The 60,948-nt window shown below is 45.0% G+C and overlaps 1 protein-coding gene across 2 annotated transcripts; it reads left to right on the top strand.

Moving 5' to 3' along the window:
- The first annotated feature begins 3,035 nt into the window (after positions 1 to 3,035).
- HOPX (HOP homeobox) lies at positions 3,036 to 58,842 on the top strand. 2 transcript variants are annotated; one of them, XM_029601043.1, is made up of 3 exons: positions 3,036 to 3,210; positions 42,209 to 42,398; positions 57,995 to 58,842. In XM_029601043.1, exons 2-3 carry the CDS (start codon positions 42,228 to 42,230, stop codon positions 58,070 to 58,072), a joined length of 249 nt encoding a protein of 82 aa, XP_029456903.1. In that variant the 5' UTR covers positions 3,036 to 3,210; positions 42,209 to 42,227; the 3' UTR covers positions 58,073 to 58,842. The 2 variants fall into 2 exon arrangements, with proteins under 2 accessions (XP_029456903.1, XP_029456892.1); XM_029601032.1 differs by lacking the exon at positions 3,036 to 3,210 and adding an exon at positions 41,576 to 41,690.
- Positions 58,843 to 60,948: the final 2,106 nt, after the last annotated feature.

A 60,948-nucleotide genomic window follows, 5' to 3' on the forward strand; every position in this document is an offset into this window, starting at 1 on the left:
GGAATTTACTGACAGAGTAATTGAGTTGTTTATTTATCTATATCTTGTGATGGGAGGAAATAAAAGCTTTCGAGCCTGTTCTCTGGATCTTTTAAGTACCTAACAACAGCTCTGACTATCAGACCGATACAGTTGGACACGCGTTTTCGACACGCTAGCTTTACCCCTTATTCAATAAGGGGTAATAGCACGTCGAAAACGCGCGTCCAACCCCCCCAAAACTAATAGCGCCCGCAACATGCAAATGCATGTTGATGGCCCTATTAGTTATTCCCGCACGATTCACTAAGTAAAATGTGCAGCCAAGCCGCACATTTTACTTTCAGAAATGAGTGCCTACCCAAAAGTAGGCGGTGATTTCTGCCGGCACTGGGAAAGTGTACAGAAAAGCAGTAAAAACTGCTTTTCTATACACCCTCCGACTTAATATCATGGCGATATTAAGTCGGAGGTCCCAAAGTAAAAAATAATTTAAAATTAAAAAAAAAAAATGTAAAATTGGCCCGCGGCTCACAGGTTGAAAACCGGACTCTCAGTTTTGCCGGCATCCAGTTTCTGAACCCGTGGCTGTCAGCGGGTTTGAGAATCGACGCCAGCAAAATTGAGCGTCGGCTGTCAAACTCACTGACAGCTGCCGCTCCTGTCAAAAAGACTAGTGTCCCTAGTGCCTCTTTTTACCGTGGGCCCTCATTTAAATACAGAATCGCGCGCACAGGAGAGTGGCCTGTGCGCGCGCCGGGAGAGTGGGCGCTCGCCTGCTCTCCCGTGACTTTTACTGAATCGGCCTGTATGAAAGGGGAAAAAATAGGATTGAAGGACTAGCCTAATGATTAAAACAGAGAAACCAGAAATCCCACCTCTCCCACTGATGCTTCCTGTGATCTTGGATAAGTCACTTCATTCTCTGCTGCCTTAGGTACAAACAGATTGCAAGCCTTTAGGGGCTAGGAACTACCTATTAGTCCTTACTGTAACTTTCCCTGAGCTCTGGTTTGGAAAAGAGAGTAATCAAATCTAAAATCCATTACTCTCATAGAATATAATGAAGGCTGCATGGTTGCAGCAAGGGACCTTCTGGAGATATTTCAGCCCTGGTCAAGACTAAATATACATTTTGACTTTTGGGTTCAGGATAGCAAATAAAAACCTCACAAACAGACCGATACAGAAAAACGTGCGGGAGAGCTGGCTAGCGCCAGCTCTCCCAACACACACACAGGCCACTCTTCTGGGCGCGTGATTCAGAAAGCCCAGGTATGTAAAGTGTTTGGGTAAATAACCCCTTGGTCAGTCCATGGGTAGAATGGAAGGTTTTAATGGACTAGCTATGTTGGCTCTGCCTTCTGCATGCCCCGAATAGATTTTATTTTTAGCTTTGTCAAATATGTTTTAACTACCTTGATTATCTCGCAAACAGACTCTTTTATAACAGTTGTTATCCGGCAGTATCTAAATATCCCCCCCAGATATTCTCCTACCTGTGTTCAGCTTTGGCCCCAATTCAGCAACCAAAAGGCTATATACTCTGTAAGTTAATTACCATTGATCAAGAATAGAAGACAGCATTTTTTTCACCAACTTCCAAAATCCACAACAGGAAACACATACACTAATATCAAATAAACATAAGCTTGAAAACTTGATGCAAATATTTTGTTTATAAGACTGAAAATTAGAATGGTACCTGAGGTCCTTCTATGCAAAGTGCAGATACTGTCTGAAGCCATTAACAAGTGTGAATGAAATTATGAAGTAGGCATGTGATGTGAGTGGAGGTGGAGACCCACTTGCCTCAATTTGGTTTTGATGTGAGCAAAAGTTATTGCTTTTTATTAATACTTTGACAAATTGTTTACATTATTGTTATATGGTGGATCTGGTAAATTGTTTATATATGTTGTACCAATGAGACAATTAGTAAATGCATTTATTAAAAAAAAAAATCAAATAATCAAGGGGAGGATTTCTCCTTCCCTCCTTTCCCCTCACCTCCAATTTGTGTGTGCATGTTAAGGGTTAACAACCTAGATAATGGGGAAGTTTCGTTGCTATACGGAATCACTATTCACTGTCACTCTCAGAAAAGACTAGACGGAGCCTGCCAAGTCCTATATAGATCTGACAGTTGGCAAGTCTAAAGGTTTTCCTCTGTAGCAAGATCACTACTGATCTTAACGATGCTTTTGTTTCTTTTCCATTACTGTATTGAACTTTATTCTTGGTTTTTCTTTTTTATTGGGCGATATATGTACACCTGGGTTGTTACCTTTTCCCCTGAGTAAGGTATTTCCTGGTGTATGTTAAGAGAAAATAAGCCTAACACAACTGGTGATTTTTTTACATACATCCTTTTGTAATGGAGCAACCTTCAGGAAGCTTTGTGGGGAAATCACCCATTGCCACAGAATCTACTTTTTCTTTTTCCTGAATTTTTATTGAGTGATCCCTTCACACAGCATTTAATCCGAATAGACGCACATCTTTATAAACTTTTAAAATTACAACAACAGTACTAGGAGCCAGCTCTCTGGGTGCTTGAGCACCCCTCAGATTTGAGCAAAATCCTTTATGGTGCCTTTATTTGCCACGAGTTTAGCAACTCGGTCATTTGGAAAAGGTGGCGCCTGTATGCCAGTTTCTACTGTAATAGTAATAGTAGCAAGCAACTAGAAAAGCTCTGTTTGAGCTCGCGGCTTTCCAGGCGAAATGGCAGTCGCACGGTGCAAACGTGCTCTTCACCCCCGTCCTGTAACACCGGTTTAAGGGCTCGTGAGGCTCCTGAATGAGGAGCGACTGCTCACGCGGCAGCGCGAAGCAGCCATCAGCTCCGCCCCCGCCCCAGGCTCTGGCTCGCCTCCAGCCTGGCGGGGGCGGGGCCTCCCCCTTAGGCAGTGCCCAGCCATTAATAGCAGCGCCCTCGCGGCTGCCGCCCCGCTCCCTGCGCGCGGGCGCAGGAGGAGGAGCCCGGGGCGCGCGCTGGCACTCTGGCCCCGCCTCCTCGCTGTCCGGGGGCGGGGTTTCTGGGGGTTTTACCCCTGTGCGCGGCTCTTTCCCGCGAGTCTGCACCGGAGCGGAGGTGTCAGCGGGCGGGGTGGATATTTAAAGAGCCCTGCAGTGGGGGGGTGGTCCGGCAAAGTGCTGGAAAGCATCCGACTCACCGGGGCTGAGCTGTGCTCACAACCGAGATCGGTCAGGGATCTGCACGGGAAAGTAAGTGCCACATGGCGTTTGTTCTTTTAAGAAAGCGATCTGCGTCCCCCCGCCACCCGGTGAAAGAAGGGTCCAGGGTGACCAAACTTTGCAGCTGGAGAAGATCTGATGGGGGGTGGGGGAGGATGACAAGAGCCTTGCCAGGCATCTGCAAGGCTGCTGCCCTGTGGCGAGAAGAAGAGATTCAGGTGGCAGGTGTAGAATTGTAGGGGCTTTGAAATGATTTGGTTTCAGTTGGTATGAGGAAACAGTGAAACTTTCTCAGGTTTTCTTGGCTTGTCACTGTGCTAGGTAATTCCTTGTGCTTAATTGTCATGTTGTTTGGTTCAGTCCCGCATCAGCGTCTGTAAGTATTTGACAGGTGAATGCCAAAACAATATTCAAGCATTAAAACGGACCTTCAATGACGGTGTGTGCGTGCAAATACAGTGAGAGACTGGAGGCAGCCGTGAGATTTACTTTATAAGGTGTCAGGGAGGTGAATGAAACACATAGACTATGACAAAACCTCGGGGATGGCATGTAATATCAGATCAGGCAGCTTTTTGTGCAAGCTAATTAAATGTCAGAGCACTGCCCTTACACACCACGGTGTTCTGGAGAGGGAGGATGCTGCAGATGCCTCCTCAGAAGTGAAAGCCAGGGGAGCCGCCTTTTGGCTTCTCTTACGGAGTCCAAGCCGCAGATATGCCCTGGGTCTTGCAATCCATACTTTCCTTTCTAAAGACTTGTGCTTTCACTCTTTAAAGTAATTAGCCCCTTTTCCTTAAGGGATTTCCAAGTGTTGCTCTATTGTTTTCAGTTTTTGCCTATCAATTTCCTCCTGCTTCTTGGGCTTCATGCTCAGTCAGTCAGAACCAGCTTCTGCTGGGGCTATGGTGCCATAAGCCATCATTTGCAATCACGCAGGGAGTTCTACCTCATTTTGCTGTTCACGCTTCCATCTACCCAGTCATTACAAGGCAATGGTCCTTGGCAATACAGGCAGGAGGCGGAGGAGGTGGGGACTGGAGCATGTGGTGGTGGTGATAGTGCCCAGCTTCTACAGTCACATACTAATGTGATCCAGATCACTTGGCATGGCAAAGGACTCAGAATCAAACATGTATGGAGGGAGACCAGTGGCAGGAGGGGGGGGGGGGGGGCGAAGAGGAAGTGGTTAAGATCTAGTGAGAGGGGGGCTGGGCTAGAAGAAGGAAAGTGGAGGCCAACTGGCAGAAAAAGGTCTAGTGGGATGGGAGGGGGGTCCTCAACACATAGGATGGAGGCAAGACAAATGAACAAATAAAATTGAAAATACAGCAGTGAAACTCTCAACATACATGAAAGCAATACAGCAAAAAGCTATCTCAGCTAAAACTAACATTAAACAAAAAAAAATCTGAAATTGTTTGGTTAAGGAGAAACCAATCTATACATAAACCACCATCCCTAGACCTGGGTAACGTCATCATCACACTATCTGAACAAGTAGGAGACCTAGGAATACAAATCGATGAGAACATAACAATGAAAAATCACATAAACAAATTAATTAAAACAGGATACTCCAAGCTACAAATCTTACACTGATTAAAGCCTTTCAACATTCAGGACTTCCGAAATGTTCAACAAACACTTATATTCTCAGACTTAGATTAGTGCAACTCACTATTGCTAAGCCTACTCTCAGGACAATTAAAACCATTACAGATACTACAAAATGCCTCTGCTAGATTATTATTAGGGAAAAAAGAAATTTGACTACATTACCCCTTTGTTAATAGATCTACATTGGCTACCTGTACAAGCAAGAATACACTACAAAGAACTAACACTCATCTTCAACATAATCAATGATAGCAAATCCTGCTTATTGGGCATAACCCTCCAACAATACACACGACAATGAACACCTAGATCACAAAACAAAGGACTATTAACTGTACCTACCCCACGGAATACTCATCTAGTGCAAATAAGAGATCATATATGAATATCGCATGTTTGACGTTGTGTGCGCCTTTAATGTGAATGTTGCTTTTGTAAACCGTTGTGATCTTCTTTTGGAATGACGGTATATAAAATGAATAAATAAAATAGAGGGAGAAGAGTGTTGAGAACTGGTTGGAGACTGAAGTCTAGGACCTGGTGGAGGGAGAGGCCCAGAGGGGAAGGGAGGCTGATGGAGGAGAGGGGAGGGGACCAGAAATTTGAAGCTACCTAAGGGGGCCAGAAATGTGGTTCTCAGCCAAAAGCCACAGATGTAATTTTACAATCTGGAAAATTCTATATGTGCACCCTGAAGTGCAAGTTGTGTGATATTCTGGACTCCCTCTCAAGAGCTTGTGAATGTTTTTGCCACAGCACCCGCTGCTCTGACCAGCCCGAAAAGCAGGAGCTGAGTTTATAAATTGAACGGAGGTCTCCCACACAGCCGCGCACATCACTGCCTCAGAGCCGTCAGCTCAGCTCTTTTTCTGCTGGTTAAAGAAAATCAACGTTTGGTGGATCAGATTTAGGGATTTGGTAGCAAAGCATGACACAAAATACTGAAGTGTGCATAAATCTGGGCACGCTGATTTTATCCTTTGTGCCAGACTTAAAGCTTTTCCATAGAAATCCCAAAGATGTACAGAAGTTGTGAAATTAATATTAAAATTAAATGGTGCTGAGGTCATATGACACAAGGGAGGGGGTTGTTTCTTTTACAAACCTTCTGTGCACTTGTGTGGTTTGTTTTGGTTTTTTTTTGTTTACATCTTATATTTCCAGTTTGGAAAAAACCTTTGACTGAATTTTGCTTGCTTTTGGTCTCATCATCTTTTCAATGTAACTTTACTTCCAGCAAATAACTTCAGATGCATAGCTGTAGCAAATATGATAGAGGCAGGTGGCACCTTGTAGACTAACCAATTTGAGGCCTGAGCTTCTGACACTGGTCCTTGAAAGCTCACGCCTCAATAAATTGCTTAGTCTATAAGATCAATGCCAGCCCAATGAGGTGAAATAAAACAAAATCATATATATATATATATATATAGTATATAATCGGAGAAGCGGAATGTGTGAGGGAAAAGTGTGTAAACTGTCCCAAAGTTCAAAAACCACACTTAGTAAATCACTTGGAGAACACTTATTTAGAGCTTCATGGAGAGAAGGTTCCGGGCACAGTCCATATTTCGCTGGAGGGCTGTCCCAGGAGGGTCCTCAATAGAAGTGCATCCTTACAGGTGAATTTTCAAAGGAGTTACACGTGCATACGTAACATACTATCATAGCAATTTTTAAAAAGCCTTTTACATATGTGAAGTGCACTTGCACGTGTATAACCTATGGACAATTCAATGACATATACTGTAGCATTTTCAAAAGCCCACTTACATGGAGAAAGTGTATTTAGTCATGTAAAACCCAGCTCTTTACATATAAATCCTTTTGAAAACCACCCCCTTAATGCTTAAGCAAGCTCAGCATGTGATATGCTCTCTTAGCACCATGCCAGGCTCCCTACCAAACACTTACATCTCAACAAAGTGTTCCTTACAGAAAGGAGTGGCCCAGTGGCTAGAGCAGTGGGCTAAGCACCAAGAAGCCAGGGTTCAAAGTCTGTTTCTCTCACTTCTCTGATACAAATTTAGAACATGGGGGTTGCTAAAATCAAGACCACTTAACCCTCCCTGGACACAGTGAGTTTGTTCAATATTGGGAGTGCTTGAGCACCCACAGAGCTGGCAGGTCTGACTTAGGTTATAGGCAGGAGAATATCTACTATGCGCTAATCTGTAACTCAGTTGGGAAAGAGTGTACAAAACTGTTAGAGGTAACCCTTTTACATATTAACTATCTATCCCACAAAGAAAAAAGTGAGGTTTTAAACCTGTTGATTGTTAAACGTGATTGCAAGATACAAATCAAGTTCTACAGTGGGATATTTGCTTATTTTGATTCACGCCCATCTGGGGTGTATCGTCGTCGAAGGCACAGGAATGACTTAAAACTTGATCTTTACTGTGCTTTTTTTTTTTTTTTTTTGCTAGATCTAAAAGTACAAGTACAATAAACCTTCTCCAGCAGCTTTTTTTTTTTTTTTTAACTAAATGTTAGTTTTGCTGACAACCTTGATTTTTCAGGAAAATGATGGCTTTTCTTTCAAATGACTCCTGAACTGTGTGTGTCTAGGGCAGCAGAAAGTGCCTGAAGATTACATCCCAGCAGAAAGGTTAAGTTTGCAGTTAGTATCCAGAATCATATCTGTCAAGGGAAAGGTCAAGCATACAGGAATAAAATGCAAGCCTGCCTCGGGGAGTGATAATGGCTTGAACCCTGCAGGCATGAGTGCTTTAATTTCTTCTGGTGCCATCAGATATTTTATTTACAACTTAAGGGTAGTCTTGGCCCTTTCTGCGTTTACTCTTGTTAATGGCTATAACTGAGGACTTGTTTAAAGATCTCTTCAGTATCAATCAATTCCCATGCTCTGCGGTACCTCCATACACTGTTAAGAAGGTCCACGTTTGACAGAATCTGTTTTCAGTGGCAAACAGGTCTGTCAGAAGTGCTGTTTATAGCTATTTTTATTTATATTCTGCTTTTCCTTTTTCCTTCTTTCTCTCGCTCTCTCCCCCACTTTGTGATAACTCAAAAACTTATCCTAACCATGCCTTTTGTTTTTTATTGCACAAGTTATTCGTGTGAAATTTATAGCAAAGTGATGACTCTAAGGGAAAGTTTGTACCTGAAGCAACAGAGAGTAAAAGTGACTTCCCCAAGAACCCAGTGAGTGGCAGTGGGATTTGAATCCTGGTTTCCCAGCCCACTCCTCTAACCACTAGACTACTCCTCCACTCCCAGCTACCAGAAACTATTTTAATTTCTTTGATAAGGAAAGCTTTCTCATCGTCCTCTCAGCTTCTCCTCACCCCATTCCTTTTCCTCCAACCTTCCTCTCCCTATCGCTGGTCATTCTCCTCTCTCCTTCTCTCCCCTATTAATGTTTATGGAGTGTACAGTAATTATGTCCTGTGTGGTTTAATTGACTGCGCAGGATCCCCTCACGCTTTTAAAAGCTGTTTTTCATTGCCTATGGGACTCAGTGGGGGAAGGGGGGTTGTAGTGAAAATGCCTGGCAGTTTGGGGTGTCAGCGTCTGGTACACAGGTACAAAGTGATTTGTGTGCTGGAAAGCTGAAAGTATTTATGTGTGTGGGGGGATTTCCTGAGTTTATATTAAATCAGTCTTTCAGCATTCTGTAACTTTTGCTTGCTTATAAACATTTTGGTAATGTACATTTTTTTTTCATTATTTCTAGTTTAATTTGGAATATAAATCACCATACAGCATCGGGCACCCAGGAGATGTGGCTGTGTACACGTTAAAAAAAAAAAAAAAGTGAACAGTTAGGGCTCGGGTTTTTATGTGCGGCTTATTGCATTGCCCCCATTGTGCCTGGACTACAGCAATAAGTACAATAGGGCTGTGACTAGGGTGGCAAAAATCTGGGGGCAGGAGACCGGCTAAAGATTTGCTGCCTTCCAGCTCTCCCAGGCAGCCTGCAGGGAACAAGAGGAGAAGTGGTGACAGTGGCACAGACATAGAAGAGCTACTCTGGGCCCCTATCCAGCTCCTCCTTTCCTATCAGTCAGGGATAGGAGGGGAGGGCATGAGCCTGCAGCAGACAGTGAAAATGAGAATCATTTTGGAGAGGTTAGAAGAGGATGAGTGGGGGGGTGAGGAGAGCTGGGGAATGAGAGGGGATCATCTAGGATGTGTGTCTGTGTGCTAGCAAGGGGAACAGGACAGGGTGCAGTGTGTGTGAGGGAGAAGGGATTGGTGCTGGGGGTGGGATGTTAGAGGAGATACAAGGGGGGATCAGGACCAGAGCATGACAGGGACACCTGCCGTTTCCTGCAATTCACATCCTCTCTCCCTTCATTTCGAATTATTTCCCTCAGATCCTGGAAACTACCTTCCTATTACTCCCTTCTCCCTTTCCTCAATCCCAGAACTTTCTCCTCCTTCCCCATCCCAAATTCCTGATCTGCTCCCCGACCCGCTTCCTTGATCTTCTCCATCTTCCATCCTTGTTATTCCTAGACCTCTCTCCTTCTCCCCCATTCTCTCTCCTTCTCTCTCGCCTCCTGCCCCGCCCCCATCTTCGTCCTCTCAGCTTCTCCTCGCCCCATTCCTTTTCCTCCAACCTTCCTCTCCCTATCGCTGGTCATTCTCCTCTCTCCTTCTCTCCCCATCCCTGAGATCTCCTCCCTGTATTGATACTTGAGATTTAGTTTTCCTCACCCATTAAAAATAAAATAAATTATACAAGCACAAGCAAGGTTGGGAAAATGACTTTATTTTTATAATGTAAAATAAAAGATGGAAATTTTTTTGACAATTTGCTTTAGAATTTTCTAATTTTTGTCACTGAATCTACCCTGAGCTGCTGCAAGAAACTATGAGACTGTACCTTTGATCTTCTGCTCCTTGATGTACAACCTTGCAGCCTTTGGGGGGTGCAAGTGCACCAACAGTGCCTGAGGGTGGCAAAATCCTAAATTTGTTACTGATCTCCCCTCAACTTGATCAGCTTAATCGGCTGCCAGTTGTGCTGAATTTAAGGCCTTATGCTTGGCCCAGTCTTTTGAGGGCCTTAAAGTTTATGCATATCTCAGGAACAAGCTCTGTTCATATATCCCAGCTCACAGGATGATAAAACTGCTTGTTCCTTCTTGCTGGAAGGTGAGATTAACAGCAGCTCATAAGAGCTTTTCACTGCTTTGCATTCACCCACTGGAACAATCTCCACAAGGAGATTAGAATTGCAAAGGAGCTTCTGCCCTTTTGAAAGCTACTAAAATTTTGGCTTTTCAACTAGGCATATTGGATTAGGTTAGTGTGTTGCTCTATTTAAGACATATTTATACCATCTTCCATCAGGATTAAGCTAGGTGGTATCTATTTTTTATTTTAAATCTGATTTGTATAGTTTCCTGTTTGGCACATCAAAGCAGATTACATGCAGGTACTGTTGTTATTTTCCTGATATCAGAAGGCTCACCATCTAAGTTTCTGCCTGAGATAAAGGAGGGTAAAGTGACTTGCACAAGGTCACAAGATGCACCAGTAGGACATGAACCCCGATCTTCCTGGATCTTAGCCTGCTGCGCTAACCGCTAGGCTACTCCTCCATAGCAGATCTAAAATAACTCTATACTATCATAACTCAAACATAAACCTGAGCTACAAACTTATAACACAACACATTAAAAGAGAACCCACCATCATCCATCCATCACAGAGTATAAATTCACCTATCATTCCAAGGAATTCATCTATTTTCTGAGAACAGCCGGATTTTTCATTTTTTCGAAAGGCAGTCAAACTGATCTCCTGCCGTAGATCCACTGGTGACTTGTTCCATTTACCACAACTCCTTAACTTGACAGTCAACCAATTTGTATTTCATTCTACGACCTTGGGACCCACTCCTAGACTCTCATTTTAATCATGAGCCTCCTATATAAGACTGTATCAAAAGCTTTGCTGAAATCCAAGTAAACCACATCAGGTGCTCATCCTTGATCTAATTCTCTAGTCACTCAATAGGATTTATTTGACTTCACTTTCTTCTGGTAAAACTATATTACCTAGTAAACTATTTGGGGCTGATATTCAGCCATGGAGTGCCTAGTTAAGTTAGCTGATATAGCTATCCAGCTAACTTAACAGGGATATTCAGCAGTGTAGATATACTTATCCAGCCAACTTTAGGACAGCCCTATGGTGCAAGCAGTTAGCCGCATAACTTATGCGGCTAACTCTGCTCTGGAAACTCCTGTCTGCCTGCCCCTGGAATGCCCGTGACTTATGCGGCGAAAATTTAGCTGTATAAGGCTCTGAATATAGCCGGGTAGCCAGTTAGATGGATAACTTTTCAGTTATCCATCTAAATGACTTTTGAATAACGAACTCTCTAAATCCAGCGGATTGAAGGATCTGAGATATGAGGTAGGATTTAAAAGCCTTGCGCGCACAAAAACAGCCACATACGTGCATAAGAGGGCCATGTGGAAGCTACATGAATTTTAAATAGCTGGTAAGAGTGTGTACATCAATGTACGTATGCCCAGAAAAAGTAGGTGGAAAAGGGGTGTTCCAGAGGCGAGGCCAGCACCAACGCGTTTGCCACAGCTCCTCAGTAGCTGTAGTAGAAGCGTGATGAAAAGGAGTTGATTTGTACAATAGAGCTAGAGACTGCAGTGTACAAATCAATTCCTTGTTAGAATTTTCGTCACTTAAGGTCTAAAATTCTTTGATTTTTCAATGGATACTTCTGAATGTGTCTAAAACTCACCCCGAATCAAAGTGCCCCCTTACAATGGTCCATATATAGAGTATCAGACTGAGCCTTATAAAGTCTCTCACTCTCTCACATGCATGAAGATTTTTCTATAACCTATGACATATGGGTGCTCACACAGCCCTTTTAGAAAGTTGTATCAGGTTTCACTGCTTAGGTTCTCCCTAGCAGGCCGATACAGTACAGTGAGCTCCGACGGAGCGCACTGTTAACCTGTCATTGGACGCGTGTTTTCCCTTACCCCTTATTCAGTAAGAGGCGGAAAACACGCATCCAACTCGCCAAACCTAATAGCGCCCTCAACATGCAAATGCATGTTGATGGCCCTATTAGGTATGCCCGCGCGATTCAGAAAATAAAATGTGCAGCCAAGCTGCACATTTTACTTTCAGAACTTAGCGCCTACCCAAAGGTAGGCGCTAATTTCTTCAGGCACCGGGAAAGTGCATAGAAAAACTGCTTTTCTGTGCACCCTCCGACTTAATATCATGTCGGAGGTCCCGAAGGGTAAAAAAAATAAAAACAAAATTTTTGAAGTTGGCCGGCGGCTGTCGGGTCAAAAACTGGACGCTCAATTTTGCCGGCGTCCGGTTTCCGAGCCCGTAGCTGGTAGCAGGCTCGAGAATCAACGCCGGCAAAATTGAGCGGCGGCTGTCAAACCCGCTGACAGCCGCTGCTCCGGGCCAAAAGGAGGCACTAGGGACGCGCTAGTGTCCCTAGCGCCTCCTTTTGCCCGTTTCTACCGCCGGACCTAATTTAAATACTGCATCGCGCGCACAGTCAAGTGGCCTGTGCGTGCGCTGGGAGAGCAGGCGTTCGCCCGCTCTCCTGCGGACTTTACTGAATCGGCCTGTAGATTTGCTCAGTTTGCTTAAAGTCCTACATGTCTTATTTATATGTTTGTTGTTGTGCTCCTGCCCACAAGAAGCGTGTGCAAGTTCTTACCTCTCACAGCCACAGCCAGCCGGGCTGCTGACGCTGCTTCTTTCTCCCTGAATCAGCTGGGGCCGTTTCCACAGCTGCTGCCATGTGGTCTGCTCCTCGGCTGCTGTCTCTGCCTTTCCCCGACGTGCTGCTGCGATCCCGGGACCTTCAGCGAGCAGGCCGTCTCTCCCAGTGCCTGCCTTAGCCCGGGTCCTTGCCCAGCAGGGAAGCCGTCCCTGCCGGTGCCTGCAGTCTCTCACAGTTCCCTGCAGCCAGCACTTCTCTCTGCCGGTGCCTACAGCTCTCTACTCTCCCTGCAGTCTTACCTCTCCTCCTGGGGCTGTCCTCACGGCATGGAGCCGTTCCTGCAGTCAGCCCTTCCCCCGCTCTCTCTGCTTCTGTCCGTGCAGCTGGGAGCTGCTCCAGTGACCTGCCTTCACCCAGCTCCAGTCCAGGGCTGCTCCGCGGCTTCCTTGGGCCCTCCACGTGGCTGTGGACGCCACCAGCTTCCAGCTCTTCTCTCCAGCCTCCTAGGGCGCGAGCGCGCGCTTCTCTACTGCTCTTCAAGGGCCAGCCAGGTGTGGCCCCCTGCTGACCCCTCCCTGGGCGTTGTCCACTTCAGCCCTACTAAAGGGCTCAGCTTTCAGTGTATCTTTGCCTTCGCAAGGAGTTGGTCACTCCTGAGAGCCTCGTTCTAGGAGATGCCTTGTATTCCAGCCTTCTGCAAGGTCCAGTGTTCCATGTTTCCTGTTGAAGCTTCTTGTCAAGTTGTTCCAGTCCTGATGTCTGCCTGCCATTCCAGTCCTGATGTCTTCAGTGTTCCAGTCCTGATGTTTGCCTGCCGTTCCAGTCTCAAGGTCTGTCTCTTGTTCCAGTCCTGATGTTCCTGATGTCCATGTTCCAGCCCAGAGGTGTGTCTCCTATTCCAGTATATGTGTTCCAGTCCTGATGTTCCAGATATCCTTGTTCCTGATCCTGATGCCTAACCTGCCTTGTGCTGCCAGGAGAGCAGCGTATATCCTTGCCTTGTGCTGCCAGGAGAGCAGCGTATATCCTTGCCTTGTGCTGCCAGGAGAGCAGCGAACCTGCTTCCTCTTTCCTGTGCTCTCCCGCTCTCTGCGTGGTCCGCGACCAGCCTTCCAGGGCTGAGTAGGGCGCGTATGGGACAGGGTGGTCCGCGACTCAGTCCCGCGGGTGGCCTGAGTAGGGCGCCCTGAGGGTCAGTGCCACTGTCTACCTTCAGCCCTCATTCCTGCATCCACGTCTATGCATCCTGCACCTCGTCCTGAGTCCACGTATTTGCCTGAGTCCACGTCTAAGGATCCGGCATCTATGCCTGAGTCCACGTCTATGGATCCTGCACCTCGTCCTGAGTCCACGTCTATGCCTGAGTCTACGTCGTTCCAGAGTCTCGTCTGAATCCATGTTCCAGTCTTCACTGTCCTGGCCTCCATCTGGCCTGCCGCTTCGTGCCGTACCCTGCAGCAGGTCCGAAAGGGCTGGGAACGGTCGGAGGACTGTTCACAAGACCAACATTGTGTTGTTGGATCTTCCGAAGCGTGCAGGTCCGGAGGAGGGCCTGTCAGCCTGTCTTCACTCCAGCCCTGCTCCCGTCCAGCCCATGCTCGGGCATGCCACGCCTCCCACGGCACCTCTTCAGAGCCCTCTGGGGTCGAGCCGTGGCCCAAGGACACACATCACCCAGGAGTGGGATCGCTCTCCTAGCGCTCCACAACAGATTGCGAAGGCCATGTGTCCGGCGTTCATGTCCTTGTGATGGGCCTGTGCCAAGTTCCGGAGTTTCTTTGCCAAAGGAATTTTTTTTTAAAAAAAAGGAAAAAACTTCAGTCCCAGTTTTTCCGCTGTGCCTTACCGACCTGCTGGAGGCGCCAGCTTATTTGAACTTTTGTTTTCCCGTACCGCTAGAGGCCTAGCACCTGTTTTCACCAAGTGCCTTCTTGAGACTTTTGCTTAGCCTGGGTACACTTGCTGTACGACCTGCAGGAGGCGCCTGCACCCAGGTTCACCACCATATTCCACGCTGCAGCACCTGGTTCCTGTGCTGCATGACTATCTTGACTAGAATTTTTATTTTTTCCCTCCGAGAATGCTTGTTCACCAGCAAGAGGTTCCTGCCCAGAAGAGCTTACTCTGCTGAATTTCCTGTACATCTTGCTCACTGTGTTCTCCATGCTACTAGTGATGCCTACTATCTGCCAGCTTGTGGTACACCTCTCCAGACGACCTGCAGGAGGCGCCTGCACCCCATCTGTGGTAATCTGTCCAATGGGGCCTGGAGTCTGTCATCTCTTCCAGCTGAATCAGCAGATGTCTTCGCTCTTTCCGCTCAGCCTCTACAGTACTTTTGTTACCACGTGCTTGTCTTGCTCATCACCCCGAGCGTGAATCCAGCAGTCTCTTCGGGAATCCGCTGCAAGCTTCACCATCCAAGCAAAGGTACCGGTCCAAGTGTGCCTTTTCCAGTAACTTACTGCTAGCTTGCTCTCAAGCCATCCTGAAGATGTCCATTTCTCATCACCAGTCTAGGACCACTCTAGTGTGAGTGTCAGTTAAACAAGCAACACCAAGATTCTGCCCAGTCTTAGGGCTCACTCCTAGACGGGAGTTACTGAACTTTTGTGCCTATAATCCTCTGCACTGCTCTATCCTGATTCTCACCACCAGTTACTTGAGCTGCCAGTTCTACCCACCTGAGCTTCAGCAATGTCTTCACTAAGGAGTCCAGTTTCCAATCGAAGAACTCCAGCTTACATGCTTTGCCAAGCCTGAATCCAGCTGGGACTGCCAGCATTGACTAGCAGTCCACCCTCCATCTTGAACTATGCTTATCAGGATGTCACGCTTGAAACTGCAACATCATCTGGTCACCAACCTAAGGACTTCACCCAATGTTCCCTGTCAAGTGTATTTCCATCTGTGACCACCAGCAGTGACTAGCAGTTCACCTGCCCTCTTGCATCTACACATCAAAGGAAGTCACGCTTGCTTAAACGGCATAGCTTTTAAAGACTGCCAAGTCATCCGGTCACCTGGGCCCTTCAACCCTGACCCTTGAACTACTGTGTGGTACCCAACTCCGAGCGTGCCACCATACTTCAAAGCAACTTGAACCAACTGGGAATGTCCTCCATCCTCTAGTGAAACCAAGATCATTTCTCGCCACATCTTGCATTGCTACCTTGACGCCTTGCTCCAACTCTTCCACCTTGTGTTACTGGAGTCCCAAGTCTCCGGAACCATTAATCAGCACCTAATCTCCACCTAAGTACTCCAGCCTGCACCACAGCTTCAGTCTTAAGTCTATGGACCTCCATTTAAGCCAAGTCTTGGATGGAGCCTTGCCTCTGCCTTGATCCTAGAACCAAGATGCCATCTTGTGGTTCTGTACCCTACTTCCTGCCTGATCTACGCCTTCAGCATTCCGTGTTCTATGTTTGTCTAGCCTGGACCTTGACCACTTCTGCCTTGTCTTCTGCCTCTGTATTCTTCTCGCTACAGTTACTCGCCAAGAAGTACCAGCTCGTCCTTGGATCCTCGCTTGCCCTCGACGGTATGGACTACCGCCTTCTTCTCAAGCTGTTGACAAGAGGCTTGAGGGGGGGCTTTGAGGAGGGGGTACTGTTGTGCTCCTGCCCACAAGAAGCGTGTGCAGGTTCTTACCACTCACAGCCACAGCCAGCCGGGCTGCTGACGCTGCTTCTTTCTCCCTGAATCAGCTGGGGCCGTTTCCACAGCTGCTGCCATGTGGTCTGCTCCTCGGCTGCTGTCTCTGCCTTTCCCCGACGTGCTGCTGCGATCCCGGGACCTTCAGCGAGCAGGCCGTCTCTCCCAGTGCCTGCCTTAGCCCGGGTCCTTGCCCAGCAGGGAAGCCGTCCCTGCCGGTGCCTGCAGTCTCTCACAGTTCCCTGCAGCCTGCACTTCTCTCTGCCGGTGCCTACAGCTCTCTACTCTCCCTGCAGTCTTACCTCTCCTCCTGGGGCTGTCCTCACGGCATGGAGCCGTTCCTGCAGTCAGCCCTTCCCCCGCTCTCTCTGCTTCTGTCCGTGCAGCTGGGAGCTGCTCCAGTGACCTGCCTTCACCCAGCTCCAGTCCAGGGCTGCTCCGCGGCTTCCTTGGGCCCTCCACGTGGCTGTGGACGCCACCAGCTTCCAGCTCTTCTGTCCAGCCTCCTAGGGCGCGAGCGCGCGCTTCTCTACTGCTCTTCAAGGGCCAGCCAGGTGTGGCCCCCTGCTGACCCCTCCCTGGGCGTTGTCCACTTCAGCCCTACTAAAGGGCTCAGCTTTCAGTGTATCTTTGCCTTTGCAAGGAGTTGGTCACTCCTGAGATCCTCGTTCCAGGAGATGCCTTGTATTCCAGCCTTCTGCAAGGTCCAGTGTTCCATGTTTCCTGTTGAAGCTTCTTGTCAAGTTGTTCCAGTCCTGATGTCTGCCTGCCATTCCAGTCCTGATGTCTTCAGTGTTCCAGTCCTGATGTTTGCCTGCCGTTCCAGTCTCAAGGTCTGTCTCTTGTTCCAGTCCTGATGTTCCTGATGTCCATGTTCCAGCCCAGAGGTGTGTCTCCTATTCCAGTATATGTGTTCCAGTCCTGATGTCCATGTTCCAGCCCTGAGGTGTATCTCCTATTCCAGTATATGTGTTCCAGTCCTGATGTTCCAGATATCCTTGTTCCTGATCCTGATGCCTAACCTGCCTTGTGCTGCCAGGAGAGCAGCGTATATCCTTGCCTTGTGCTGCCAGGAGAGCAGCGAACCTGCTTCCTCTTTCCTGTGCTCTCCCGCTCTCTGCGTGGTCCGCGACCAGCCTTCCAGGGCTGAGTAGGGCGCGCATGGGACAGGGTGGTCCGCGACTCAGTCCCGCGGGTGGCCTGAGTAGGGCGCCCTGAGGGTCAGTGCCACTGTCTACCTTCAGCCCTCGTTCCTGCATCCACGTCTATGCATTCTGCACCTCGTCCTGAGTCCACGTATTTGCCTGAGTCCACGTCTAAGGATCCGGCATCTATGCCTGAGTCCACGTCTATGGATCCTGCACCTCGTCCTGAGTCCACGTCTATGCCTGAGTCTACGTCGTTCCAGAGTCTCGTCTGAATCCATGTTCCAGTCTTCACTGTCCTGGCCTCCATCTGGCCTGCCGCTTCATGCCGTACCCTGCGGCAGGTCCGAAAGGGCTGGGAACGGTCGGAGGACTGTTCACAAGACCAACATTGTGTTGTTGGATCTTCCGAAGCGTGCAGGTCCGGAGGAGGGCCTGTCAGCCTGTCTTCACTCCAGCCCTGCTCCCGTCCAGCCCATGCTCGGGCATGCCACGCCTCCCACGGCACCTCTTCAGAGCCCTCTGGGGTCGAGCCGTGGCCCAAGGACACACATCACCCAGGAGTGGGATCGCTCTCCTAGCGCTCCACAACATTTGTAGCCCATTCTATCATGACAACTAGGTGGATAACATAATAAAACATCTTTAATTAAAACCAAATAAAAACAACAAATATATTACAAGCAAAACACATTATCAAACAAATAAAAACATAAGTTCGCTGTACTGTCAGACACCACAGGGCACCATTCTGCTGTCAAAAGTCAAACCTTGCCACACAGCAAACTGATTAAACCAGCTCAAACATCAAGCCAGACTAAACCATGTCGACAAATAAATGTGTCTTCAGTAACTTTCTATAAGTTAAGAATGTGTCAGCTTTAAGACTGGCTGGTAAATCATTCCAAAGAGATGGACCAGCCACAAAGAACAAATGATCTATTGATTCAGCTAGCCTAATCAGCTTAAAAGAAGGTAACATTTAACAATGTATGATGAGCTAATCTCAAAATGCATGTTGGTTGATAATTTCTAAGACAGTGTTAAAAACATCTCGGAGCAGGCCCATACAAGGCTTTTAAACATTGTATGCATCCTTACATCTCATTAGTTTACCAACTAATTTTTTTTATTTTTTATTTTTTTTTTAATGAACAGCATCAGCTCTGGCCCTACTCTGCCAGGCCCAGTTACATTTCCAGTGTATGGTGTTTGTATGTCATCTGAAACAGTAAACCCTCCCTCCAGCCTCTTTCCCCAGCAGATTCCATACCTGGGAACATTTGAGTTGTGGTCACCCTGAGAGTTGGTGTGGATTGGAGAAGGGTTGCATGCATCAACTTTCCCACTTCCACTACATACTCAACCCCCCCCCCCCAACTCTCACACACTTCCTGTATCTTCCTCCCCTCCAGGGATGAGCTCAGCTCTATCTCCAAACCCTACCCCAGGACAGCCCTCGGCATCTACCCCTTCCCTAGGCAAAGACACACAGGGACTGCCCATGGAATTTCACTTACCAAAGAGCAGCCCTCTGCTTCCTGCTCCAGCCCTTTCCTTCCAGTCTTGCAGGACACAGAAGAGGGGGAGAATTTGGGGTGAACAGAACAGACCAAGGATCTACTCTGCACCCTAATCCAGCCCCTCCTTTCCTGTTTTCCTTTCTGGGAAGAGGCTGTGTTGCAGCCTTTCTGGCAATAGTGCCTATGGGCCAGGCCATGATGGTAGCTGGCAGGCTATAATGAATGTTAATAAACTCGTTATGCTGGTAAAAAAAACCCACTTACTTCTATCTGCTTCAAAGCCAAAGGAGAAGTCTTTGGGAATATCGGTTTGTGTGTTGTGTTTTGATGTGTGATATCTGCGGGAGTGGTGGACCAAGGACATTGGTCTCTTCCCACTCATCTAACTGAGTGTTAAACAAGTGAGTCAGGGCTACAATAAATGTTCTCTGTCATTTTGTGATAGGATACTATTTTTAATTTCGGTGCTTTTCAAAAAATTGACTAGAATTAGCACAACACACACAAGCCATTTAAACGTGCAAAAAAAAGAAAGTAAAGAAAGCCCCCTAAGCCTTTTAGAAATCAGATGTACGGGATTACCAGTCATTGTTTTCAGTATCATGTTGTCTGTGTAGTGTGCCTGAACCTTGTGGGCGCATGAATACATACACGGATGCTTGTTTTTCTACTGGGAGTAAACTGCAAGTAGGCTGCAGCGCTCAGGAAAAAGTTTCAATAAGCCCAGTCCTTAGAGCCTTTACATCATGTGATGAAACCTCCAGAAAGCGACCCAACCAGAGTTTAACACTAAACCCGGGAGGAAGAGCAAACATACTGTGATGGCATCAGTTACTTGACCAAACAAAGAAGAGTCATTAGTTACCCACAAATGTTAGAACAAAAAAATCAAAAAGGGGAACAAAAAACAACAATTGTAGAAACAAGGATAGCCTTGACCAAACAACCTTATATATGAAAAGATATAAGGTGTCAGCAAGCCAGTCGCTGTATCTGATAGCTGAATACAGATCACCCGGAGTTTTAATCAATCATTCACCTTTATTTTAGAAAAATGTTTTCAATTTTTTTTTTTTTTTAATGTCTATTTAGGGCTACTTAAATTGACAGTGATTGAGACTGTTGTCCATTGTAGACATTTTGGGGTAGATTTTCAAAAAGCGCGCCTTCGTGTACTTTTGTTGGCGCATCAGGTGCCAACAAAAGTACGCTGGATTTTAGTAGATACGCGCGTAGCCGCTAAAATCCTGGATCGGCGCGCGCAACGCTGCCAATTTTGTGTAGCCAGCGCGCGCCAAGCCGCGCAGCCTGCCGCCGTTCCCTCCAAGGCCGCTCCGAAATCGGAGCGGCCTCGGAGGGAACTTGCTTTCGCCCTCCCCCCACCTTCCCCTCCCTTCCTCTATCTAACCCACCCCCCCGGCCCTATCTAGACCCCCCCCCCCCCCACCTTTGTCGGGGGATTTACGCCTCCCGGAGGGAGAAGTAAATCCCTGCGCGCCAGCGGGCCTCTAGCGCGCCGAGATGGGACCTGGGGGCGGTTCCGGAGGGTGCGGCCAAGCCCCCGGACCGCCCCGTGCCGAAACCACGCCCCCAGGCCCGCCCCCGAAACGCCGTGCCGATCCGACACGCCCCCGACACGCCCCCCTCGAAAAACCCCGGGACTTACGCGAGTCCCGGGGCTCTGCGCGCGCCGGTGCGCCTATGGAACATAGGCGCACCGGCGCGCAAGGCCCTGCTCACGTAAATCCGGGCGGATTTACGCGAGCAGGGCTCTTAAAATCCGCCCCTTTATTTGCATTTAAAAAAAAAATTTGCAAAAATGTTTCTAAAATAAGGTATATTTTATATGATATATCAGGGTGATCTGTATTCAGCTATCAGATACGCAGACTGGCCTGCTGACACCATATATCTTTTCATATATAAGGTTGTTTGGTCAAGGCTCTCCTTGTTTCTACAATTGTTTGTTCCCCTTTTTGATTTTTTTTTTTGTTCTATCAGTTACTTGATGACCTGTTTCATTATGACAGCACCAGAGTTCATCTGGAGGCACAGAGTGAGACAATTATAGACTCTGAGGCAGAAGGGTTGGAGGGAGAGCCTTCAGGAGGGCGAGTCCATAGCAGCTGAGGGTGTGACTGTCACTTTCTTTCCAGAGATAATGCCATGATTGTTCCACCTTTTTTGCAGTCAGACTAACTAAAGCTAATTTGTTTACTTGTTCAGTCATACCTGTGCTGGGAAACAATAACTCCACCCAGTTTACCTCACCCCTATTTAGCAAAGCTGCCATGTTTTGATATCTGCACGTGCACGCTGCAGCAAGTATGAAAGCAAGCAGCAAAGCCAGAACGTTTTTATTTTTTTTTTCTAATTTCACAAGTGGATAGTTTGGTCAAAAGACTTCATGCTTATCAAGTTCAACTCTCTTCATATTAACTATAGTTTGTGCAGTGGCTTGTCTATAGTGATCTATGGAAAGGCAGAAATGACTGCAGAATGCCAGCCCACTAAAATAAAAGCCTTTCTTTCATCCCCAAGAAGATAATCACTGTATATTCATGAATATTATCCACAGATTGATATCCTAATACCCTTGCACTTCCAGTAATGCCAACATTTGTATAAAATAATCCATTTAAAATGTTTACAGAGTTGATTAGAAGAACCTTAGTTGCAATGCCAAAAATTCCATAAGGCAAACGAGGTGGTCACCTAGACCACCATCCCATAAAGACTGGCAAAATTGCCAGTGCATGTCCCTAGTCACTGGCTGAAAATAGAGAGGCCTGGAGGGGCCGCAGGTGGGAGCTCATCCCACCAGCGACCAAAGACAAGAAGGAATATGGCCCAATGGGGGGCCATGGGTGGAACCCAGTCCATCCACAGCCAAAGACGAAAAGGTTTGAGGGCCACGGCAAAAGCCCATCCCACACAGGGCTGAAACACAAACGAGAGGCATGGAATGGCCATGAGTGGAGTGGAGCCCATCCCATCTGCAGCTGAAGAAAACCTGGCGAGGCCTGGAGTAAGAGCGTGTGAGTGAAGAGTTCATGTGTAACAATGCCGCCCACCTGCTAATCCATGACAAATCTCAAATCAAAAGTTCCCAAGTATGGTGAGTGGGCAACTTGAGAGGGTTTTTTTGTTTTGTTTTTTTTTTTTCCTTTTTAAATCATTGGATGTTTGTGTCTATTGCTGAAATATTTTTGGTGTTTTGGAAAACTTTCTAAAATTTTTATATGAAATTTTAATTATTGAATATTCTATTTGTCAGTTTTGAAATATTCTTTATTAGCATGGGTTTTCTATTTTATGTATCCTGATTTTTATTTGATATTTTGAGTCATGGCAATGTTTCTTTTTCCATTTGCTGCATATAGTTTCCAGCTCAGTTTGTGTCTGCATGTTTCTATTTATACTTTATGGTCTCTTTATTCTGTATTTGGTGAAGGTCTGTCTGTAATGTGGTTATATGGCTGAGGTGAGGTATTCTGCTAGTATGTGTCTGCTCTTAATTTAAGAAGACTTATCAGATTGTGAGAGGTTGGTTCATTACTTTGATGAGAAAGTTAAAGATAAAAACTCATTAAAAGAGGCATTGGATTTGCATGAGGAGGGAGTTGTATGGGTTAAAGGGGGTGATGGGTTTGATAAATTTGAAGAGATCTCCTTGTTAGAATTAAATCAGATTATGTCCCAGATGAAACCAGCTTCTCCACTGATGGATCCATGTCCTTATTTGTTGCTAAAAGATGTGCCTGAGGAGGTTTTGGTTTGGTTACAAACATTGGTTAATGGTAGTTTTGAGGAAGGGATATTTACCCCATCAGGTTAAGACAGCAGTAGTTTTGCCATGTTTGAAAGGTGATAATTTAGATCCCAAATTATGCCAAAACAGTAGACCTGTTTCAAATTTGTTTTGTTGCTAAAATAGTAGAGAAGTTTGTTACTCAAATGTCACACTACACTGAAAGTGCTGAATTGTTGGATATTGCTCCGGAGGGTTTTTGTCGAATGTAGTATGGACACAGAGGAACAAATTAAGGAACAACTAGTTTCCAATTTAAATGCAAAAAAATGACTAGCTGCTAAAGTTAAATGTTATGTTGCCAACTTCTTCACAAGATTTCTTCTGTTAAACAAAAAATTGTATTTTTATTATATTGCAAATTTTTTTAAATTTCTGATTCTTAATTTTAGATATTTTATATATTTTTTATGATAAGAGAGAAGACCTCAGGACTGGCAAAGTATCTGATAGACACAGAAGCTCATCAGCCAGTTGTTTCAATCACCGGTCTTTTTATCTCTCTTTTTTTTAATTTTACTAAAAATAGATTAACTTAATGCATGCTCCTTCTGAATATATTGAAATCACTAAATGTACTACAGAAAGTGTCTGTTGTTATGGCGATAATTTGCCAAGCAAGTTGGTGTTGCCCAAATGAAACTTGATTTGGATCTATTCATAAGATGTAAATACCAGCTACCTGGTATTATCAACTTGATTTTAAATCATGGTAACTTGAATTTAACTGAGTAGCCCAATAGATAGATTCTTCAGAACGGAGCAAACTTCATGCGTTCTGTGTTTCTGAACAAGAAAATTTTCACACGTTCAATAAATCTGAAACATGTCCCGACATTTTAATGGAAACAGGCACTTATCTGGCAACTTGTTTCATGTTTTCAGTTTTCAAATAACCAAGTCTGTGCTGACATAACACTGCTGAATCTCTATCAGCCGCCCCCAACGTTAACGTTTCGCATGATGCTGCATCAGGGCGGATTAGTACTCAACCTCCTATCTTGAGAAAATGTTGGTGAGAAAAGACAATAATGAATCTCTTTTGTTACTTTTAGATCTTTCAAGTGCCTTTGATTTGGTTGATTGTATTATGTTGAAGTTGTGAAATATTAGGCCTGGGTGGTACTGCTTTAAATTCAGTTTAAAGTTTAACTGATAGAAAGCAATGGCAAGGGAAAAAAAATCTGTGTACTAATTTGTGGACAGGGGTACCACAGGGTTCATCATTGTCCCCTCATTATTTTATTGCCATTGGGCAAAATGGTTCAGGATCATGGGTTTGATATATTTAGTTATGCAGATGATATTGGATCTTGACGCCTTTAGGATTTAATCAAGAAAAAAAGATATGAGATTAAATCTTTGTTTGCAAGCAGTGATTGGTTTAGGAAGAATGGAATGTCTTTTAAACTGTTAAAAAATGGAAGTACTGAGAGTGGGTTCCAACCAGTTGAAGCACTACCCAATGTTGGGGAGGATCTGAACTGTCTCCCAAAAACGAGGTGCGATCTTTCGGGGTGATCATAGATGAGAATTTGTCAATGTAAAAACAAATACCCAGTGTATTATGCCAAATATATGGGAAATTGAAATTGAAAATTGTTCAGCATCGTACATGCTGAACAATTTTCTAATACTTAGATTTCCAGACAATGAAAGCAGTGACATATGCATTGATTTTATCATGCATAGATTACTGAGATATTCTGTATTTGGGTGTTCCTGGAAAGCTGATGCGTAAACTCCAAATAATTCAGAACATTGCTGCACGTATAGTTAGTGTTCTAGGAAAACATCAAATGGTCCCTTACTAATTCAGTTTCACTGGTTCCCAGTTGCTTTCCATTGCAAATTTAAATATTTGATTTTAGTATCGCAAGGCACAGGCTTGACAAATTTGAGGAAACGATTGAAATGGCACTGTTTATAGATTCCATCTGGAAGTGCTTTTGACAGATGGTTGAAGCGATCCTTTGGAGGTAGTGCTCCAGTACTCTGGAATGATCTCCTCCCTTGAATTAAGGGAGGAACTTGATATAAAAAAAGCTCAGAAGAATGCTGAAAACTTGGTTTATGTTTCAATCTTTTGCTATCTGATATGGCCATTGTTGTGTAGGAATACAGTGGTGTAGGCATGGAGTGAGAGATTTTTGTTTATGATTAATATTTTGAGTATTGTTTGTGTATCTTTTTTAATTTGTATGCATTTTAACTTTGATTTTACTGTTGTGCATCGCTTTGAGTGATTTCTAATCAGCAAAGGGATTTAGAAATATTAAATAGAATTAATTTGTGTAGGGATCTATACCAGCCTGCTTTTTCTGTTCTCCTAATAGTAGGTGTATTGGTGAATATCTGGCTTTGGCTAGTGGATGCCACTTATCTGGCTAAGGGTCTAATTTTACTAAAGCTTTTTTTCCCATTCTAAGTCTATGGGGAAAATGCTTAGTAAATGAGGCCTTGAGTTTTTAGCTGCACAAGTCAGGGGCGGAGAATAGGCGGATCAAGGAGAAGTCGAGTTGGCCGGAAAAACTAACTGGCTAACTCAATATTCGATTAGACCAGTGGTCCCCAAACCTGTCCTGGAGGGCCACCAGCCAGTCGGGTTTTTGGGATATCCTCAATGAATATGCATGAGAGAAAATTTGCATGCACTGCCTCCATAACATGCAAATTTTCTCTCATGCATATTCATTGTGGATATCCCAAAAACCCGACTGGCTGGTGGCCCTCCAGGACAGGTTTGGGGACCACTGGATTAGACAGCTGTATAACCGGCAAACTAGCAGAGCTGTGCAGCTGCTGAATATGGATCTCAATACTATTATGCTGCAGGCTCCCTTCCTGACAGGATCTGCTATACAAAGTACTTCATCACACACTAAGTCAGCACAACTGCAGATGGCAGGATAAACTGTTTTATTACCAGTGCTAAGTTACACTCCAGAAAGCAATGCAGCAAAGGTGATATACAGATATAGCAAAGACAATAGTTGCAATAATGTACAAATACTTCGTATATGATTAATAGGGCAGCTGAGTCAATTTGGAAATCTCTCGGACCTTCTGCCCCTCTCCCTCCCATGTCTCTGTTAATTATACCCTTTTCATCCTAAGCCAAGCTTGTGAGGCCAAGCAGTCCTATTACCAGGGCCAGCGCAACCAGGGCCAGCACAACCATTAGGCAGGACTAGGCAGTCACCTAGGGCGGTGCCAGTGGGCAGGGCGCTGCTAGGGTACACAAGTGCCATTTTCAAAATGTGAAGGGATGGGTGACAGTCATGAAGCACTCACTAGGATTATGCGACATGGTGTATGCAATTTGAGAGAGCGAGAACTGTAAGAGAGAGACCATAACTCTATATCTACCACTGTCAGAGGGGCACATTCAATTCAGGGTGGGTTTGGGGGGATGTCACATTGGTCTGCCTAGGGCGTTACAGACCCTTGCACCGGCCCTGCCAATTCAGGGAGTAAGAAACAACTGACCAACTAATCCATGGCTGACAGAAGGATTTACTAACCAATGCAGGGGAATAACTTGTGCTTTTGTAACCATACCTGAGGTGAAACCTAATCCCACCACCTCTGCTTCACCCTGAGTGCTTACCTTAGTGTATTCCAAGTATCAGACGCAGATGGCTACAGCCAGGTTGTTTTGATTTTCATTAACATGAATGACACATAGACACATGCTTAGGAGTTTTTTACATTGATACTCTTTTTAAAGGCTGCAGCACCTAAGCTTTTGAGATATTGCAGGTTCTATCCTCTGATGTGGTTGTGAGGTACAGAAAGGAAGCACTTCTTCAGCCTTGATATCAACCTAAGGAAGGGGACCTGTGCTGCCTCTAAATCTCATGTGCTACATCTATTTTTTGATCCATTAAAAGGTGCCACAGTGGCAGTGGTGTGGTCATGCCGTTGAATATACCTGGCTATCTTAAAGTTAGTCGCATAAGTTTATCTGGCTAACTTTAGGACAGGTTAGTGGCATGACCAGCATTAGCCAAATAAATTATCTGGCTAACTCTCTGAATATTGGAGTTAGCTGAATATTTTATCCGTCTACTTCTTCTCCTCCCCGAAATGCCTCCTGCCTGCCTCCAGAACGTCCCCAACTTGTCTGGCTAAATTTTAGTCACTGAATATGCCATTTATTTCATTTAGAAGGATAACTTTTAAGTTATCTGTCTAAATAGCTTTTGAATATGGGCCTCCTTATGTTTTCTGGACTCCTTGCTGACTTTTGGTCTTGCCCTGGCTATTCGTTACTCTGCATGCTTGCTGCACCACTCCTCAGGCCCTCCATGCCATTTCAGATGTCACTTAAACATTACTGTTTTTCATAGAAGCATATGCTACTGGTAGGATGAACCACGTAGCACCTTTGACTGGGGCAGGCATCCCCCATTCTGGCTGACTATTTAAAAAATGTATATGCCACCTGATCTGGGTTCAAAGTGGTTTACATAATATACAATTAAAAAAAAAAGCATAAAAAGAGATACAAAGCAACAACATATCACACCTCTGGGCCCAGCCCTTTCCTAGTCTGGAACTGGTCTGATTCTCAGAGCTCTAGCATTTTTATTTCCTGTTTTGAGGCAAGGACTGAAATATGGCTAGAGTTTTAGTGAAGGTGTCGGTGAAGAGATGAGATTTATCATCTGCATTTTAAAATGACACCTTTCCTGCCTCATAGTCCAGGAAAATCCCCATTGCTTGGCGCAGTGGTGTAGCCACAGGTGGGCTTGGATGGACCGGGGCCCACACACTTTGCACTCAGGCCCACCCAATCAGCTTTGCCCAGCATCAAGAAGAGGAGGTCCGTCGCAGAGCTCATCCCGCACAGCCTGAGAAGAAGAGGCCTGACGCAGGGCCGTCGCGGAGCTCATCCCACGTGGCCCGAGAAGAGAAGGCATGTCGCAGCAAGGAGGCCCAGGAAAGGGAGAGCCCCGATAGAGCGTGTGGGAGTGAGAGGCGTGTGTGTGTGGGAGTGTGTGTGTAAGCATGTGGGAGTGAGCATGTCTGTGATTTTGAAAGAGAGCATGTGGGTGTGGAGAGCCTGTGGATGTGAGAGCCTGGATTAGAGTATGAGGGAGTGGGAGCCTGTGGATGTGAGAGCCTGGATTAGAGTATGAGGGAGTGGGAGCCTGTATTAGGAAGGAAGGAAAGAAGTCAGGGGAAGAGAGAAGAAACAGAATAAAAGATACCTTGAAAAAGGAATTAGAAAAAGATATACAAGGAGAAAAAGACTGTGACCAGATTTGAAAAAAGATTAGACAACTAAGGTATACAAAATTTTAACTTTCAGCAATTGAAATATGCCATCTTTGGGAATGTGCATTTCTTATATATTTGCATTTTACTTTTTCTTCAGTATTCCACTGTTAAGAGTCTGGTTTCTTGGGTTTTCCATTTCAGTCTTGTCTGCATGTTTCTGTTTCTAATTTATAGTTTCTTAATCTATCTTTATTGCGCATGTGTAAGAAGAGGTGAAGTATTTCAGCTAGCGTGTAGTTTCTCTGTAGGGATTTGTAACAGTCCGGCTTGTTTGCCCAGTAGGTGGTGTATTAGTGTTCTAGGGCCTGGTGCAATGTTTGCCTTACTGCTTTTTCATAGATTTACTGCTGTTATGGTATGGTTTTTTTAATTATATTTTTTAGGGGGTTTGTATTACTTCACAAAGTGCTTGGCCGTGGAGGGAGGTTTGCTATTACTGAGGTGACACCAGAATATGTGTATATATATATATATATATATATTGTCACGGCTCACCGTCCTTGGGGCCTCGGGTATCGCCCTTCCACCTTCCGTCCCAGCGAATGAGGCCTCGAGAGTTGGACGACTCACGCAAATCCCTGGGTCCGTGCTTCCGCTGGCCCTGGTTTGGCGGGGCTCCGAGGCTCCCTTCAAGCAGGATTGGGGGTAGGTGAACCCCTTCCCCAATCCCCAAAGACAACACAGAGAGCTCGCTAGTTCCTTTCAAGCACTTTATAACATAACACAAACCTGTACATGAGGCTTCCTCCCATCCCCTTCCAGCCCTCCGGTTTTCTTACCAGCAGGCCTCTTAGGGAGTAACCATTTGTTTCTTATGCCCGGCGCTTATTACCAGATCTAACATAACAGGCCCCTCTAGAGCCCTCCTCCCTGGCCTTCCCTTTAGCCTCAGGAGTGTACTTCCCCTCCCCCAACTTACTCAGTATCCATATACGAACTGGAGGACTCTTCTCCCCCTGAACCTACCTCCATCTCTTCCTCCTCTGACTCCCAAGAGTTGGGCTTTTGTGGCCATTCCCACCAAGTGGGCACACCCTCTTCCTCCACTTCCATGAACTCGTCAGTGTCTAGCTCATCATGTTCTATGTCTAACACCTGTTCACCTTCAGGCTCTCCTCCCAAGTCAGGTGGTGTTTCAGGAAACCTGGGATTCGTAGTTCTTCTCATCTTTCCCTGCGCCCCCTGCTGTCTGGGTTTGGTACTCGCGTTGCTTTTAAGGTGGCTTGGCAGCTCCTGCCTGCGGCCGGGCTGCACCACATCACAATATATATATATATATATATATATATATATATATATATATATATATATATTGCATGTTGGGTTATAATATAAACAATCCTAGTTCTGCTCTGTACCCATTGCAAATCTTAAGTTCTTATGATTCTTATGATTATTGCTGTTTTATTGTAGTTATGATATGCTCTGCATTTTTTGAAAGAGGATTCAAAAAAGAATACATTGATATTTGTTTTATTACATGATTGGATTTGTTTCTATGTGTTGCGCCCATTGGTTGCAGACGGCTGCGACCTCTCATGCTCACCTCTTTTCTTGCTACTTCGTCGATCCTCGGAAGAGTGGCAGCCTCAGCCAGCGAATGCCGACCTCCCTGGCTTTCCCGGGACGGCATGGGCGATGCCGGCCACCATCTTGTTCCTGGAGTTACCTAGCATGCGCACGCGTGCATGGGCCTTCTTTAATACACATCATGGCGGGAACCTCGGGGGCATCCCCTCCACATGACGTTACCGCCTTGTTGTATTTAAGCTGCCTGGCCCTACGCTAAGATGAGTTAGCAAGGAGTTCTTCTCGTTGCTGAATCCGCTTCTCCTTGGACTTCCGGTTCCTGTCCCGGTGGTGAAAGCTCTGAGTACCCACTCCTCGGAGGCTCTTCTGCGTTCATAGGCTATCTGCTCCTCGGAGGGCCTTTCTGCCTTGATCTCCTGGACCCAAGCCTCGTGAGTTCATCTAGCTTCATCTCTACCTTGCCTTGCTGGGAATTCCCTGCGGTGTACCCTGTGCCTCAGGCCACTACCGCATCCTCACCAGTAGGAGTCACTACATCTTCCCCTGCGTTGCAGGACTTTACTTCTACTTGGCAAGTACCTTCTGAGTTTCAGGACCGCTGACTACCTCTACTGCATCTGCCTTGCACAAGTCATCTTCGGCGTTCCCCACACTGCGGGCCACTACCGGATCTGCACACCTGAGGTAATTGCTACTTCATTGAGAAGACTGTCTGGCATACCCCGTTCCGTGGGCCACTACCGGATTGTCTCATCTGAGGTTTCTCCCTGGGCATACCACACAACTCAAGAACTGTATCTTGCCGGCATTGCCCACTCCAAGGGTTCTGCCCCTGAACTATACCTTTTACGCTTTCCCCGCTCTGCGGGTTATACTCTCTCTTTCTCTCATAATAAAGGCTACAACTGTGTCCTAGCTACTGAGACCATGCCTACTGATGGTGAGGCCCACAGGGCTCCTCCCTGTGGGAGGTGACATCTCTCACCTCGGCCCAGGGTCCACTTCCTTATCAAAACATAAAACTATGAAGTGTTCTTCATTTACTTTTTATATAATATTGTGTATTTATAAAATACAGATCAATAAGCTATTTTTAATGTTGGTAAGTGCTTGAAACAAAATATTTTAAAGCGTCACTCAATGTGCATTATGGCTGTTGCAGACCACAAAGAAATCCATTATCGGGTGCATTCTAAGGTATTAAGACTACAGCTAGTGGGGTTCAAACCTATATGCCTACTGTTGCAAGCACGGAGGTGCAGTCACTTGCTCAAGAGGGATTGTGAGCCCTTGGGCCACAGCATGGCTCAGAGAGGAGCCCCAAGACCCACACCATGGGAGGTGAGTGTTCAGGCAGGGGCTGGAGCTGGAACAAGGTTGGACCAGGATCAAGACTTGGAACATCGAGGAATGGAACTAGGCAGGCTCAGACCTCCAGTGGACCTGCATGCACCAGTGAGACCCAGCAACGCAATGCTGGTCTCAAAAGTAGCCCTCCAGCCACTTGGGAGCCCTTCCGGACCTGCTGCTAGGGAATGAAAACTGCGTGAGGCCAGACGCAGGCTGAGGGCAGGAACAAGATGAGATGAGCACTCGAGGAACTTGGAAGACTCAGAAGAGGTATCAGGATATTTGGAAGACTTGGACAAGGTTTCAAGATACTTGGAAGACTCAGACGAGGATTCAGGCACTACTACAGGTTGAGTACTGCACCACAGCATGCCCTACACAGCCGCCCATGGCTGGTCGCAGACCACACCAGAAGCAAAGCAGACTCCAGGCGAGAAAGTAAAGACTTGGAACCGGAAACATGTTGTGAAGATTCAGGAGAGGCCTGTACTAAAGCTCACCCTACACAGCCGTCCTTGGCTGGTCGCGGACCATGCTGAAGTGGAGCAGGCTCTGGCTTGAGTCTAGGGCATGAACAGAAGCAGGAACAAGGTACTCCGAAGACCGGGAGTGGGATTAAAGTCTCAGAATTCAAGACTTTGAAACTCGGATTCAGGAACAGACCACAGCATTAAAAACAAGGGTCTTTCGGAGCGCTGCAGAGTGAAGACAGGCCTTGTGCCATGAAGTGCCCTACATGGGCTGGTCACGGACCATGACGGTGGCACGCCAGGAAAGGGTGACAAGCAGGAAATCTGGAAGCAGGACAAAGAGCTGGAGACAAGGACATCAGAACCAGGACTGGAACACAGAACATCAGGAATGTCAAACATGGAACTTCAGGAATGCGGAACATGGAACATTAGGAACAGGTGACGAAGGAGTTTCAATGAGGAACAAGACCAGGAACATCAGACAAAGGAGACGAACATCAGACGAAGAGCCATCAAGACAAGCGAAGACCACAGAGAACCTTGCATGGCAAAGGAAGCACAGACCACTGTGAGGATCCATGCAAAGGCCCCGAGGAAAGGAAGCTGAGCCCTTTTATAGGGCTGGACAAGGCATGGAGTGATACCGTCATGCATTGGGGCCGCGGGGCTTTTCCCACTGCTAGCACTTTAAATATTGTGACGAGGCCCAGGGCAGGCAGGAGCAGGCATCAGTGGCAATCCCGCCTTGAGGGGAAGTTGGCGTCAACACTCCCCTGCCACATGAAGGCACAGTTGGCAGAGGCTTCCCCTGCCGCACAGGAATAAGAAGCAGCAGCGGCAGCAGCTGCTTGGGGCCATGCAAGAGTAGCGATGCCACCGCCTGTCTTGCAACGGGTCTGGCGGCATCCAAGCCGCACTGGTGGTGAATACGACAGCATCCCAGGCCATGTGTGAGTGGCAGCAGCGGTCCAGGGCAGCATAGGCCGCAACAAATAGGGGACCGGAGACATCGGCCCAGATGGTGGGGTGAGTGAGGCTGCTCGCGGTCAGGACCTGCGAGCAGCGGAGCACAAAACCTACTGCCCAACCATGTTAATCTTGGGGCTTTCCAAAAAATCAGTTCTGGCTACGCCACTGGCTTGGGATCTTGCCCGCAGGGGGTGTGGTGTTATAAGAGATGTGCAGGCCTTGTATTTATCTCCACCATTTTAGCATTATATTTTAATCTTGCCATAATATAGCTTGTTGTTTTTTTTCTTTCTGAGTCTCCGTATAATTTGTTTGCTTGGCTCAATCTCTTCCTAGTTCTATTTTGTTAGTCTTTATTTTAAATTCATGTTTTTATTAAAAGGAGAAAAAAAGGGGGCTTGTAGCTGCAGGAGTTTATTACCTCCACCAGTAGGGTGTTTACTTTCTAAATGGTTCTTCCAAGGACTTAGATTAAGTGAAAAATATAAGACCCAAATACCAATCTAACAACTTTATTAGTCACTTATTAGCAAAATGCCTTTTCTTCCTTGCAACAATTCTGGTGCTTATGTCCCAAGGACTATCATTTGGATACTTAACGTTTGTCCAATTTGCATTCAGCTGTCTGCAATCAAAAAGGAGCTGACTCATCTGAAATAGGAATTAGCTCCCCTACCTTGCAGCATCCAAAATATCTCCCCCCAAATCCCGCAGAGGATTCAGAACCCCCCAGGAATAAATGACTTACAGTGGGCTATGGTAGAACAAGACCTGTGAGCCAGAGACATCAAATTTCCCCAACTCTGCAGCATCCAGAATATACACCCTCATTCCCACAGAGGAGTCAAACATCCAGCAATAAATGGCTTGTAGTGGGCTCTGGTAGAATAAGGCCACGAAAAGAAACCCAGTCTCCCCCATTATACCCTTATATAATGCATTTTCTGCATTGAAAAATGAAGCTCTAGCATTAGAAAATGAAATGATGTCTGAAAGGGAGGAAGTCGCCTAATGCACCTGGAAACCCTTTTAACATCAAATATCATGAGAGCTTTTTCTGTTGGGAGACTCAGTCGTCAGAGAAACTAACTTGGGAACATTTTGATGGGGACACAACAGTTAAATGCCTTCCAGTATCTTCAGCAAGTAGAAATGCAAACCAGGTTGTCAATGCAATTATAGAAGAAAGTAGAGACTCTATCAATGTTATCATCCATCTGGGGACCAATAACCGTGCTGGAAATGGGATCCCAACACTATAGAGATTTCCAAAATATAGAGAAGATTAGACATATGGCAAAAACTACTGCCTTTCCTGCCCATAGAAAAGGAAAGGCTAAGTCACATGGATAATTTCAATATAAGGCTCAAAACATGGTGTAAAGAAAGTGGTTTTAGATACATTGGAGCAGCGCTTCTCAACCGGTGTGTCGCAACAAACAAGTGTGTCGCGTCTCCCAGTGTCCCACTGCCCCATTGTACTTTCCTTCTCCCTTTTTCCAGCCCCCATGGGTCAATTGGAAGCCTCCATTCTTTCTACCCCCACTGCCCACTGGGAAACCTCCTTCATTTTGCCTGCCCCCATGCAGGCCAATCGGAAGCCTCCTCCCTTCTACCTGCCAGTGGGAGTAGGAAGAAGGGAGGAAGCCTTTGACTGGCCGGTGAGGCAAGCATCAGAAAGCCCGGGGGTGGGGTGGGAAGAATAGAAGTGTTGAACTCCGACGAAGTAAGGCCGCCACGAGAGCCTATTCCCGTGGCGGCGAAGAGAAAACCCGGCCCCAATCAAGCAAGGCCGCCACAGCCCGTGGCGGTGAAGAAGAAACCCAACCCCAACCGAGGCCACCACAGGAGCCCATCCCCATGGTGGCGAAAAAAGAAGGCCCGCCGGAGTAAAGCCACGGCGGAACTGGAGCCCATCCCTGCAGCGAAGGAAGAATATGTTTTTAGTGAGAGCTTGTGTGTCTGTGTTGAATGATTGCCTGGGTGAGAGCTTGTGTGTCTGTGTGTGAATGAGTGCCTGGCTGAGAGTTTGCGTGTCTGTGGGTGTGAATGGGTGCCTGGCTGAGGGCTTGCATGTCTGTGGGTGTGAATGGGTGCCTGGCTGAGAGCTTGCGTGTCTGTGGGTGTGAATGGATGCATGGGTGAGAGCTTGCGTGTCTGTGGGTGTGACTGGGTGCTTGGGTGAGAGCTTGTGGGTGTGAATGGAAGCCTGGGTAAGAGCTGGTGTGAATGGGTGCGAGAGCATTTGTGTGTGATTGAGAGCTTGTATATAAGAGACCATGAGTGTGACTGAGAGAGAGACTGGTCAGGAAGATGACTGGTGTGAGAGAGACCAAGACTGGTCATGGGGTCTAATTGGGTGTGGGTGTGTGTGTGTGAGTGACTGGTTTTGGGCGCTAAGGAAGAGGACTGTGAGATCAGAGCTTCAGCAGCCCTTCTGCTTCTGGAGTGCTATTGGCCTAGAAGGGAAAGGAGTAGGAGAGTTGCTGGAGAGGGTAAGTAAAGGTGGCTTTTCTAATTTATTTTTCTTGATTGACTGCCATTTTAATTATTGGGTATTATGCGATGTCTGCTGTTTTGAAATTTTATTGATATTTGGATACGCTTTAATAATTTTTATGAGTTTTTAATTGTTGGATATTATTCTGTTCAGCAGCTGTTTTGTAACATTTTTAGTATTTCAGTGTGGGGCTCTATAGCAGCTTGGCTTATTCTGTTTTCCCAATAGGAAATGTATTGGTTTTAGGGCCTGGTTTAATAGTTGTATTTCTTAGATAGGATTGTTACTGTTTGAGTGTGTTCCATAATACAGGTGTAACTTTGTGTGGGTTAGTTTGTGTGCATTATTGCAAATCCTAAGAGTCTGTCAGGTGCTATATTTCTCTTTCCATTTCTACAGGTTTGCACTGCATGCAGAGTGGCTTTTTTTGTTTTCCATTCCAGTTTCTGTCTCCATATTTATAATTTGTGGTTTTTCTGTACTTGGTGAAGGGTGTGTGACCAAGGTGAGGTATTTAACTAGCATATACGCATTTGTATCAATCTTATTTTGTTGTGTAATCACATCCTGGTATTTAGCCTGCCCTTCATTTGCTATCATACAGGCCAATACAGAAAAAAGCACGGGAGAGCTGGTGCGTGCACAGGCCATTCTCCTGGGCGCGCGATTCAGGAGGGTGGCCTATGCAAATTAGGGCCCGTGGTAAAAGGCGCTAGGGACACTAGCGCGACCCTAGTGCCTCCTTTTTGACAGGAGCGTGGCTGTCGGAGGGTTTGACAGCCGACGCTCAATTTTGCCAGCATCGGTTCTCAAACCCGCTGACAGCCACAGGTTCGGAAAATGGACGGTGGCATAATTGAGTGTCTATCTTCCGACCCGCAGGCCGATTTAAAATTATTATTTTTTTAATTTTTGATTTTCTTTTTTTTGGGGCCTCGAACTTAATATCGCTATGATATTAAGTCAGAGGGTGTACAGAAAAGCAGTTTTTTCTGCTTTTCTGTACACTGCACCGGCAGAAATTAACGCCAGCCTTTGGGCAGGCGTTAATTTTTTAAAGTAAAATGTGCGGCTTCGCTGCACATTTTGCTTTCTGGATCGCACGGGAATAACTAATAGGGCCATCAACATGCATTTGCATGTTGCGAGCGCTATTAGTTTCGGGGGGGGTTGGCCGTGCATTTTCGACGCACTATTACCCCTTACTGTATAAGGGGTAAAGCTAGCATGTCAAATTATACTTTTGAGGACAAAGTCAATGTCATTAGATGCACAAAGTGTAGTACAGGAGGTGGGTAAAATATATGGAGATGGAGAGGTGGGGGTAAGAGGATACAGAACAAAGATGGCACTAAATTAGACAAGGCAGAGTTTGGAGAGAGTCTTAATTGTATTATAGTCTAGCCTTTTGACAACTGAGGTAAGTGTAAGAAGAGAATGATCTGAGAACAGTTCAGTTCATAGATAATTGTAGTGAGTCATGAAGCCATTGTCTCGGTTCAGACCTAAGGTGATGGTGTTAATTGTTTTGATGAGTTCCAATTCAGCAGTTTCACGCTGGAGTATTCAGAGAATGGCAAACTTAAGGTCAGATAGAGAATGTCCTGGAAGGTTGAAAAGTTCTGTTGATTTCTGGATTTTGCCATTTCTAATATCAGATTTATGTCAATTTATTCTTTTGTTTAGACAACAGAGGGACATTGCTGGCAGGTAATGGTGTATATTACATTGGAAGAAGAGCAGGTGAATGAGCCCTGGATGTTGTAGTTGAGGGTTAATATGTGGACAGAGTTGACATCTAAGTTTCTGGTAGGGTCTGGTTCCTGAGTTGGTGTCATTGTTGTGCAATTTGTGGTTGCTGGTGAGTATCCATTTGAGGTTGGGGGGGGGGGGGGGGGGGGGGGCTGCCAATAAGCCAGGATAGGCTCGCCACCCATAGCCTGTGAGAGGGTGGTATTGTCCAGGATGGGTTGTAGATCCTTGATGCTGTGTTTCAGTGACTTCATCTGGGAGTTATAGGTAACCAGATATGTTCTATTAATTTCTTTCCTGTAGCAGAGTGTTCTTGGGTATTTGTCTGGTTCTCTTGATCTGTTTTCTTACCTGATTGGGTGGATACTGTAATTCCCAAAATGACTGTTGTAGATTCTCCAGATGGGCGTCCCTCTTTGAGGAGTTAAAACAGATGTGATTGTACTATAGGGCTTGGCTGTAGACGTGGTGGTAGGGGATGGGTGGAAGCTGGATGCATGCAGGTATGTATGGCAGTTGGTGGGTTTCTGGTTCTTATGTGTTCCTCATGTAGTTGTACAGTGGTGTACAAAAAGTGGACTTGCTATGTGGACTGATGAAGATACCTGTTGATAGTAGGGTGGAATTTGTTGAATTCTTGGTGGCATTCTTTAAGTGTTTCAAATCCATGGATCCAGATGATGAAAATGTCATCAGTGTACCTTAGGTTGAGGAGCAGCTTCTGGGTATAGTATCTGAGGAAACATTTTTCTCAATCAGCCATGGCACCAATGAGTTTATAACATCAGACATCTGGAGTCTCTTAACAACTGGGAAGATAAAAGACTGGTATTGAAATACCTTCTGAATGTGCTGGTTGTAAAGCTTTTGTTAAAGTGAAAAGTGGAGATCCAAGATGGCGGAGTAGAGGAAAGACGCGTCGAACACTCTCTCTATTTCCTGAAAACTTTCGCTTCGCGGAGAAACCAGCTATGCTGCACACTAAGAGGCAAGGCAAACTGAGGGAGGTAAATGCTGCATCCTCCCCAGTAAACCCAACCCAACCAAAAATAGAGAGCTTTTTCGGCGCGGGCCCCAACAAAGCTCCTGAAGAAGGAAGCGCTGTGAACGCCACTACGGGGCCAAATGCGGCCTCACCTGCTTTGGTCATCTCTCTCAACCCAGAAGCGCTGACAACACCCTCCCCCCCCCCCCCCCCTTTGCGAAGAAAAATATCGATGGAAAAAAGATAATGTACCCAGAGAAAAGAACTGTTTCTGAAGAAAGAATATCTGAAGTAAGTGAAACTGGTACTTTGATTTCTATGATACCAGGGGAAAAGTTTCCTTGAATAGAACTGGGAACAGTGTCTGTGTTAAGGGAGGAGGGAGGAACCTTCACTGCACACAGCAAAGTGTTGGACACTGGAGGTTTAGAGACAGCTGTCAATATTCCTGAGAAGAAATTGGAAAAGCCATTGGTCATAACTCTGGACAGTGTATTGGTCACCATTAAGAGTTTGGAGAAATCTATATCCACATTAGCAAATGTGATAATAGATGTGAATAAACGAGTGGTAAAATCAGAACAGCAGAGTGAAGTACAAAAAGTAAAAATGGAGGAATTAGAACAGAAAGTGATCCAAGTTCAGAAAGTACAAGGAGATATAATACAAAGGGAAATGGAACATATAAAGAAGATGGAAAGGTTGGAAAACGAAATATCTGAATTTAAGAGTTTTAAATTTTCCCAAAATTAGATGTATATCAGTACAAGACCAATTTAAACGATACATGCAGGAGGTATTAAAAATAACTTCAGAAACTACTCCACCTTTGGCTAAAATATATTATGTGTCTTATGAAAATGCAAGAGAAGAAGAACTGCCTTCTTTAAATGTGACTGATTTATTGGAGACTTCAAAAGAAGATATGGTTGAAAAACATGGAACAGTGTTAGTAAAATTTATATTTCCATCAGACAGAGATATGGTTCTCAAGTTATTTTTGAGAAATCGATCTGTTATTTATTACAACCAGAAAATATGGATTTTTCCAGACATTGCTAGAGTGACCCAGCAAAGAAGAAAGGAATTTCTGGCATTAAGACAGCTTGCTGAACAGATTGGTGCTCAGATGGTTATATGCTAGCCAAGCAAGTGTATGTTAAAATTGAATAATATCAAATACATCTACTTTGAACCATCAGATCTTAAACTGTTCTTAGAAGCCAAAGCATTAATCGGGAATAACGGTAATTCCTGTTTTCGCATAGGATAAATGTCGGTGACACTCTTAACTTCCAGTCTTACTTAAAGAATTTACTTAATTATGCTCAACTAAGATCTTGGTCTCTCCCAATTTCATGGTACTAGGATATCTATAATGAAGGATAGAAGAAAATGTGTATTAGACTTGATTAGTGATATTTTGATTGGGAAAATATAATCGGGCGGATTTTAAAAGCCCTGCTCGCGTAAATCCGCCCGGATTTACGCAAGCAGGGCCCTCACGCGCCGGCGCGCCTATTTTGCATAGGCCGCCGGCGCGCGCAGAGCCCCGGGACGCATGTAAGTCCCGGGGGTTTTTTTAGGGGGCGTGGCGGGGGCCGAACGACGTGGCGTTTTGGGGGCGGGACGCGGCGTTTCGGGGGCGGGTCCGGGGGCGTGGTTTTGGCCCGGGGCGTTCCGGGGCATGGCCACGCGCCCTCCGGAACCGCCCCCGGGTCGGGTGTCGGCACGCCAGCAGCCCGCCGGCGTGCGTGGATTTACGTCTCCTTCCGGGAGGCGTAAATCCGTGGATAAAAGTAGGGGGGGTTTAGATAGGGCTGGGGTGGGTGGGTTAGGGAGGGGAAGGTGAGGGGAGGGCGAAAGAAAGTTCCCTCCGAGGCCGCTCTGATTTTGGAGCGGCCTCGGAGGGAACGGAGACAGGCTGCACGGCTCGGCGCGCGCCGGCTGCCCAAAATCTGCAGCCTTGCGCGCGCCGATCCAGGATTTTAGAAGATACGCGCAGCTACGCGCGCATCTTATAAAATCCAGCGTACTTTTGTTTGCGCCTGGTACGCGAACAAAAGTACGCGAACGCGCTTTTTAAAAAAATCTACCCCAATTTGAGTATCTTCTGTCTTTATATTTTTCTATTGTAACTGTTGCCTGAAAAATGTTGATGTAATAGATATCCGAATTGTTTTTTGGCATGTTGTATGTCATGAAAATTAAAACTTAATAAAGTAAAAAGTGAAACACCCAACTTAGGCCTGGTAAATCCGGTGGTAACGGGGGGGCAGGGGGGCGGGCCTGCGAAAGCCGGCAGCCATCGCACCACTGCAGTGTGCTAGCTGCCGGCTTTTGCACCGAATAACTACACCATAAAAGGTGTAGTTATTCAGCGTGAAACTGGCGGCAATAAGGGTCCTTATCATTCACCGCCAGCGATGTATCCGCAGAGTTGGTCCTGGTGCCACCCCGACTTCTCCTCTTCCGGGGCCGATTCCGCCCCCATTTAGTGATCGCATGCAAAAGGGACTTTTCGTGTGCGATTGCTTTTGAAAATGACCCCCTTAGACACTGGACTAAGTTAGAGAAAAAAGATATAAAGAATTGTATCTGCCCATCTTCTTTGGATGATCCAAAAGGAGCAAAGAGTGAAACAGTTGGTTCTTTTTGGGGTCCCCAAGCTTGGTGTCTTCCAGGTTTTCAGGGATACGGTCTTGTAAAAGGAAGACGGCTGAGAGGTGTCCTTTGTATAATATCTTATCTTTATTTCTGTCCATATTAATTAATCCTGTTTACCTGTATTAATTTATGTACAGCTTACTGTGATACTGTATTCATTTTTTATATTATCTTTGCTGATTCATTGACTATATATTAGCAACATTTGGTAAACTGTTTTTGTGCTTTACCAGATTGTGTGTAGTGTTATGACATAATATATCCTTATACAGCCACCGCATACACCAGAATGGTGTTGTCGGGTAGGTATCCAATAAAATGGTGTTTCCTCAGAAAATCTGTGGTCGCAACAGTAGCTAGGAGTGCTGGTGGCATAGGGTCTAAGGATGGAGTCCATGTAGCTAGATACTCCTACTGTGAGGGTTCTAATGCTAGAAACAATGGGGCATCCAGGGTTCCCAGTTTGTGTATTTTGGGTAATAGGTAATAGGGTGGTCCATGTAAAGCTGTTGGTGTAGTCTTGTGGGGAATCTCTCCAGAAGATTGTGTAGTTCTTTCTGGTATTCTCCAATGGGGTCTGAGGGTGGGGCTTGTAAAATTGCTTTTTGTGTATATTACAATCTATTAATGACAACCCTGGCTCCTCCTTTGTCATTTTTCTAGGGAGAGAAGGGGTTCGAGGATCATCAGGGATAGGGGTTAGTCTTAGGGTTTTAGGACCACTGGTGGAAAGGGGGAGTGGGGGCAAGGACTAGTGGGGAATTTATGGGAGGGCTGGGGATGGAGGATTAGGATCACCACGGCAGAGAGGAGGGGGGCTAGAGAGGCCTATTCTGTCTATCTGCTTCCTCTTCCTTACCCCAGTGCTCCTGCATCCCCAACCAGCAGCCATCCTTTGCCTGCTAGTGCTTATCCAGCATGTGAAGAGTGTGTTTGGGTATGTGTGTAAGAGCTGCTACGGGGCCATGGTCCCGCCTCTCTGCACAAGTCACCTCTGGCCTTGTCCCCGTCCATCTCCCTCCTTTTTGTCTACAAATTAAGCACTGGTACTACTGGTGCAGAAGGCAGGATGAAGATGCAAATAGTTTTAATTATTGCGGTTCCACTTCCTTCCTTTTAAGTCTGCGTTTATAACGGTTGGATTTGATGCTGTTAATGAAAGCTGCCTTGTTTTTGATTAGTAATCAAACAACTAAGCACAATGTGTTTACTGAGCATGATAACTTGCTGTGAATGTAATTATATAAGCATGAGACACATGACACAACTTTAAGTTTCTGTATGCATTCTATTTTTTTTTAAACTCATCCTCTGGTTTCTGGGCACAGTGATGCTGGTGGCCATTTAAATATCATCTGCTTGGCTTCTCTCTGCCACCTGTAGTGGTTTCCTTACTACTTGATTTTGCAGCTCAGGAGCCAGAGCTGCCAAATGACAGAGTTCCAGGAGGAGGCCATCGGCCAGTGCTGGCTTTGAACGCGCATTCTAATGCAATGCAGTCTGTGCAGTCCCCACCTCTATACTCTCAGATCAACTGCCTCGGGTACGAGCCAGGCAGAAATCCGTGTCACTCGGCCGCGCCTAGAAATCTGTTTCTACCAGGCGAGACAGAAAGACTGGGCCCGCGGGCTCGGCTCCTGCAAGCAGACCCATTACTCCGTCCCCGCCACATTTTGCCCGCGGCTCCCCCAGTCAGGCAGAGAGTTGCAGTGAAAGGGCCTCTCTTCCTGCCTCTAGCAAACTTCCAAATCTATTCCTCTCCCGTTAGGGGCTCCAGGGACGAAGGCTTCCGCCCGGCCTCCCCGGCAGGGGCTTACAGCTGCAGCATTTCTTTTTTTTTAACCCCCCCCTACGCCAGGAGCCAAACCAGACCCTTCCGCCCGGAAATCCGAGAAGGGAGCAAGCGAACCAAAAGTTGGCTCTCGTTCTAGCGGCGGGGGAGAGTCTGCACGGCGGCAGGGGGCGCTGCCCGCCTCGCTCCGACGGAGGGGGGGGGGGGTGGAATTTGATTTCGCTTCCTTTTCAAATTTATTTATTTTTTGTTTGTTTTCGTCTGTGCAGTTGCCGAGGCGCCCGCGCGATGACTTCCCGCCAGCAGCCGCAGGTCTACAGCCAGGGGCCGGTCCCGGCCGTGTCCGAGGAGCAGCGGGAGATCCTGGAGCACAACTTCAGCAAGGTGTGCCGGCAGCCCCACGGCGCCACCCTCACGCTGATCGCCGCCGAAGCGGGGCTGTCCGAGCCCCACACCCAGGTAAATTGCAGGACCAGACTACAGATTCCCCCCTCCAGATCCTTTAGCGCTGGGGCGCTTTCACCATGTCCATCCCCCATGCACTGCCTTGCCTGCTGTCTCTGCGCTGTTGCGATTGGTTATAATTGCTATTATTTAACTTTAGTAAGTACTGGGGACAGGGGTAGTGCTTCCCTCCCTTGCGCCCTTTGTGCTCCTGACCTCGATTTAGGATTTAAAAAAGCACGGCTACTTATCTGTCCCGGCGCTGGAGGGACTTAGATCAGAAGCTGGGCAGCAGTGTCACATGGGTACCGGCACCATGCGTTGAGATACACAGCAGCGGGAGGAAACCGGCCAGAAAATGTTCCTATCTTTTTTTTTTTTTTTTCTTTACTACAATTGGGTATCCTAAGTCATGCTAAGGAGGGGTGCTTGCCATTCTCCGTACTACAAGCTGAACATCTGATTTTCCCTCTTTAGGAAAACTGGACCCACAGATTGAGTAAAAATCGCGAATCTTGGCTTCTACTGCTTATCACGTCTACGGTCTACAGCACTACTAGTTAGTCAATAAGGTTATGATGAGGGTGCCCCAGGGTTTAAAACTTACAAAGCAAGCTTAAAAGTTTGGATTCTAGGTAGAATCTGTATATTGAGCAGAGAAGGGGTATACTGCACCAATTTCTTGAAGGCTGTCGGTGCAGCAAGTGGAAAGTGCAGCATCAGACCTTGGCAATGGAGCAGAAGGGCACCTATTGACTAGCCAAATCTGCATCCAGTCCAGTGTACACCACTTACTTTCCATCAGCCTAGCACATTAAAGCAGAGGTGAAATTAATCTACCAGCATGCGTTCTGCACCTTAGGAACTAGGGGGAACTATTATTTTTAAAGCTAGGAGATATTTTCTCCAGATAAGAATACACAGAAAAGTAAACACACATCTTGGACATAAGCTGGCTGAATTAGCACAAATTCAAGTTAGAAACCTATGAGTAGTAGCATGCCAGAGGTTGAAAAACTGTCCATTGTCACGACTGCTCATAAATAAATTGCTAACACTTCAGCCATTTACCAGATAGAATTGAACTCATGTGAAGCAAAAGCTTGTGGAGGGATAATATGCCTGGGAGGCCTTGCATATGAAGCTTTTATCTCTCTACACACTCCTGGATCACAATGGTTGCATGAGATGAATAATTAAAGAAGGTCAGTTAAAGGGACTGGGCGTAACTTTCTGTGTGACGTGTGCTGATGAAAGCAGTGAGAACAAGAGATCCAGGAGGTTTTTTTTTTTATGAATGTGTAGGATACATGGTAAATGGCTTTTATGTCATTTTAAAATACCTATCAGAAAGGAAGTATGTGCCAGGGCTCTACTCACTGAATACCAGACATTAGATCATTGCTGGTTTTACTGTTAGTTTTATATGTGTGTTCAATTTGTGATAGCCCAATTTGTTTTTATCAGTACAGTAAATGTGAAAGCAATAAAAATGCATGACTTTGGAAAGTAGACATATCTATAGAGAGCTTAAAAAGTAATCTTAGCACTGAGTGGGTGGAAAAATCACATGGATGCAAGACTTGGGTGCCCATATTTGGAATCTTTGCCAAGTTTAAAAAATAAACCATGAGATACAAAATTTAAAAAAAAATTTGATTAGCCTCAGCAAGTGTTACCTATCTAATCATTCTTCTCAGAGCTTTGCCTGACTTCTTGCCAAGATAACAATTAAATATAACTACATTTACATCCTGATATCTAAAAATGTCATCTTCCTAGTGAAATAGACTGAACATGCTAAGTCAGACCCGTGATTCATTGAGCCCAGCACTCTGTCTCCAGCAGTGGCCAGTCTGGGTCACTTTGAAATATCCAGCAGGTCTGTTCCATGTTGTTCACTCCCAGAAGTAAGATATGATTATCCCCAAGTCTACCCTGCTAATAATAGACCTGTCCTCTAGAAACTTGTCCAAGCTTTAAAAAAGCCAGCTATACTGTTAACCTTCACGACGTGCTTGGCATCAGATTCCATAGCTTGATTGTACTTTGACTGAAAAAAAAATGTTCTTAATTTTAAAAATTGCTATGTTAGTTTCTTGGAGTCTTCCAACCTATTACCTGTTCCAACCCACTCATTTTATAAACCTCCTGTCTCCCCTGTAGTCTCTCCTCGTAAGTGAGCTGTTCCATCCATTATTTTTGTTGGCCTTCTCTCTACCTATTCTAGTTCTGCTATATCTTTTTTGAGATGTGGAGACCAGAATTACACACAGTACTCAAGATGAAGTCGTCATACTGCCTCTGTATTGAACCATAGCATATTTTCAATTCTCTAGTCCTTTCCAAATAATTCCTAACATTCTATTTGCTTTTTTTTCTTTTTTAAACTGTTGCTGCCCACTGAGCTAAGGATTTCAATGTATAGACCACAGTGACTTCAAGGTCCTTTTCCTGAGTGGTATCACCCAATGTGGAATCCACCAGTTTACATATAGTTGGGGTTATTTTTCCCTATCTGCATCACTTTACACTTGTCCACATTAGAGGCCAAGTCTTCCAGTCTCACAAGGCCCTTCTGCAGTTCCCAACAATCTGCTCGTGTTTTAACTACTTTGAATAATTTTGTCATCTGCAAATTGGATCACTTCACTCATTGCATGCTTTTCCAGATCATCAATGAATGTTAAAGCACAGATTCCTTGAGTATTCCACTCTTCATCTCTTTCCACTGGAGGAACTGACCCTTTAGTTCTACTGTTTCCCATCCTTGAATCAGCTACCAGCCTGCAACAGGACACTGCCTCCTGCCCCACTGGAAGGAGAGCACGAAAATTGGAACAGGACAGTCCAGGTCACCTGTTTGGGCCATGCCACCTTCTAGCTTGGCATCTGGGTACCTGGAACAGCTGGTGCTGGACCCAGAAAATGAGTCTTGGCTTCCAGAACAGATGTACAGATATTCTGGTTGGCATCTGGATGCATGAGACCTGCCTCGAATCACAGTTTGGCTGTTCTGGGTAGCCAGAACAACCTTCTGAGTCTAGTAGCACCTGTGTCATATTGCAGAATAAGTGTTCCAGGCACCTTGATGCCACTCTAGAAGGCAGAATGCCCATGAGGTGCCCAGGCTCAGTTCTAGGGTCTGTTTAGTTCCAGTTGGAAGGTTTGCAGCTGTTGCTCTGTGAAACATTACCCCTTAATACTGATTATTCCCCAAGACCGTTGAAATCTTGTTACCTTTGTGATTTAAAACTGCCACTCTGAGGGTGAGCTTCAGAATTTAGAAGTCGTGTTTAGGATTTTTAAATTTCAGTTAAAATGGCAAGTGACAGCTTGCTACCTGCTACAAAACTCCCTTGTTATAGCCCCCAGTGACGTTCATAGAAATGGTGCAGACAGGTGCACCCATTGATGCATGAAGAAAAGGCAGGGGACTGTGCCATGGGGGGGTGGGCCTGATGTTGGGGAAACCTAACTTCAGCTTGCCTTCCCACCTAAGGCACACCACTACTCCCAGGGCCATTCTGCAGAGGTGAAGGCATCTGAAGGATCTGTTTGGGCTTGTAAACTCATCATTTGTGGGGGGGGGGGGGGTTGACATTTAAAAAAACGTATCTCTATCATCCTTCCCTTTTCCTCTTCCCTGCTTCTTAAAGCTTTTTTCATCCTTTCCCCAAGCCTCCAATTCCTGCTTTCTATTGATGCTCCAGGACAGCAGCAGATTGCTTTTTCCCGCCTCCTCCGGGATCACTTGTTTCTACTACTACTACCTTCCTTCCTGGGCCCTCTGATTTTTCTCTCTAACCTGTGCCTTGCCCCTCCCTTCCCCTTCTTTAGCTTTCTCTCCCCCTCTCGCTCCCTCTTCTCTATCCTGCTATATCCTCCCCCCCTTTGCTGCCCTTCCTTCCCTCTAATGCACCCGTGCTGTATTTAAGACCTGGAGCAGAAGGAAGCGCATCCGAGTGCTCCTGAGCGGAGTAAGCTCATTCACTACAGCATCCAATAAAAGGTGTCCGTTTTTCCACATCCAGTGTAACTATTAGGAGAACTGCACTGTAGGCAGATGGGGGGAATCACTGTAACTAGGCGGACGTTTCCAGCAGCTTCATTTGTTTAGGATGTAGCCTTTCAGGAAGTGGAACCAGCGTTCGGTGGAACTGATTGAAAGCACCAGGGCTGAGTTGTTTGTTATATTAAGATTATTGGAAACGGCACTGCTGTAGCGTAACAAAAGGGGGTTCTTTGCTTGGGGGTGGCAGGTTGCCAGAATGTGGGTTTATGCAGCATCGGAGTATTCTGTTCCCATCCCTGTAGCAAGCGAAAGTTGTTGGAGCTGTCTGATATTCAGTATTGCTGTCTTCCCAACCCCCCCTTCCTGCTCTGCTATTCATTTTCTTGTCTCCGGTGTTCAACTCCTCTGACTGCAGCTGAAATCAAAACCTTCACCAGTGGCTGAAAATAATACTTTAATGGGGAAAGTGGTGTGTTTCTCTCCTCCCTCCCTCCCTCCTGTGAAGGATATGACACTGCAGTGCTTGTTCCAGGTTGCTGTGGAAGATTTTGAAATAAGCAAATCTCATAGGCATGCAAATGTCAAATGCTGGCCATCGTGTTGTGGGGCTCAGTTCACTAAGGTTTTTCCCATTCTGTATCTATCAGAAAAAAGGCCAGTAAATCAGGTCATGGGTGTGTGTCTTCTCCTCTTGGCATTCATGATTTTCCAAATACCTCTGTATCTATATAGATAGAGAGAGGGAGCCCTCAGTCTTTTTATTGTTTCTGTCGATAAGCAGGCTGAATTAGCAATACTTAATAGAGATGTGAATCGGAACTGAAATCCGAACCGATTCTGGTTCCGATTCACATCTATAGAGATGTGAATCGGAACTGAAATCCGAACCGATTCTGGTTCCGATTCACATCTCTAATACTTAATGGGTGACATCATCAGTGCAGCACTAGGCGGAGCTTTCTCTCAAAGCTAAGGCTTTTGGCCTACTGGGTATGTGCAATAGTTCCTATGCAAAAGAGCCTTCCAGAAGTCTCCTTATTAGTTTTTCCTCCACGCGTCACACAGATGTGGATTCTCGTCTCTCTAACTCCTTCCTCAGTTTTTTCTGTCAATTCTTTTTTTTTCTAAGTTCCTTAATGCGACCCCAAAACAGCACTTTTCAGTGCTACCATGGCCCAAAAGAAAACCAGAGGCTTTAAATATTGTAGTTGTGGCCTGTCCATTACGGACGGCCACAACTACTGCTACTTAGGTTTAGGCCCGGACCACAAGCAGGCAAACTGCTGAGATTGTGATAGGATGTCGCCCCAGGCTCAGAAGCAACGGGCAGAAAAATTAGCTCTGCTACGAGCGGAAGAGGCTTCAGCCCAATTCTCGGTATCCTCGTCATTGCTGGAAGAGATAGGAGAACATAGGTCTACTCAGTCTTCCCCGGGAGAGTCTCGACACCCCCAGGAATGAAAACGCCATGCAGTCCTGCGGCCTTCGGAGCCTTTACAGCCTCAAAGCGCTGCATGCGTCGAGGCCCACTCGCGTGGCACTGTCGACAATGCAGACTGCGCCAAGCCTGACGCATATAGTGCTGAAGACTGTGCTTGGCACCACAGCTGTAATGCACAGTGCACATGGCGCATAAAATGACTCATTTGGCACGTACGGTGCACTCACCACATACGACAGCTCATAGGGCACACTACAGCGCAAAAGTTAAAAAAAAAATAAATAAATAAAGGGCAGGGAACACTCATGGTGGCAAAAACAAAGCTCATCATTCCATACACCCAAAGCATACAATGCAAAAGGCTGACCAGGGGGCGCAGGTTCCTGTGAACATCAGAAAAAGCGTGACAAGCATGTTTCTACCTCCTCAGCTGCTCCCCACCCCCCTTTTTTGAAGAAGTACAAGGTACATAGGGAGGACACTGCTGAAAGAAGTCAGTTCTGCTCCTCACCCACATCAGCCTCAGAACAGTTTTTTCACACCTGCTTCTCCAGTGCCCAACCCAGAGGAGTGGCAGCAGAGGAGCCCGTTTGGTCCCATGGCAATTCCACCACCTAAGTTATCAAAACTGTTGTACCATCTCATGCCAGTATCAACAGGTATACAGAGCAACTTGCTCCCTTCAAACCTATGGCAGCAGGGCTTCAAATTTCCTACACCCCAGCCCATTTGCTGTCTCTTGCCACTGACTCCAGCTGCACTGGAAGATACCCAACACGATGTTGGTCAGGAGCCCCCCTGCTCTTCCTTCTCACTGCTCCCAGCAGGCAGTGGAACAAATAACAGATACTGTCCATAACCTTTTTTTTTACTTCTTTGCTTCTGCAGCAAACCCCTCCATCTTTTCCATTGTCTTACCCAATTCATCTGCTGGAATCTCTGAAACACACCATTACCTATTGCAAATATACCAGATGTTGCTACAGAGGACCCTTCTCTGCATCTTCACCCTCTGAGGAACATTCACCACCACTGTCCCTGAGGTTTGGGAGTCCTATGCTAGCTCAACTGGTATCTCTTCTGACCCACCAGAGGAGATTCCAGACTGTTCTTCTCCACCTGTCATACTCCCGCTTTGTGGAGAAGGTTGGTTCTCTCTTAAATTTGGAAATCCATAAGGAGCCTGATCCCTGCACGGAGGTAATGAGCTTATTGAAGTTTTTGGAGTTTCCAAGTGAACCTACAGCTTTTCCATCACACCCAGTGCTACAGAAATCTAACATTTTGGGGAAACCCCTTCCTCAGGGATGACAGTTGCAAGGAAACTTGATTTGAAGTTTCGAATGCAAAAATCACCCAGGTACAGGATAGTCCAGCTCCCCCATAACTTGGTAGTGGTGGAATCTGCCATGCGGCGAGCAAAGACAAACAAGTTCTATTCCAACTGATCTCCTGGAAAAGACCACAAACTACTGGATGACTTCAGAAAGAGTTTTTTTTCCATGGTTCCATGCTCTTGACTAGGATACAACAACATCAGTTCTACATCCTGCAGTACCTATATGAGTGCCTTCAGCAGCTCAAACGATTTGTGATGTCGTAGCTCCACAACCCCTTCTTGATATGGAAGAGGGCTTGCACCATCTTTTACGAGCAATGTATGAAAATTTTGATACGGCGATAAGAACTTCTGCAGCATCCATTGCAGCACACTGAATGGCTTGGCTGAGAGCCAGTGGTATCCAAGAAGTCATGAAAATTAAAGACCAGAACCTGGCCATTCAGTCACAGTCCGCAGCGGGAGAACAGTCTTCGTGATCTGGCGGCTATTACCCACAGTACAAGAAACCATTTTACCAGAGTAGACACTACTGCCCATATCAGAACTATAGGCAACTTCTGTTGCAGTCTACTCCACAGAGGGGAAGACCAAGAGAGCAGCATCAGACACAACCTTCGCAAACAACCTCAAAGCAAACAACCTTTAAGAAACCCCCTTACCTCAGCTGGAGATATCAGTAGGGGGAAGATTACAGCTATATACAGCATCCTGGGCCAGGATAACATCAGATCACTGGATCATAACAATAGTACAACGGGGATACTGACTCAGTTTCAAAACTCAATCCAAACCCCCCCCACCTCACTGCTCCTCTGGGCAATCACTCCCAGCAAAATCTATTTCAGCAGGAGGTAGAGTCCCTTCTCAAACAGAATGCCATACAGGAGTTGACCCAGACCAATTACAACCAGTGTTGTTTGTTCCAAATTCTTCCTCACTCCCATCTCGGAGGGGGGGGGGCCTCTGACCTATCCTGGATCTTGGAGTTCTCAACAATCATCTTTGTTGAAAAATTCAAGATGACCTCTCTGGGCACCATCCTCCCATTTATTCAGCCACAGGAATAGATGCGCTCACTGGACCTCAAGGATGTGTATGCACCCATCTTCTTGGCATTGCCTCTGTTTCCAAGTGGGGGACAAACACTACCAATACAAGGAACTCCCTTTTGTCAGCTCCAAGGGTATTCACGAAATTTCTAGCTGTGAAGGCGGTGCACCTGTGCAAAATGGGAATTAGGATATTTCCTTACCTAGATGACTGGCTGATCACAGCTCCTTCACAAGTGGCTTTGCTCTCCGATACAGTGTCAACAATCTTCTGTCTGGAGCCGTTAAAATTTGTAATCAACTACAAAGTCAAACCTCCAACCAACTCAAAACAATTCATCTTAGTGCGGCTCTGATATACTCAACTTCATCCAACGTTTTTCTTCGTCGAGATCGAGCCAACAGATTCCAAGACCTAGCAAGGACTCTACAAACACAAAATTCGGCATCTGTCTGCCTGATTCTAGCCTTTCTAGGCCACGTGGTGGAGACTATCTGTATGGTCCCATTAGCTCATCTACACATGTGATGCTACAATGGAGTTTACAAATACAATAGAATCAATATCTGCAATCTCTATCGAAGAGGGTACTGGTGACCAATTTCATGAAGACTAATATCAAATGGTGGTTCCACCCACATGCTCTGGAAACAGGATTTCTTCAACCTCAACTACATCAAGCTATCCTAACCACAGACCCCTCCACCTGAGGATGGGGAGTGCCCTTTCTTCAATTCAAAACACAGGGATTGTGGTTCCTCCAAGAGTCACTCTACCAGATAAACCTCCTAGAACTGACAACAGTGTGGCATGCCCTCTGGTATTCCAGCACATTCTCCATTCACAGTATATAATGTTTCACACAGACAACCAGATTGCAGTATATTACCTGAACAAGCAAGGAGGGATGGGTACTTGGACCCTTTGCAAAGAGACCTTAGCCATATGGAGCTGGGCGAAGTTACACCAGTCCACCGTCCAAGCAGTCTACTTCCAGGCTTCGCAAATATGGAAGCGGACAGATTCTGCAGGTGTTTCTGTCCTCACGAAAATTCTCGTACATCAGTTGCAGACTAGCTATTCTGAGACTGGGGCCGACCATGGATAAATCTATTCGCAATGGAACACAACAAAAAAGTGACCCGGTTCTGTTCTACTTGCCCAAGCTGGTACAGAGAGGCATCAGATGTATTCCTCATCTCTTGGTCCCAGGGGCTACTTTATGCCATTCCTCCAATTCCACTCATAGCAAAGACTGTGCAAAAATGCATGCAGGATGAGGTCAAGATGATTCTAATAGCTCCAGCGTGGCCAAGACAACCATGGTACATATCTCATTCCACTTTTTGCAGTGCCACCACGTAGCTTGAGGTCATCTTCTTCCCTGCTAACTCAGGAGAACAGATTACTCCTCCACCCCTTACAGCTTTCTCTCAATCTCACAGCATGGAAACTGAACACTTGACCCTAGCCCGCTTTCACCTATCAGCCAAAGTCGAGGACATCTTAGTCTCAGCAAAAAAAACAATCCACTCATAACTATACTTTTTAAATGGAAGCGATACAGCACATGCAAACCTCAACGAATGTTAGATTACCTTCACCACCTGTCCTGTCTGGGTCTCGCAACTTCTTCCCTTCGAGTGCATCAAAATGCTTTAGCAGCTTACCTTGTCCCCTAGGGGGAACCTCCATTTCACAGCATCTTCTCATTTCCCGATACATGAAAGATCTGTCGCACGTACGGCCTCCTACACAAAAGCCTCCAGTACCCTGGGATATCAACATCATACTGCAAGTTCTAATGGACTCACCTTTTGAGCCTTTAAATAAAGCCCCTTTAAAATTCCTGACTTGGAAAGTCGTCGTCTTGCTGGCGATAACATCAGCAAGAAGAGTGAGCAAACTTCAAGCCTTTGTTCATCTTCCACCTTAGCTGCAATTCTTCCATGGTAAGGTAGTCTTACGCACCCATCCGAAGTTATTTCCAAAGGTGGTTTCTGCTTTTCACATAAATCAGTCCACCATGCTTCCCAAGTTTTTTCCAAAGCCACATAGACATGACCAGGAGAGGAAACTGTGTTTGTTTATAAGCCAAGGCCTTCTAGCAGTCCAAGAAATGCAAAGTTATAGGAAATCTTCTCAACTTTTCGTTTCCTATAACTCAAACAGATTGGGAAAACCAGTTGGAAAAAAAAACTTTCTTCAATTGTATTACAAATTGCATTCAACATTATTATGCAACAAAATTAGTCATACTAACATCCTGTGAAAGCACACTAGGTCAGGGCAATTGCAGCTTTTCTAGCACACCTGGGAAATGTACTTATTCAAGACATCTGCAAAGCAGCCACCTGTTCCTCCATGTTACAGACAAAATCTTTTTTTGTTTTGATATGAACTGAAGACATCTGGCAGGCATATTCGCATGGGAACCACAGCGCATGCCCAGTAGAGCAAAAGCCTTAGCTTTGAGAGGCAGTTACACCTCGTGCCACCCTGATGACCCCGCCCATTCAGCATGGCTAATTCATCCTATTTATGGAAAACACCGTTTGCTTACCGTAAACTAGCTTCTTTTGAAAGAGTAAACAACCAATTTGTATTACCCATTTCACTCCATTCATAATTTTATAGACCAGTATAATATCTCCCCTCATTCATCTTTACTACAAGCTGAAGAACCCTAACGTTTTTAGCCTTTTCTCATAGGGAAGCCATTGCATCCCCTTTATCACTTTGGTTGCCCTTCTCTGCACCTCTTTTAGTTCAGCTATATCTTTTTTGAGACGTGCAGACCAGAACTGCACACAGTACTCCTAGATGCAGTCGCAGTGTGGAGCAATACAATGATACTATGTTTTCTCTTTTATTCTCCATTCCTTTCCTAATAATTCCTAACATTTTGTTTGCTGCTTTGAAATCCTCAGCTCTCTGTGTGGTGGCAGTCAATGTAGTGTCCATAATGATGCTCAGATTTGGTGACTCCTAATATGAAACCTAACATGTAACTGCAGTTTTGAATATTTATGTGCATCACTTTGCACTTGTCCACATTAAATTAAATCTGTTATTTGGATTCCCAGTCTCACAAGATATTATGTATGTTTTATTAGACTCTTAGTGTGGTTTATACATATTTAATAAATATATGTAATGGCATGGCAGGCCATGGAGGATTCCCTCAGGGAGATGACATTATGATACATCAGACTGGTGGTCACAGTGCTTTCAGGAGCTAATATAATTAGACAATCTTCCTATATTTTGTTGCACAGTACTAAGATAAAAGAAGTCTCAGGGGCTGGAACTAATTTGGTGGTATGGGCTGCAGCCCTACCAATATACCTATGAACTCTTCAGATTTCACTCGGAGACTGTGAATTTGTACAAATTTCCAGTGGTCTCTGGGGGGAAACACTAAAATGTTTGGGGCAGGGAACTGTTTACTGCTCCTACCTCTCTCCTGCGGTAAGTGTACAGAGAACAGGAGGAAAGAGGCTAGAGAAAGAGGCAGAGAATTGGTTTTCTCCTCCAGCCTCACCCCCTTCCTCCTCCTGCCTGCACAGGAAGGGCGGAGTGAGGCTGGAGCAGACCCTGTAGGCAGCCTGTGGAGAGAAAGAAAAGGGAAGAGGCTGGAGCAGAGTAATTGCCTTCTGCTCTGCTGTATCTGTTCCAGCATCACCTGTTACACTCCTGTGTCAATAGGCAGCATGTGGAGAGGAACAAGAAGAGAGGGGCTGGACCAGATGAGGCAAGAGCAGCCAGCAGGTCTCTTTGATTCCAGCTAAGAGGAGGGAGGCACCCAGAGCACAAGTCAGGGAATGTTTTATGGAGGGTGTGAAGGAGACTGCTGGGGGTCATTCCTGGGGGAAGGAGGGGAGAGTGAGTGAGTGGATTAGCAGCGGGGTGTAAAAGTTAATACATATTCCACTCACCCCCACAAAGTGATGATAAAAGAAGTTGGATATGGGAAGAATTGGGAATACATATTGAGCTTTAAGAACCTAAACATATATATATATATATATATATATATACCATGGAGGACAAGAGAAAAAGGGGGATAGGAGTGAAGGTATTTAAATACATGAATCATATACATGCAATGACTGAGGACTGGCTAACATGAAGCCAATTTTTAAAAAGGGCTCTGGTGTGTTCCAGGAAACTATAGACTGAGCCTAACATCGGTGCTGGGCAAAATAGAAGCTACTCTTAAATTAAATCACTGGCCAGAGATATGACTTAATGGGAAAAAGTCAATATGGTTTAGCAAAGGGAAGTCTTGCCTTACCAATATTTTAGAATCTTTTGAAGGTGCAAATACACATGTAGAGAAAGGTGAGCCAGTTGATATAGTATATTTTGGTTCTGGTTAATTTTATTTATAATTGTACATAATTTCTGTACTCAGGGCCAGGCACACAAGAACACTTAGACTTAGTAAAAGGTATAAAATACATTTTATTTGGCTTTTTTAAAAGTGTTCCTGGGAGATGCTATATAATGGGTGCCCTTCGTCTTTCAAATAACAAGCATCTCATCTAATACAGGAAGAGAACCTTCTTTTATAGTTAAACATACGGTATTGCCGAAACTTCCAGAATGGCGTGACTGCCCAAAGACTCATTTACAAAGATACATTATGCTGTTGTCATGACAATCTATCATGTATTGTAAATGCTTGTGAGGATCACTCCCCCCAACTGAGAATTCTTCACCAGCTAAACCTGTCCATCCTCCCACCATAAAAGTTCCTTTATCAACATGGCTTTGATGCCCTTTGTTTCTTCTGATCTTCTCTTGATCCGCTGTGTTGTGTAAATAGATAGCAAGTCTGTATTCTGAATAGAAGCTCGGCCTGAATTCCATTTACTGGCGCCAGGACTTTGTAACCTTAAAGAAGAATCTTTTCACCTGGCTCCTGTCGTTGAGATAGGCATTTGTAAGACAAAAGCTTGCATCTTGGCTTCATGCAAACCAAGCTTCCCTGTATTGTAGTGCAAATATTGTCATTGATGCCTTCCTGGCCTTTAATTATAGGCTTTGCAGAGCCACAAGTTTCCCAACTCTTCTACATCCTTTGAATCTGTGATAGTCAGAAAGTCACTATATTTCAGCAGTTGTCAGTGTGAATCAGCCCTCTGAGGATTCTGGGAATGGCTGAATGAGCCAAAATTCTGAACCAGAGTTATGAATTATATCATAATCCGCCTAAACTGTCAAAAGTTTGTATTAAAACAGCAGTGACTAAAACACCAAAGATAAGTAGATCTCTCATTAAAACAGAAATCACCAAAAACATCAATAAAATTTAGTAAGGTCCGTATATCGCAGTCCTTTCAAACAGTTAGGCAGTTCCACCGTAGGCATTTTCAAATAGCATAGTCGTTAAACTTCTTAAAATTCTTGACACAGATAGCTGCATGTATTTCAGGTGGCAAATTATTCCAGATTTTGGGGGCTGCCACTGAAAATGCACGCTGGCGAATCTCTGACAGGTGGACTTCACAGATAGATGGAGATTCTAGTATAGTCAATTGTCAGGAGCTGAGAGCTCTTCTTGGATTATATCATTTAAGTAGCATGTAAGTCCAAGAACGTGATGGTTTGGCAAGCAATTTATGTACCAGCAAAACCATTTTAAGTCTCATTTTCTATTGGATCGGTACCCAGTGGAGACAGACAATACTGGCGTAATATGATCTGTGACACGCCCATAATCAAGCAGGCAGCAGCATTTTCTCGAAGCAGCAATATCGTAAGAGCAGATTTGGGCAATCTTAAGTAAAGAACATTACAGCAGTCCAAAAGTGGAGTTAACAACATTGCCTGAACTACCATTCGAAAATCATAAGGTTGCAACAGGTACCTAGATCTGTGCTGTCTAACATATTCATAAATGATCTAAAAAAGGGAACAACGCGTGGAGTGACCAGATCTGTAGACGACATGAAATAATTCAAATGGCAGCGAGAATTGTGAGAAACTGCAGAAGGGCCTTGTGAGACAGGGAGACTGGGCAATGAATGGCAGACGAAATTTAATGTGGAAAAGTGCAAATCGATACCCATAGAGAAAAGCAATCCTAACGACAGATATATGAAGCTGGGTTCTGTATTGGGAGTCACTACCCAGGAAAAGGACCTTGGAGTTCTTGTGGACAGTACGTTGACATCCTCAGCTCGGTGCACTGCAGTGGCAGTTCTGATCCGAAAAGGAATGGAGAATAAATCAGAAAATTATATTGCCTCTGAGGAGCCATGGTTCGACTGCATCTTGCATGTACAGTTCTGGTTAGAACTTTTTATCTTGGAAGAGAGACAGCTGAAAGGGGACATAGTAGAAGTTTATAAAATCATGAGTGGGGTAGAACAAGTAAATAAAGGACAGTTACAGTATTTCCCTTTCGATTAATACTATAACAAGGGGACACTCCTTGAAACTAACAACCAGCAGATTTAAAAATCGAAGAATGTACTTTTTCACTCAGTGCAGTATTGAGCTGTGGAATTTGTTGCCAGAGGATTTAATCAAGGCAACTAGCATAGCGGGGTTTGAAATAGGTTTGGATAAGTTTTTAGTGTAAAGTTCATAACGCATTATTAGCCAGGCAGACTAAAGAAAGCTGTTGCTATCCCTGAGAGTGAGGATTAGGAAATAGATGTGCTTTACTGGATTTGTTGGGTATTGGTGACCCAAACTGGCCACTGCCTGAGACAGGATGATGGATTCAATGGATTTCGGTCTGACACACATTATGTATGTAATGCAGAAGACATTTTTCCATATAAAGGAAGACCTACAAAAAAGAGGTTATGGTATGAGACTGAAGGAGTAATGGAAGAAAATACAGTACTTCCTTACTCCCAAGATAATGGATGAACTTCCCAGAAGAAATGATGGGGGCGAAACCAGTATCAGAATTTAAATCAGGGTTTGAAGGTTATTGGCTGAAAAGAATAACTTCAGTGTACACACATGGCCTGGAAGTGATCAGCTTTGGCCAATGACAAAGCCTGAGCTCACAGATTCAGGGGCTGGTCAAACATGACTCTCTCGTTTTTTAACTTGTAATTAAGCTAAGTCCTGACTCTGAAATCAGGGAGGCAGTCAGATTTGATTATCTTCTTTTTCAAGATTTGTATCCTCCTTACTTGAATAATCTCTCTCTGTAGCTAAGAATAAGTTTCAGCCATCAGTCACAACTGTGGTGCCAGCATGTCTTGGCATACTTTATATGTATAATAGAGCAGGAGGAAATAATTGTTAGAGGCTATTCCATCAGTTGACAAAAGGAAAGGGTTGAGTCTGGCTTCTTTTTAAAATCAGCATAATGCTAAAAAGTGCTTCACAATTTGACACATTTTAAGTAGCCCTGAACTGGTGAAACTGCCATCTTGTCAAGATACAGTGTAAAACCTGGTAAGAGGGCAGACAGTTCAACTGTCCAGAAACAGAACCTTGGATGCCTTTCGAATGACAGCACTTCCTCAATTCTGTCTCGCCAATCTCCCTCGGTGTTGGTCCATTCATTTCAGCCACCTTCCAGACAATGGCAGACACTGCTTTATGGCTTTGAGCTCCTGGCAGGGGCAATGTTGTCTTCTGACTTTGAGAGACATAGTCTATAGTTGTTCCACTGTCTAGATTACTTTTTTTATTAGTTGTCATAGACTGTGAGGCACGTTATATTCGATTTTTTTATTTTGTAAGTATGTTACCAAGAGCACTTTTTTGGTTTTTTTTTGTCTGTCTAGCTATGGTTCAAGAAGCGCCTTGCAAAATGGCGAGAATCAGAAGGCCTTCCAGCAGAATGCGGGTCAGTTACAGACTGAGCGGAAATGCCTGCCCTGTCTCGAATGTTCCGGAACTGGAGAAGATCTTCAAATGCTAAAGATTATGCTAAATATTTATCAAACAATGTTTTTTTTTTCCTTTATCATACATTTTTCTCACTACTTTTTGCGTCGGAAAGTTAACATGCTATTTAAAGTACTGTTTTATTTAACATGTATATAAGCAGAAAAAGAAACCTTGTTATATAAGATTGTACACATTTATTTCGGTGTAAAATAGCTTGCAAATATTAATGTGATATTGCTTTCAAACAGTGGCTGGCATACGTTTTCCTTCACTTAATCATCATTTTAACTGCTGTGATAGTCTACTTGAATGCACAGAAATAAAGGGTAACAAAAAAAAATAGATTATAAAATGATAGCTCAATAAAGAAGATAACTTAATACATTTCTTGCCTCACTTTTGAAAGCTAATACTACTTCACAGTTCCTTTGAGGTTCATTGTTTGCTAATTTTGATTGCTGACCTGAAGAAGAGATAGTGGCTCTCCAAAGCTAATCAAGAAATGTATTAAGTCACTCCAATACAAAGGTATTAATTGCTATATATATTTGTTTTTAGTTGTTATGCTTTCTTTCTATGGTGCATGCATAGGAAATCAGGTTAGTACTGTATCACTTTTGCTAGCACTCCCTAGCAAGTGCTTATGTTACCCAGATGGCCTAAGCCTGTTTTGTTTGCAGATGTATTTTTATTAAATAAGACTACATGAATAGTGCTGAATAAATGTGTTTATGTTGTCGGACCCAGAAGAGTGAATGAGTTAAAACATTTGCATGGGCTCATAACAAATACAGCCATTACAATTTCAGCACACTACTTGTGGCTCCATTTCAATCCTCTCTTAAGCCTTTACACACAGGTGCCAAGTTTATCTCTAGCAATTCATATTTTTTTTAACTTTTTATTTATGCACTTTTAAAATACACTAATGTAAGTTAATTTTTGAGATATTGTCTTTCCTCAAATCAAAGCAGTTCATATAAGAAGATGGAAACGATCAAGTACAAACATCATTAACAGTTACAGATAACACCAGCAAGAGAAATTAATACCTCTACCCCTCATCAGTAATCCTCTGTCATTATAAAAGAAACAAGGACCATGCATAGCATATACAGTACTCGCTCATAAATTAAATACAAGCATCATGAACAACCTTCTTCAATTTACGAGAGTCTATCTTCAGACTTGCATCCACTCCCATGACATAGTGATTGGGCTGGGTCTGAGCGTCCACAGGCACAGGCATCTGAAAAAGCCCTACTGAGAGGAACAAAGGGTTTTTCAGGTTTCGTATCTAATCAGCAGGCTTGGCAACTACTGTGGCAGGCCAGTATGTAATGCTTTAAAAGTAAGACAGAGAATCTTAAATTTCACTTTGCATCCCTCCTGAAGCCAATATAGCTCCTCCAACAATAGAAGAGTCAAAGGTCATGTGGGCTGCTGTATTCTGTAAAAGTGGGAACCTCTTCACGGAAATAGTGGCAGGCCTACATCCACTGCATTACAATAGTCCAATTGTGTAAGGATCAATGCATGAACCACTAGAACTCATTGATCCACCAAATAAAGTATACATAAAAGGAACAGAATCAACAGTTTTAAAGGAAGCTTCCCATACATACTGCCTATATATGGAACATCTAATACAAACATTTCTTGGAGCTAAATCATAAAGGCTACATATTACAAACAAAACTTCAAGTATTATCCCTGCCCTAATAAGAGTACTCATATCATTACATATTAAATGACCAAGCACTTTGAAAAGATGGGCATAAATAAAGAATAACGCCTATTTCCTACCCCACATCAGAAGAAATTATATTATTTAGGAAAATATTATTTAGGTCATGGAAAATCTGTTATGTGCATATTTCACCAAACAGTTTCAAAGGAAGCAAAGAACAAAGTTAGCGGCCACATAACCTCTTGATGTGTCAGTAAAAATTGCGTTCACCTATTTTGTGTTACTTTACATAAAGCAGGGAAAATCCAGATTCTGTGACTGTTAAATAACACCCTGACAGCATGAGAAATAATGAGACCGGCAGAGTGGCCCTGCTTATTTTTTTCTCCACCAAATGTTTTTTAAATAAATCAACAGGTGTGACCTTATTTATTATTTATTTTATTTAAAATTTTTATATACCGACATTCATCCAGGATATCATGTCGGTTCACATTGTAACGCAAAAACAAACGCACGGCATGGCGCTTTACATTGAACAGTAAAAACATGATAACAAGGCATTAACGAGAGGGGGGAACAATAATATGGGAAGTTTTGCAATAAAATTATAAACAAAATTTGCAATTATATACATATGTACAAAAGAAAGAAAACTATGAGGTTAATTTTAATCTTAATTAATTAATTAATTAATTAACCTTGGATGATTATTGGAAAAATGTAGAAACCAAGATGTCTGGCTTGGTTTTCCAGTGCCTCCAACTTATGATGAACTAGCCACTTCCTCGTGCTTGGTGGTTGCACTGGTAGTTTGCAACCCAGTAAACTGTTGCTCTAGCCCTAGCCAGTTTTCCAGAATGTTCTGCTATAAACTTGTAAATCAGAAGATAATCCTAATAAATCATTGACCTGTTTAGATAAGGACTTTTCTAAAGTGATCCTAGCACTCCTCCATATTGATTTCAAAGGTAATACCTCTTGCTTCTGTAAAGTGCTCCGACATTCAGGGACGCTGATGCTGCTATACTAAGACTTTGGGGTGAAACTTGGGTATCTCAAATAGAAGAACCAGTCCCCCTGAATCCTTCACTCCCCGCGTTTGCCCTTGGTCTCTGAGTAATCACTGCGGCAGTGAGCAGACCTGGGGCCCCAGGA

The sequence above is a fragment of the Rhinatrema bivittatum genome, chromosome 1 (assembly GCF_901001135.1).
Source record: "Rhinatrema bivittatum chromosome 1, aRhiBiv1.1, whole genome shotgun sequence".
NCBI lineage: Eukaryota > Metazoa > Chordata > Amphibia > Gymnophiona > Rhinatrematidae > Rhinatrema > Rhinatrema bivittatum.

Excerpts from the sequence above, each read along its gene's own strand:
- HOPX (XM_029601032.1), top strand. The coding sequence starts at position 41,641 with ATGCAGTCTGTGCAGTCCCCACCTCTATACTCTCAGATCAACTGCCTC. Across the intron at positions 41,691-42,208 it reads TCTCAGATCAACTGCCTCGG|TTGCCGAGGCGCCCGCGCGA; the intron begins GTACGAGCCAGG and ends TCGTCTGTGCAG. Across the intron at positions 42,399-57,994 it reads TGTCCGAGCCCCACACCCAG|CTATGGTTCAAGAAGCGCCT; the intron begins GTAAATTGCAGG and ends TTGTCTGTCTAG.